This window comes from Arachis ipaensis, chromosome B7 (genome assembly GCF_059453495.1).
Source record: "Arachis ipaensis isolate K30076 ecotype BB chromosome B7, ASM5945349v1, whole genome shotgun sequence".
NCBI lineage: Eukaryota > Viridiplantae > Streptophyta > Magnoliopsida > Fabales > Fabaceae > Arachis > Arachis ipaensis.
Genome location: NC_142442.1, coordinates 23,528,841 through 23,600,929, shown reverse-complemented (window position 1 = coordinate 23,600,929; position 72,089 = coordinate 23,528,841). Strand labels below are relative to the sequence as shown.

At 37.1% G+C, this 72,089-nt stretch overlaps 4 protein-coding genes and 1 pseudogene across 4 annotated transcripts; 3 read left to right on the top strand and 2 right to left on the bottom strand.

The window, feature by feature from the left end:
• Positions 1-33,284: 33,284 nt before the first annotated feature.
• LOC107606907 (protein FAR-RED IMPAIRED RESPONSE 1-like) lies at positions 33,285-36,731 on the bottom strand. The gene is made up of 6 exons (XM_016308910.1): positions 36,714-36,731; positions 36,278-36,337; positions 34,847-35,613; positions 34,383-34,783; positions 33,976-34,105; positions 33,285-33,636 (listed from the first exon to the last, which is right to left on the bottom strand). The coding sequence occupies exons 1-6, from the start codon at positions 36,729-36,731 to the stop codon at positions 33,285-33,287; spliced, it is 1,728 nt and encodes a 575-aa protein (XP_016164396.1).
• Positions 36,732-38,146: 1,415 nt separating this feature from the next.
• LOC107608249 (GDSL esterase/lipase At2g30310-like) lies at positions 38,147-40,221 on the top strand. The gene is made up of 3 exons (XM_016310095.3): positions 38,147-38,796; positions 39,462-39,723; positions 39,841-40,221. The coding sequence occupies exons 1-3, from the start codon at positions 38,176-38,178 to the stop codon at positions 40,059-40,061; spliced, it is 1,104 nt and encodes a 367-aa protein (XP_016165581.1). The 5' UTR covers positions 38,147-38,175; the 3' UTR covers positions 40,062-40,221.
• A 2,623-nt stretch (positions 40,222-42,844) lies between these two features.
• On the top strand, positions 42,845-44,312 carry LOC148550591 (uncharacterized; annotated as a pseudogene).
• A 337-nt stretch (positions 44,313-44,649) lies between these two features.
• LOC148550590 (zinc finger BED domain-containing protein DAYSLEEPER-like) lies at positions 44,650-45,545 on the bottom strand. The gene is made up of 3 exons (XM_088494543.1): positions 45,246-45,545; positions 44,847-45,165; positions 44,650-44,753 (listed from the first exon to the last, which is right to left on the bottom strand). The coding sequence occupies exons 1-3, from the start codon at positions 45,543-45,545 to the stop codon at positions 44,650-44,652; spliced, it is 723 nt and encodes a 240-aa protein (XP_088350669.1).
• A 3,106-nt stretch (positions 45,546-48,651) lies between these two features.
• LOC107606906 (uncharacterized) lies at positions 48,652-49,149 on the top strand. Its single transcript, XM_016308909.1, has one exon. It carries the CDS (start codon positions 48,652-48,654, stop codon positions 49,147-49,149), a length of 498 nt encoding a protein of 165 aa, XP_016164395.1.
• Positions 49,150-72,089: the final 22,940 nt, after the last annotated feature.

Genomic DNA, 72,089 nt, shown 5'->3' with positions numbered 1-72,089 from the left:
GAAGAAGAAGATTCTATCACAGGCACAAGTTCAGGTTCTTCTATTAATTATGAAACCGGATGCTCAAAATAGAGATGGAACTCAAAACAACCTTCATTATTCAAGGTGCACTCACACATCTCATTAATCTTCTGATCACCTTTCTGTACATGCAATCCAAACTCCATCACTCTAACAGTCAGATCCAGCCAATACATGGTCTTGTACTCCAGATATCCCAATCTTTTAAACAATTCTTCTAGGTCCTTCTTGTTCACGAAATCTACATCCATGGGTGAAAACTTATGTACCTTTCCACCTATGTAGCTCAGTACTCCACTCACACCTCTCATAAATCGGCTACCATGATGAAACACAAGTACAACAAAAATAGACATCTACATCACATTTAGAATGCTTATTAACAATTTTATAGAACCTTTTCAATCCAAAAAATTTTACAGTATGTTTTGAAACACATTTTACAGTCAAAGACACATGCATTTCACTAACTATTAAATAGAAACTAAGATCATATTTTAGCCCACTACCAAATCCACATTTGCCCTAATCCTCAATGCTCAATGTTAAAAACTTCATAACCACAATATATTACATGTAGATATTAACATCATGCTACTATAAACTACTATTATTCAAAACCCAAGTGAACTACGTCCTTGCATTGCTGTAAAATAAAAAAATAAAAAAATCACAAGTAGAAGAGGAACCATCACTCACCGTTGCAGTATAATCACCTAGTCATGTGATCGTCGTCAACAGACACTCTGATCACAAGCCCATTGTCACACGTTGTTAACATTGCAGACACTTTTTGGAGGGAATGCATACGAAGAGTTTTAGTTTGTTAGGATAATTTGTAATTTGAAGGAGAAGAACAAGGGTTTTTATGGAAGCACACCCTAAACCATACGACGCCATTTGGTCTACTGTGCAGGGGTCGATCAGTCCCGACTATGGACACACAATACACACGTGAACTAGCCACTAACATGTCAACACCCCACCGTTTCCCTTCCGGTTGCAGGGGTCGCAATGGGTATTTCCAATAAAGAATGGGGATCAGTTTGTTAATTTCAAATCCTGGGGTGCGCTTTGTCCATAAACCAAATGGTGAAGAACTAGAATGGACATTTACTCAAACTTTTTTTAATAGAGTTGTCAACCTTACTTTCTTAACTTTTTTTCTCAAAGAATATAAATTTTTAAACTTCAATGTATCTCTACTATTATGAAAACATTCTTATTGACAACTTCGGTTCTCGTTATCAATTAATTGAGATTATAATTGATAATATCCTTTTATTTACATTGCTAATTAGTATTTGAGTAACCATGCCAAATTATCATCCTAGATCTCCTAGAATCGTTTCATTTTAATTTTGTTGATTTAATTAACTAGAAATGAAGATCCGCTACACATCTATTGCTACATTCAAGTAACGTTTTACATTCAACATAGTTTTTTAGTCAAATTTAATGTAAACGTACACTTCTAGTTAATGAAAATTATACAGCTTTTGCAAGCTTTGAATTGGAGATGATATTGATTACTTTAGCAAAAGATGAGTTTCTCAGATCTCTGATCTTGATTCTGAAGCCACTTTTAGACTCAATCTCTATTGTATAGCTATCTTTTTTTTAGGGTTAAGATAGGTTGGACAGATCTTAACTCTAAACATTATAACATTACAATATTCACTCACGTTATGCACTTACCGTTCTTCTAAAAATCAAACAAGACCGACCAGTTGAACCAGGTTAATCAGGAATTGATCCTCCAGACGATTCGATTGTGAAGAAAAATTGTCTGCAAAAATCGGTAAAAAAATCGGTCGAACTAGCAGTTAACCAATGAATCGGAAGAACCAGTCCGATTTTTAAAAAAGTCATCGGTTTGCTGAAACACGGTTAAACGATGTCATTTTAGTATTTTACATTTCAAAAACAAATCTAAAAATTTCAGAAAACCCAAAATGCATCCCACCCTCATTCTCACGTGCCAGTGCCAAACATTGAACTGAGCCATTAAAGAATCAGTATTACCACCAACTAGGCTGACTAGCCCTACCTTGACTCACCCTCTCCGCCTTCTCTATCCCTGAGTTGCTGTTGTTAGCCATGGGGCTGTCGCTGTCGGTGTTCTAACAAAAAAATCACATCTTCGCTGTAGTAGCATCACCCTCCCGTTAACATCGCTTGGTTTGTTCACTTCTAGCTCTCGCAGGCATGGCTAAACTCAGTCACGGACTTCTCCCATCCTCGTCGCTCACGCTTGTTCTCTTCTCGTCTGTGTTTCTTTGCTTCATATATGCTCTCTTCCTTACGTTCTTGACCTTCGTCCTCTCTCTCTCTCTCTCTCTCTCTCTCTCTCTCTCTCTCTCTCTCTCTCTCTCCCTCCTAGCTTAGTCATTGTCACTGTTAATAAGCCTCCAGCCTTCCGCTGCTTCTTCAATTTCAGTTTTGGGATCTAATTGTTGTTTATTTGGATTAATAATGTTGATGGTTGATTGTTATTTTTCTGATTTAATTATATTGGTTGTTGCGTTGATTGTTGTTTTTATGAGTTAATTGTTATTTTTTGAGTTAATTTTCTTCTTTATTTATCGTTGTTAACAAGGATGGATTATTGTTGTTTTGTTCTGACTTCTGAGTTAATTATTGTTGATTATTATTAATTTTCTGAGTTATTTTTGTACTATTGTTCTGATTCTAAGTTAATTTACTAGTTGTTGGCTTGTTGAGTATAAGTTAGTTAGAAATTTTATATTTTGAAGATGAAACAATCAGATACTGATCACCAAGTTAGAAATTTATTATTTTATTGGTAGAATGTGTTTGTCAATTATGTGTGTTTTGATTTTTTTTAGTTATAAACTTTGATATTTAAACTTGTTTGTTTTTAGATGAGCTTGAAGCTTAAGATTGTTTTAGGACAGTATTTGGTGGAGAGAACTTCAGATACATGTCATTCTTGTTGATGACTCGGTCTATCAATATATTTTTTCGATCACTAGCCGGCCTCTGAGGCTATGTTTGGTTGGAAGAAAAGAAATAGAGAGAAAGGAAATAGAAAGGAAAGAAAGAAAAGTAAAGAAATTGAGTAGATTTTTATTTTCCTTGATGTGTTTGGATGAAAGGAAAATAAGAAGGAAAGAAATGTTATAAAAAGACAATCTTACCCTGTATTATAAAATATATTGAAAAAAAAAGTGAATGAGTAATATTGAAAGTATAGAGAGAAAATAAGTTTTGTCTCCCTTTTCTTTCTAACATTGGAGAAAAAAAATTGGTAGTCCTACCAATTTTTTTCCATCCCTTTTCTTTCCTTTCTAATTTTCCTCCTCAAACAAACAATGGAAAATAAATATTTTCTTTCCCATTTCCGCTCCTCTCTTTTCTTTCCTTCAATTTCCCTTCAAACAAACATAGTCTGAGTGAAAAGAAATCCCGTTTATTCACCCTCAGATTTGAGACTAAGCTCTCTGACTTGCGACTAGCCTCTCTCGCTCAAGATAAGGTCCGGTGATTCTTTTTTGTCTCTTTCTCAGTTAGGTCAAATAAATAACTTTTAATAATAAATTATAAATAAATTATTATGCAAAATTGTAAAATTTTAAATTTTATTAATTTAAAAATTATTGAATTAAATCGATTCAACCACAGTTCAATTCTAGTTGAACCGTTAAACCAATTTCTCTACCGATTTAGTTCTCACAACCTTGCTACTCACGCGCACAGCATTAAAAGATTTCTATCTACTATTAGACTCAATCAAGTCTCAAACCCATACGTATCTGTTACAAGACAAGAAATTTTATCACTGAACCAAGACCTTGTGTCATTGTGTGTTATAGCTATCGTTTCAATATCCGATTCTACTAAGGTACTATTATTTTTATACAGCAGTCTCAATAAAATATTTGTATTATCATAAATTATGTTTTTGGTTGAAAATATTTGTGTTACACTTGCCCCAGAATAGCATTTAACAAAAAAGTAGTCCAAAAATCCTAACACGCAACAAAAAAGTCCAAAATACAAATCAATTTTGTTTTTCACAAGCAATCCGAAAAGAACCACTATTTTTTTTTATTATTTCTCCAGTCAAAAACAAGTTTCTATTGAGCTACAAGCTATAGTTATCACAAAATGTACCCTACAAAAAGAACTAATGTTTCTATTTTCTTGTTTTAAACCATATCTACTGTTTCTTAAGAGAGAGAAGACTAAAGAAAAAACCGCATACCTTCAATAATCTTTCTTCTTTTCTTGGTTTGAGTTTTCGTTGAGATTATTGTTTGTTGCGAGATTTGAGAGAAGTTTTAAATTTGAGAAAAAAAATGGTAAGCGTTATATTGCATAGCGCGAATGCAAAATATCTTTGTGTAGTTTTGTTTGGGCGCGTGTATACATATTCTGTAGAATAAAAGTATTTTTTTTTTATACTTAGACTAATTTAATTGAAATTAAATAATAAAAAATTTAGATGTATAACATAACTATAAAATATTATACAAACTACAATCTAATTATTCACAGAGGATAGATAAATCAAAAGAATAAATACAATATCTTATTCTTATCAAGGATATCATGTTAATTAAAATAAAAATATTTTAATATATTCTAACAAAAATAATTTCTAATACAGTACGGAGAATACGATGTTCACGCCGTTAAATTACTAAATGAGACTATGAGAGTTAAAGTATAAGAGAATAAAAAAAATGTAACTAAAAATATTGATATCAAAAGTAAGAAATATGATCACTCACTTCTTAATTTTTTTAAATCAAATAAATATTTTTGTATTTGTCAGAATAGTATAATTCAATTTCTACATTAATAGATGCATAATCCGTGGCAGGATAGCACTTTTTATGAAACACACGAATTTCAACTTAATCCTCTTGTAGCAGTTTATGTATTGCATGCGTTTTAACTTTTAACATAATTCGTCATAGATTACAATCTATAATAATGTATGATACTCACATAGATATAGAACACGATATAATATAAGATATGTGAATATATAAATTTTAAAATTTTATAAATATGAAAACACAACAATATAAAATATTTGTTAGATAAATTATAATAATATTTTAATATTTTATTAATATTAAAATATAAATTAATTTTTTAATTATTTTTAATGTCTTCTTTTAATTATATAAAATATTTAAAATATTTTTTTATTTTAATAAATAATAATATATATTATTTTTAAACTCATTTTGAGAATATATATTACGAATAAAGTTGAACACGCTGACATATGATGGTATTTATTAGGTGTTTCCAAATATGTTCGACAAAATTTTTTTATTAAGACACAGTTAGACACACGTGTTGGACGAGTGTCAATGAATATCTGTCCAAAATGTATCTGACACGAAGACACAACAACTCAATAAAGTGTCCATACTTTATAAATTACAGCAGTTTATGCATTACATGCGTTTCAAGGTAATCCACTACAAGTTATAGATTGTAGCACTTTACATAAATAAATAATTATACACCTGTGTAATGAATTTTTAATTGTTATATTCATGTAATTTTAAAATGTACTTATTTTATTTATGTAAATTACTTTAAAAAAATTAAGTATTAATGATGAAATAAATAATATATTAATTTAATATAGTGTTATTGAGTAATTCCATTATGATTTTTAAGGGAATCTGATTTCAATACTGGAACTCATTATTACCTGCGTTTAATTGCATAAATAATAAAATGAAATTTGTAACTTCTCCAGATGGAAAAATTTTAGATACAAAGATGAATTTGATCACAAAAAGATATTAGCTCCTGAAAAAGAGATCTTCAATTGAATAGTAAGATAGGATTCAAGTTCCGGTACCTAAGTGTGTATTAAATAAATAGAGTATATATATATTGATTAGTAAGTATATTCTCACGTATGTGTTGCTTAATTATTTCCTTTCTCCTAATAAAATTAGCTTATGTAAAATAACTTCTTTTCTTTCTTTTTTTTTTTTACTTGGTAAATTGATTCTTCTAAAATTTTTAAGAAAATATCCTTTTTTTTGAGTTATTTTTTTAAAAGATTTTATGAAAAAATAAAAGTAATTTTATGTTTGGATACCTCATACAAAAAAAAATTTTATCTATCAATTATGTTTGGATATAACAATATAAAAGTATTTTTTATTTATTTTTTACATGAAAAATATTTTTTTAAAAGAAAAAAAATATTTTAGAAAAATATATAAATTGCAGCTTCTCCAAAAAGATATATTTTTTTATTTTTCTAGTACTTTTATTTTTACTACTAAAATTTTGTCAAACACTAAAAAATAAAAAAAATTATTAAAATTTTTTTTTATTAAAATAATGATATTCAAACAAACACATAATGTATATGAAATAAGCTAATATTTTATTAGCTGCAATAACATAAAGATATAGAAAAAAGATATGTTATTTGTAAGAATAATTAAGAGCATAAAACATATATTGAATATTGAATAAAATTGATAGTGAAATTAACAAATGTGAGTAAAAAAAAAAATATAAAATGTTAGTGAATTATTGTGATACAAAATGAAAAAGGATTAACTTGTGAAAAAAATTAATTGTATAGTAATTTTCATAGATGGCTAAGGGTAATATTATGTAAATTTGTTAAATGAAAAGAAATGAGTTTATGCTAACTTAAAATGAGTAAAATCTAGAGAATAAACAAACTAGAAAATTGTATGTAAAGTAATAATAAATCGATTGTGTAAATAATACGATAATCAACAAAAAAATTGTTAAAAAATGAAACTTCGATTATTAAAATTGGTTCAAAAATTTGAATTGATAATTCAAACTTCGTTAATTTTAGTGGAATAGGTATTATTTATTAGCTTTACTCGAATGCCAAATATTCTTATGTGAATGAATTTTTATAATTTGTCTCTGGTGATGTTGTAATACGTCTTTTTCTTTTGATAGAGTGAGTATAACTCGAACGCTAAAGAACATGGTGGGTGAGTACCTGCAAAAGACACTTCGATATTCAAGTTAGTAAATATTTAAAAGGTATAAAAATTCTATAAATATAAAATGTTCATGTGAGTACTTATTTGAGATTAGATATAGAAGGTTTTATAAACAAGTGATTAATGAATCAACAATGCTAGGGAACCAATAGCATATCAGCAAAAAACAAGCCAAAAGTGTCTGGGCTGGGACCTGAAAGCCCAATACACTTCAGCACCATCCAAAATTGACTTAGGTTAAACCATATTCATCCTCCCCAAAAATCCTACCCTTGCTTTCACCGTTTTACCACACAGAATTTTGAAAGTCATCTACATCCGCGCCACGCTTCCGGAAACATCGCGTAACCCTCTTCCCTCTCCTCTCCGGACACTGCGACGCTGCTCCTAGCGGCTCTGCCCATCGCGCCTCCTCGCACGCAACTTGAGCGCAACCATCTTCCCTCTCTTCTCCGGACGCTGCGACGCCGCTCTTAGCCTTTCCGCCCATCGCGTCTCCACACACGGAAACAGAGCGACGCCACTCTGCTGTTGCATGCGGGTTTTATCGGCGCCTCTGAAGTTTCCTGGTGCAGCTGCGCCGTCCGCCGATGGACCTCTACTTCTCCAGCCTGGAAGCCTCCCTTCCTCTCACTAATTGGTAAGTATGGTAGATGTTTCCTTTGATTTCCTATGCATGTTTTGAAAAGAGATTTGGACATGGTTTTATTGTAATGGTTCCTGTGAATTTTGATTGAATGGATGTTCTTTCCAGGTTGTATTGCTCAAGTATACAATTTTGGTGCATCACTGGTCCTTGTCAAAATTAGCAGCTGCACGTTTTCCTGTTTTTGGAGTTTTGCAAAAGGTTGATTACAGGTAAATATGTTTTTGACTCCTGATTGAATTTGGGTGGATTCTGATTATATGAAACTTGAACGAAAAAGTTTGATTTTCTGATTGATATTTGTACGAGGTTTCACACGAAATCTGTTTGAGTTTGTTAAGTTACCAAGAACATGAAATTAGAACTTTGATAGATTCTGATTTGTAATAAAAAATTAGTTTCAGCAAATATGGTTATGAGATTAGTTATTCACTATTTTCTCATCATAGGTATGCACGTGCTGCAAGTCTATATATTGTTACCGTAATAATGTGTTAACGATTATGATCAATTACTGCAAATTAATTTTATATTTGAACTGTACATAAGAGCTGATGGAGGTACTCTATAGTTGTTCTATCTAGTTTTATTTCTTGATGATTTCGAAGAGCAAAAAAGATATCCCCATAATTTAATTTGTCTGAAACTCTTCGAAAACATCCCAATTAAAAGGTAAACTTCACCTATTTTTTATTGCTTTGTCTCTTGGCTGGTTCTGCATTGTTATGGCATGAAGTTGCTAGAGAGATATTGTTATATACTCCTAAACGAAAAACCTTTGGAAGAAGTTATGTTATGACGTGTGTTTTTATAGACTAATAGGTTATTGTTGCATATTTGCTAATTGGTTCCACTTTAAAAAGGTTTTTAAAGGACTGTCACTGTGGTGTTAATGATGAAATAATACGAAGAATTCATTGAAACAAATAAGTATTCCTTGAACTAATTAGTAGCGAGTCCTCATGTACAAATATGGTTGCCAATCACTGCCGTGCTCTTGGTTAAGCAGTGTTTTTTCTATTTGAATTCACAGGGGGTAAGAGACGTACTTCACTGGTAATTATGATGTTTTTTCTAATTGAACTTAGGTATGAACTGAATTTATCAACTTCCAGCAAGAAAATTCGATTTTTTGGTTAAGATTTGTTGGTGGTTTTACAACACATGTTGGACTTTGTTAGTAACGTAGAACATAAAATTTGAAATGGTTTATTCCTGTTTTGTAATCTATGCTTACCTTTAGGAACTATGGTTGTAGTCGATGTGGTTTACCTTTGCTATTTTGTTGGATGTTGTTGAATTGCTATAACTAGCGAATGGATGATTCTGTAATTAGAAAGCGAAAGATCTTGTTATTGGGAATTGGGTTTTGCTATATTGACTTTGATTGGTAATTGATTGTTGCTGTTTTCTTAATTGTGTTCTGGATTTTGGATAGTGAAATTATAGTAAATGTTGACTGATTTGTGTTGAACTAGGTTTTGGTACTTGCTCATGATTCAAGCGTCAATTTATCAAGAACTCTAAATTTGTTTCAACAACCCAGTATGTAGCTTAATGCTGGTTCATTCATGTTTCCTATATGCAGATTTTAGGGGCTGTTTCTTGTGAAACCGCAGCAGAATTGATTTGCGGAAAATCCAACCAACATGGGGAAAAAAGTAAAATGATGTCTACCATTCACATTTTAACATTCCACATTATCTTATGTGTGACTTACAACTAGTGTAACAATTAGCAGAAATTATTAGAGTCCCAGTGCTCGCCCTGCTACATACATGACATGATGAGCACGTTATAAAAAAACAACTTCGTTGAGAAGCTTGTGGAGATTGATGAGATTGGATTCAGATTCTTGAGGCTTGTTCCAAATTGGTCGGTAAAGCAAGCCATCATGGTTCACCTAGCTGAGTCTATCAAGTTAAGCAGAGAACTTTTATACTCAACATTGGCAACATCCGCCTCAATGCCAAGTTAATCGGGAAGGTTTTTGGCCTTCCGTCTCGAGGTAACTTCTGCTATTCTAATTACCTAGTCTTGCGTAGGCGTGTTGGTGTAAATATCTTTGGGTATGGATATATTAACATGAATAACACATGAACATGTTGTAGGGGATCTATTTCCAGCACTAGATGACATTAATCCGTGCCACGTCACCATAAAAAACCGATTCCATAGACGGATAACAACTGAACTCTGAAATTTAGTTTATAGTTGTCCAATGGCCACATAATCAGATAGGATGGAGTTCAGGAGATATTTCCTACTGGTGGTGATGAAGATGTTCCTGTGCCCCACCACTCAATATGTACTTTTTCCATGGCACATCTATCCCGTGTTAAATGTTTCTGATCCACGGAGATTCAACTGACCGTTGGAAACTCTGAAGTGGTTCGACAAGGCAGTCGAGAAGTATAAGCTGAAAGGGAACAAAACGTGTGAAGGCTGCATGTTCGTCATGCTGGTAGGACGCAATGACCATTACTAAATTCAGTATCCCTTTTTTTTTATGAAGAACATAACTTGTATAAAATTAATTTCCTATACATTAGTTTGGAGAGTTTAGGCTCTAGTACTGTTATTTGTATGAGATATACTGATATGTTGCTGAATTACTTGAATCTTTGTTCACTAATTTTAGATGGTTCAGTGTATGATTTCATCTAAATGTTTCCTATCACTAGTTCTGTATCCCTTGCTATATACCAAATGATTGCGAGCCTTATACAATCTTGAACCATATCTGATGCTAACTGTTCAACTTAAGAGTATATTCAACGTGGTTTTCCATCATGTATAACTTAAATTGTGCCCATCCTTTGTGTAGATCCTCTATTTTCAGCAGTTGCAATACGGTCTACTCGACAACTGTCTTGAGCATGAGCCATGGCTCGATGCGTGGACCTCGGAGAGGCTAGAAAAGAAGGCGCAATATATTCTATCCGAGGTACTCATTTCTCTCTCGTAATCGGTTAATTTAAGCCATTATGTAAGTTGGAGCTGCTTATCAGATGACTCAAGATGTTTTTTATGTTTGCCTTTTTGTTGTCTATAAGTATGTTTTTTGTTTGTCAGATATGCTAGGCAGATGTCGTTGATCCCGTGTGGTTGAGATTTTATTTTTTTTATTTTTCTTTTTCTGGTTTCTGGTTTGGTGGTGCTTTGGGGTTTGATTAAGATCATTGATTCTCTTCGTCTCTTAAATCAGGGGTGCCTTTTGACTAGACATAGGGGATGTGAAGACATAAAGGGCCGGTCACCATAAGCTGCGAGGAGAAAACTGGGAAAAAAAAGCACCACAGAAGCGTGGGCGAATCCTTTCGGTGCCGCCAAGGGTAAGCACGTTTTAAGGCTTTAGCGTGTTAACAAGTTTACTTCGCTATTGTTAATTTGGTTCATGCTATTGCTTCAAACAGGGGAGCTCAGTCGGTAGAGAGAGTAAGCAGGTATCAAAGGAAAGACGACCAAGTGGACGCACAACAACTCCACCTCCAACAAGAAGAAGTTCACGGTGCGCCGAATGATAAAAAACTAGCCCGAGAGAAAGAGAACACCCTAAGTTATATCCTATCTTTGAGGGTCTTTAAATAAGGTGCCACACTTAATAGAGAAAGAGACTGAACTTAATCGTTATGCAAGGAAGGGAGGAAGTACGCGTGAAAAGGAAAACAAGTAGTACTAAAACGATGATAAATATAAAATAATAAACTTATCCATGAGTACGGTTCAAAATAAAATGCTTAGAGGTAATTAAACAAAGAAAAGAAACTAATACTTTCTAACTAATTTCGTCGAAGAGGCTCCCATACTTGTGTCCTATCCTATCATTGATTAGGACCCTTCAGTTATTCACGAATCGAGGTACTAGTGGTTTTCCTCCAACATCTTTTCGCGCAGTGAAGATTCAGTTTCGTTGTGCGGGATGAACTAAGACTCGACGGGGTGCCAAAGTGGGGAAATAGGGCATGTATTCCACCTTTGGACTTCCGCAAGGGTTCAATTCCTCCTCTGGATCCTCTTCCATGGTGTCTTCCTCCTGGTCAGGGTTGTTGGATTCCTCCTCCTCTATCTCGGAATCTGATTCGAGGTGTATCACTTCAAATGACCGTTTCTTGAATGCTGAAGCGCTCTTATCTAGGAAGGTTACGACGGACAGCTGGGGTTCTCTTTCCATGAACTCTTGACCTAAGTAGATAGCTTGGAGCACGGTAGTAGTGGTCGCAACTACCCATGCGTGCTTCGAGGGGTCATACTCAGAAGTTACCTTCGGGGGCACTGCGTCGTCTCTATCCGCTGTGCCATGTTCCTCTGGAGACAGTATGGGAAAAGAAAAGGGATGAGAACTTAAGTCTCAGTAGGAGTGCTATGCAACACCTCCATATCTATCTCCAGCCCACGTGCGGGATTTTAAAAAGGGGTCGTACGACATGACATGTAATATGAACCTCTTGTAAAGCGTAAAACATATTGGTAAAAAGGAAAGAACATAAAAAAAAATAGAAGGATAACATCTTATGTATCATCAACATAATCATATATAAATCTTAAAAAAATATAAAAATCAAACTTTCATTCATGCTTTCTCCTTTCTTAACTTTTATGGAAGGTATTGAGCTCAAACCGGTATAAAATGAGAGTCCCCTTCCCTTACCAAAGGTTCTTATCTCGAATGTCTTAGCGATCACCTTCCCTTACCGAAGGATCATCTTGATCGATCACCCTCCTTTACCGAGGGATCATCTCGATATCTTGTCTCTTGGGTTCACCTTCCCTTACCGAAGGATCATTCCCTCAGTTCAATTTACAATCAAGGTTATTTAGACATACACAAGAAGGGAGTCAGATCAACAAAGATATATTATTATATAAAATTGATGGGATAGTCCCCTTCCCTTACCGAAGGTTCTTATCCCAAAGGTTTGCCGATCACATTCCCTTACCGAAGGATCATCTCGCTTATCTTGTCTTTGGGGGTCACCTTCCCTTACTGAAGGATCATTCTCTCAGTTCAATTTACAATCAAGGTTTGTTTAAGCATACATAAAAAAGAGGGTCATACAAGAAGCATTTATGTATGAAGATGGATAAAATTAGGATATACTAAATAATTAAATGAAACATGGTAAAAAGGTATGTACTCTCAATGTTAAAGGAATATTAATGATATAATGATATGAAAAGGCATGTAGATGCACATGATAAAATTAGGATATACTAATAAAATAAAACATGGTAGAAAGGTATGTACTCTCAACATTAAAGGAACATTAATGATATAATGATATGAAAAGTCATGTAGATGCACAGGATAAAATTAGGATATACTAAATAATTAAATAAAACATGGTAGAAGGTATGTACTCTCAACATTAAAGGAACATTGATGATATAATGATATGAAAAGTCATGTAAATACATCGGATAAAATTAGGATAAACTAAATAATTAAATAAAACATGGTAGAAAGGTATGTACTCATGAATCAAGAGATTATGAATGACAAAAATAAATAGACATGGTCAATATGGATAAGGGATGAGAAAAAGGTATTTAATGCCATGAGACACATGAAAGATAGTAACCATGCATATATGGAAGAAAAATAACTAGAGCATACTACATGCCAACATAAAGTGAGAAAGACATAATTTCCTACTCTTTTTCCTAACGCTTCTTCGAGCTTGCCTCTTTTGTTTGTACACATAATATTATTTCTTTGTAGAGAGAGAAGGTAGAGGATTAGTATTTGAGAGGAGTGATTTTCTACCTATAGGTGCTCCCCTATTTATATATATTTGGGGATAGGGTGGTTGGGATAATTTTAATTTCAAATGGAGAGTGGTTACTAGATTCCTATCCATAAATTTAAAATTCTAAGCCTATCTCCTAACTGATTTTCAAATTTTGAATTTAATTTTGTTTCTAGAAGGGGTGGTTGTTACATTACCACCCCCATGAAAAAAAAATTTGTCCCCAAATTCTACATCCTAATTTGGTCGATAAAGGTCATTAGTAGGATGCATAGTAATTTGGACATGGGTTAGCCAATCTTACTAGTAGCGGAGAGAGATATGAACGAAAGAGAAGCACCAGTATCATCTAGGATGGTTAAAGGATTCCATTAATTGTGCATTTACCCTCGATTCGATCTTCTGACTCGTGGGCTTCCTCGCTGCTGAGGGCAAAGACTCGCCCTTGACGCTGTGGTGGATTGGCGGGGGGTGGGAGAACTGCTGGGCATTCCCTGGCGATGTGCCCCGGCTGAAAACACCGGAAGCAGACATTTTGCCCGGTAAGGCACCTACCCCTATGTTGCTTCCCGCATGAAGCACACTCCTTGAGTTCGATGGTGTTTAGTGAGGCATCAGTGGGAGATTTCTCGCGATCCGTGCCCTGTTGAGGTTGCTTTCCTGTAGGTTTTCCAAGAAGGGCCTTTTTCTGTGGCGGCTGCTGAGATGATTCTTGATTCAGTTGCCTTTTCTTGAAAGCCTCGCTTCTTTCTAACGCTAATTTTTTGGTGCATTCTTCAACCACCTGGCACTTGCTAACGAGGGAGGAGAACTCCCGGATTTCCAGTGGGGCTATAGTGGTTAGGACTTCTGCCCTGAGCCCTCCTTGATACTTCATACACTTCCAGTTTTCATCTGGATTAGCCTTATACATGGTAGAAAATTTGCAGAGTCTCTCGAACTACTTTGTGTACTCTGCAATACTCATCCTATCTTGCCTTAGCTGAAGAAACTCCATCTCCTTGGACTCTTGATGAGCGGATATTTTATACGCTTTTTGGGGATAATTTCATATAGTTTTGAGTATGTTTTAGTTAGTTTTTAGTCTATTTCTATTAGTTTTTAGGAAAAATTCATATTTCTGGACTTTACTATGAGTTGTGTGTTTTTCTGTAATTTCAGGTATTTTTCTGGCTGAAATTGAAGGAGCTGAGCAAAAATCTGATTCAGGCTGAAAAAGGACTGCTGATGCTGTTGGATTCTGATCTCCCTGCACTCAAAGTGGATTTTCTGGAGCTACAGAACTCGAAATGGCGTGCTTCCAATTGCGTTGGAAAGTAGACATCCAGGGCTTTCCAGCAATATATAATAGTCCATACTTTGCACAAGAATAGACGACGTAAACTGGCGTTCAACGCCAGTCCTCTGCCCAATTCTGGCGTCCAGCGCCAGAAAAGGATAAAAAACTGGAGTTGAACGCCCAAACTGGCATAAAAACTGGCGTTCAACTCCACAAATGGCCTCTGCACGTGAATTGCTTAAGTCTCAGCCCCAGCACACACCAAGTGGGCCCCAGAACACACCAAGTGGGCCCCAGAAGTGGATCTCTGCATCATCCATCATAGTTTATCCAATTTTTGTAAACCTAGGCTACTAGTTTAGTATTTAAACAACTTTTAGAGACTTATTTTTGGATCTCATGACATTTCAGATCTAAACTTTGTATTCTCTGACGGCATGAGTCTCTAAACCCCATTGTTGGGAGTGAGGAGCTCTGCTGTGTCTCGATGAATTAATGCAAGTATTTCTGTTTTCCATTCAAACACGCTTGTTCCTATCTAAGATGTTCATTCGCGCTTAACTGTGATGAAGGTGATGAGCTGTGACACTCATCACCTTCCTCAAATCATGAACGTGTGCCTGATAACCACCTCCGTTCTATATACGATTGAATGAGTATCTCTTAGATTCCTTAATCAGAATCTCCGTGGTATAAGCTAGAACTGATGGCAGCATTCATGAGAATCCGGAAAGTCTAAACCTTGTCTGTGGTATTCCGAGTAGGATTCAAGGATTGAATGACTGTGACGAGCTTCAAACTCCTGAAGGCTGGGCGTTAGTGACAGACGCAAAAGGATAGTAAATCCTATTCCAACCGGATCGAGAACCAACCGGTGATTAGCCGTGCTGTGACAGAGCACGTGAGCGTAGTTTTCACTGGAAGGATGGAAGGTAGCCATTGACAACGGTGATCCACCAACACACAGCTTGCCATAGGAGGACGTGCGTGCGTGAATCAGAAGACAGAGGAAAGCAGAGATTCAGAAGACAAAGCATCTCCAAAACTCCAACATATTCTCCATCACTGCACAACAAGTAACCTTTAATTTATGCTCTCTTGGTTATTCACAATTCAACTGATAAACATAATTGACTTCCTGACTAAGATTTACAAGATAACCATAGATTGCTTCAAACCAACAATCTCCGTGGGATTCGACCCTTACTCACGTAAGGTATTACTTGGACGACCCAGTGCACTTGCTGGTTAGTGGTACGAGTTGTGAAAAGTGTGATTCACAATTCGTGCACCAAGTTTTTGGCACCGTTGCCGGGGATTGTTCGTGTTTGAACAACTGACGGATTATTTTGTTGCTTAGATTAGGAAAAAAATCTTTCTTTTTGGTTTATGTTCATGGTAATTGGCTATCATAATTTTCTAAAAACCTTTTTCATAAATAATATTTTTTCTATTAAATTTTGTGCCAAACTTTAAGTTTGGTGTTTTCTTGTTGATTTCCCTTTGGTTTTCGAAAATTTTGGTTTGGTTTTCTAAAAATTTTAAGTTTGGTGTTCTTTCTTCATGTTCTTGTGTTCTTGTGAGTCTTCAAAGTGTTCTTGAGTTTTCCTTGTGTCTTGATCTTAAAATTTTTAAGTTTGGTGTTCCTTGGTGTTTTCCCTCCAAAATTTTCAAAAACAAGGAGCATTAGATCTAAAAATTTTAAATCTTGTACTATCTTATTGTTTTTCTCTCTCCTCACTAAATTCAAAAATATCTTTTCAAAATATCTCTTCTAACTTCCTAACTTCTTATCTTTTCAAAATTTGTTTCAACTAACCAACTAACTTTTTGTTTGTTTCTTAACTTTTTCAAAACTACCTAACTAACTCTCTCTCTCTCTCTAATTTTCGAAAATATCTTCCCTCTTTTTCAAAAATTTCTTTTTTTTAACTAATTAATTTTTATTTTCTTTTACGAAAAAAAAAATATATTTTTTTTTTAATTTCAAAATTCAAATTCTTTTTAGTTATTTTATTTTATTTAAGTATTTACTTCTTATAAAATAAAATAAATAAAAAGATAAATCAGTCCAAGTTACATCCATATATCCATCATGGACATAAGTGGAAATGAACAGTCCAGGAGGACTCTGGGGTCATATTCTAACCCTTCTATTGCTTCATATGGGAGTAGCATATGCATACCCTCCATTGGAGTTAGTAGCTTTGAGTTGAATCCTCAGCTCATTATCATGGTGCAGCAAAGTTGCCAGTATTCCGGTCTTCCACAGGAAGAACCTACAGAGTTTCTGGCACAATTTTTACAAATTACTGACACAGTATATGATAAGGAAATAGATCAGGATGTCTACAGACTATTACTGTTTCCATTTGCTGTAAAAGATCAAGCTAAGAGGTAGTTAAATAACCAACCTAAGGCCAGCATAAGAACATGGAAACAGCTGACAGAAAAATTCCTGAATCAGTATTTTCCTCCAAAAAGGATGACACAGCTAAGGCTGGACATCCAAGGCTTTAAACAAGGAGATAATGAATCTCTTTATGATGCCTGGGAGAGATACAGAGAGATGCTACGAAAATGCCCCTCTGAAATATTTTCAGAGTGGGTTCAGTTAGACATCTTCTACTATGGGCTTGCAGAAGGAGCTCAGATGTCTCTAGATTACTCAGCTGGTGGATCTATCCATATGAGAAAGACAATTGAAGAGGCTCAAGAGCTCATTGATACAGTTGCCAGGAATCAGCATCTGTATCTAAGCAGCAACCCTTCCATGAATGAAGAGGTTAAAACAGTAACTGCTGAATTTAGTACTATAAAACAAGCTGCTGAATTCAATCAGCAATTGGATTTTCTAACAAAGCAGCTAGCTGAATTCAAGGACAGGCTACAGGAGACAAGGATAGCTAATATACATATGAACGAACAGTTTAAGCAAACAAAGCAGCAGCTATCAAGGCAAATAGCAGAAGAATGCCAAGCAGTTCAATTAAGAAGTGGGAAAACATTAAATACCCCACCTCAAGGCATCAAAAATTCAAGAAATGAGCGACCCACCAAAGATTCACCTGAGGACAGTAAGAGCCCAGGGAAAAATAATTCTGGCACTAAAACACCAGAAAATGGGTGGAAGGCTGGCGCTGAACGTCCAGACCATGCCAAAAACTGGCGTTCAGCGCCAGAAACAAGGCTGGATTGGCGTTCAATGCCAGAAATGGGCAAGAATCTGGCGTTGAACGCCCAAATGGGGCAGATTCTAGCGTTGAACGCCCAAAATGGGTACATTTCTGGCGTTCAGGCGCCAGGAACAGACAGTGAGCTGGCGTCTAACGTCACTCCAGCTTCTGACTCTGGCACTCAATTGCCAGTGAGGGATCAGACACACACAAGTGCTGATAACAACCCCTCTAAAAGGGCTTCTTTAACCACTAAGGTTGAGGAATATAAAGCCAAGATACCTTATCCTCAAAAACTCCGGAAAGAGGAGCAGGATAAGCAATTTGCTCGCTTTGCAGATTATCTAAGGACTCTGGAAATAAAGATTCCATTTGCAAAAGCACTTGAGCAAATACCTTCTTATGCCAAGTTCATGAAAGAGATCTTGAGTCATAAAAAGGAGTGGAGAGAAACAGAAAGAGTTCTCCTCACTGAAGAATGCAGTGCAGTCATTCTGAAAAGCTTTCCTGAAAAGCTTAAAGACCCTGGGAGTTTTCTGATACCATGCATATTAGAAGGTGATTGCACCAAGACAGCTTTATGCGATCTTGGGGCAAGCATCAACCTGATACCTGCATCCACTATCAGGAAGCTTGGCTTAACTGAAGAAGTTAAACCAACCCGGATATGTCTCCAACTTGCTGATGGTTCCACTAAATACCCATCAGGCGTGATTGAGGACATGATTGTCAGAGTTGGGCCATTCGCCTTTCCCACTGACTTTGTTGTGCTGGAAATGGAGGAGCACAAGAGTGCTACTCTCATTCTAGGAAGACCCTTCCTAGCAACTGGACGATCCCTCATTGATGTCCAACAGGGGGAAATAACCCTGAGAGTCAATGATGATGAGTTTAAGTTGAACGCTGTCAAAGCCATGCAGCATCCAGACACATCAACAGACTGCATGAAAGTTGATCTCATTGACTCTTTGGTAGAAGAGATCAACATGGCTGAGAGTCTCAAATCAGAGTTGGAAGACATCTTTAAAGATGTTCAGCCTGATTTGGAGGATTCAGAGGACATGAAAGAGCCTCTGAACTTTCTTCTGAAAGAGGAAAAACCTCCTAAACCCGAACTCAAGCCACTACCACCATCCTTGAAATATGCATTTCTGGGAGAAGGTGACACTTTTCCAGTGATCATAAGCTCTGCTTTAAATTCACAGGAAGAGGAAGCACTTATTCAATTGCTGAGGACACACAAGACAGCTCTTGGGTGGTCCATAGGTGACCTTAAGGGCGTAAGCCCAGCTAGATGCATGCACAAAATCCTATTGGAGGATAATGCCAAACCAGTGGTTCAACCACAGAGGCGGCTAAATCCAGCCATGAAGGAAGTGGTGCAGAAAGAGGTCACCAAATTACTAGAGGCTGGGATTATTTATCCTATTTCTGATAGCCCCTGAGTGAGCCCTGTTCAAGTCGTCCCAAAAAAGGGAGGCATGTCAGTGATTCATAATGAAAAAATGAACTGGTTCCCACAAGAACAGTTACAGGGTGGCGCATGTGTATTGACTACAGAAGGCTCAATACAGCCACCAGAAAGGATCATTTTCCTTTACCATTCATAGACCAGATGCTAGAGAGACTAGCAGGTCATGATTATTATTGCTTTTTGGATGGCTATTCAGGCTATAACCAGATTGCAGTGGATCCCCAGGATCAAGAGAAAACAACATTCACATGCCCATCTGGAGTGTTTGCTTATAGAAGGATGCCATTTGGGCTATGTAATGCGCCTGCAACTTTCCAGAGATGCATGCTCTCTATTTTCTCTGACATGGTGGAAAAATTTCTGGAAGTCTTCATGGATGACTTCTCAGTATATGGAGACTCATTCAGCTCCTGTCTTGATCACCTGAAACTTGTTCTGAAAAGATGCCAAGAAACCAACCTAGTTTTAAACTGGAAAAAGTGTCACTTCATGGTGACTGAAGGAATTGTTCTTGGGCATAAAATCTCAAACAAGGGAATAGAGGTGGATTAAGCAAAAATAGAGGTAATTGAAAAATGACCACCACCTGCCAATGTTAAGGCAATCAGAAGCTTTCTGGGGCATGCAGGATTCTATAGGAGGTTTATAAAGGATTTTTCAAAAATCGCAAAACCTCTAAGCAATCTGCTAGCTGCTGACACGCCATTTGTGTTTGACACAGCATGCCTGCAGGCGTTTAAAACGCTGAAAGCTAAGCTGGTCACAGCACCAGTCATTTCTGCACCAGACTGGACATTGCCATTTGAGTTAATGTGTGATGCCAGTGATCATGCCATTGGTGCAGTATTGGGACAGAGGCATGACAAGCTTCTGCATGTCATTTATTATGCCAGTCGCGTTCTAAATGATGCCCAGAAAAATTACACAACCACAGAAAAAGAACTACTTGCAGTGGTTTACGCCATTGACAAGTTCAGATCATACTTAGTAGGATCAAAAGTGATTGTGTATACTGACCATGCTGCTCTTAAATATCTACTCACAAAGCAGGATTCAAAACCCAGGCTCATCTGATGGGTATTGCTTCTGCAAGAGTTTGATATAGAAATAAGAGACAGAAAAGGGACAGAGAACCAAGTGGCGGATCATCTGTCCCGGATAGAGCCAGTGGAAGGGACGTCCCTCCCCTTTCTTGAGATCTCTGAGACGTTCCCTGATGAGCATCTATTTGCCATTCAGGAAGCACCATGGTTTGCCGATATTGCAAACTATAAAGCTGCAAGGTTCATACCCAAGGAGTACAATAGAATACAAAAGAAGAAATTAAGTACTGATGCAAAGTACTACTTGTGGGATGAACCCTATCTCTTTAAGAGATGTGCAGACGGAATTATCCATAGGTGTGTCCCCAGAGAGGAAGCACAGAGAATCCTATGGCATTGCCACGGATCTCAATATGGAGGCCATTTCGGAGGTGAGCGAACAGCCACCAAGGTCCTCCAATGTGGCTTCTATTGGCCCACACTCTATAAAGATTCCCGAGAGTTTGTACGTAATTGTGACAGTTACCAAAGAGCTGGTAATCTGCCTCATGGTTACGCCATGCCTCAATAAGGAATCTTAGAAATTGAGTTGTTTGACGTATGGGGAATTGACTTCATGGGACCTTTCCCACCATCATACTCAAACACTTATATTCTGGTGGCAGTCGATTATGTATCAAAATGGGTTGAGGCCATTGCCACACCCACCAATGATACTAAGACAGTGCTGAAGTTCCTCCAGAAACATATCTTTAGCAGATTTGGTGTCCCTAGAGTACTAATTAGTGATGGGGGCACTCACTTCTGCAATAAACAGCTTTCCTCTGCCATGGTTCGGTATGGAATTCGCCACAAGGTGGCTACTCCATATCATCCACAAACTAATGGGCAAGCTGAAGTCTCTAATAGAGAGTTAAAGAGAATCCTAGAACGGACAGTAAATACCCGTAGAAAGGATTGGGCACGGAGCTTGGATGATGCTCTGTGGGCTTACAGAACAGCATTCAAGACCCCTATAGGGACCTCTCCATACGAACTGGTGTATGGTAAGGCATGTCACCTGCCCGTGGAACTGGAACATAAGGCCTACTGGGCAACCAGATTCCTAAACTTTGATGCCAAATTAGCAGGAGAAAAAAGATTGCTCCAGCTAAATGAGCTAGAGGAGTTCAGATTCACAGCTTTCGAAAATGCCAAGCTTTATAAAGAGAAATAAAAAAAGTGGCATGACAGAAAGCTGTCATCTAGAATCTTTGAACCAGGACAGAAGGTCCTGTTGTTTAACTCTAGACTCAGGCTATTCCCCGAGAAACTGAAATCCCGGTGGAGGGGACCATACGTGATTACAAGTGTGTCACCATATGGTTATGTGGAGCTTCAAGATATTGATTCTGATAAGAAGTTCATTGTCAATGGACAGAGAATCAAGCATTATCTTGAAGGCAACATTGAGCAAGACTGCTCAAGGCTGAAGCTAGATTAAAAGCTCAGCAAGGTCCAGCTAAAGACAATAAAGAAGCGCTTGCTGGGAGGCAACCCAGCCATGGGGCATCAATCCTCTAAGCATTTTTGCCCTATTTTTATTTTTATTTGTTTATATAAAGTTCACTGACACTAAGGTACAGAATCATTTGTATAAGTTTACAGGATTACAGAAGGAATCGGCACACAAAACAGGGTAAAAGAGCTCAATGGCAAGAAAACGCCAGTAAAGGGGCATTTTGGGCGTTCAGTGCCCAAAATGGGCATCCACTGGGCGCTGAACGCCAGTAATGGTAGCATCTGGGCGTTCAACGCCAGAAATGGCCACCCACTGGGCGTTGAACGCCAGTAATGGCAGCAACTGGGCGCTGAACGCCCAGGAGATCAGCATTTGGGCGCTGAACGCCCAAAACAAGCAGTGTTTGGGCGTTCAAACGCCAGGAAGACAGGGAGGAGCCAAATCCATTTATCCCACACGTATTTCCATTCTAATTTAAAATTTTATGATTCAATACATGATTTTATTTACATAAACATGTCAAGAACCCTGATTTTTAAAAATCCTACTTTCAAAATATCAAAGGTATCTTAATTCATAAGCACACACCCTCTTTGCAAATTCAATCCAACTCTTTTCAAATCTTTTCCAAAAACAAATTTATCTTTTTCACTCTAAAATCTTTTCAATATCTTTTTTTATATTATCTCTTTCAAAATCCAGATTTATCTTTTTCAAAAATCTATCCTATCTTTTCAAAATTAAACTCTATCTTCTATCTTATCTTTTTCAACTCAAACTTTTTATCTTATCTCTTCCATTTTTTCGAAAAGCCCCCCCACCCCTTTAAAATTGGGTTCGGCCTCCCCCCTCCTCCATCAACAAGTGCACCTCGATCTCCTTCTCTCCCTCTCCTTTCTTTTCTTTTGCTTGAGGACAAGCAAACCTCTAAGTTTGGTGTGTTTTTCCGAGATCACTAAGATCATGGATCCCAAAGGAAAACAATCCACTCCAAGAGGCAAGAAAGAGAGCGTTCCAAAACCACTTTGGAATCAAGGGAAGTTCTTATCTAAAGAACATTCAGACCATTATCTTAAAGTAATGGGTCTGAGATCAGTGATCCCGGAAGTTAGATTCGATCTGAAAGAAGACGAATATCCGGAGATCCAGGAGCAAATTCGAATCAGGAACTGGGAAGTCCTAGCTAATCCTGAAACGAAAATAGGAAGGAACATGGTCCAGGAGTTCTATGCTAATATGTGGCAGACTGACAAGCAAAGACTATCTGGAACTGCCTGCTACGAATTTCGGACCATGGTCAGGGGAAAGATTGTTCATACCACCCCTGACAAGATCAGAGAGATATTAAAGCTACCTCAGCTAAAGGATGATCCAGACTCCTTCAACAAGAAGATGATGAGAGCAGACATTGGCCTGGATAAGATTCTAGAGGACATATGTATCCATGGAGCCAGGTGGACCACCAACACAAAGGGCGTCCCAAATCAACTCAAGAAGGAGGATATCAAACCAGTTGCCAGAGGATGGCTGGACTTCATTGGGCGTTCTCTGTTGCCCACTAGCAACCGTTCTGAAGTCACAGTTAAAAGAGCAGTGATGATTCATTGCATCATGATGGGAAAGGAAGTGGAGGTTCATCAGCTGATTTCAACTGAGCTCTATAAGATTGCTAACAAAAATTCAAAAGAGGCCAGGTTGGCTTATCCAAGCGTGATTTCTCTGCTCTGCAAGGACGCTGGAGTCAAGATGGGAATAACTGAATATATCCTAATTGAAAAGTCAATCACCAAAGCATCAATGGAGAGACAACAAGCACAGGAGGATCTTATCAATAAGAGAGCACAGGAATTCCTCCCAGAGATTCCTCAAGCGAAATATTGGGAATATCTTGAGACGCCTGTCATCAAGATACAGGAAGCTATGGAGCAAATAATAAAACAACAGAAGGAACACAGTCAAATGCTGACCCATATGTTTAAAGAACAAGAGGAGCAGGGACGTGACTTAAGGGAACTGAAGCGCCAAAAGTCTTCTGTAATACCAAGCCTCCCAAGGATCAGAGGAACCCCCATACCCCCAGAATAAAGGTTGTTAATTTCCAATTTCTGCCTTAACTCTGTGACAGTGTCCTTATAAAAAGTCTACCTTAGAAGTCATATAATAGTAATTAGTATCTATTTGATTTTATCTCCAATTAAGCTATAGTTTATTTTTATCATCATCATTAAACATGAATACAATAGTAGATCTTTTGAATAAGAAGCAATAAAATTTCGAGTTTAATAAAAGAAATTCTAATTGGTTAAATGTGGTGGCAATGCTTTCTGTCTTCTGAATGAATGCTTGAACAGTGCATATGTCTTTTGAATTTGTTGTTTAAGACTGTTAAATATGTTGGCTCTTGAAAGAATGATGAACATGATACATGTTATTGATAATCTGAAAATCATAAAAATGATTCTTGAAGCAAGAAAAAGCAGCAAAGAACAAAGCTTGCAGAAAAAAAAAAAGCAAGCAGAAAAAGCCAAAAGCTCTTAAAACCAAAAGGCAAGGGCAAATAAAAAGGATCCCAAGGCTTTGAGCATCAGTGGATAGGAGGGCCTAAAGGACTAAAATCCTGGTCTAAGCGGCTAAACCAAGCTGTCCCTAACCATGTGCTTGTGGCGTGCAGGTGTCAAGTGAAAACTTGAGACTGAGCGGTTAAAGTCAAGGTCCAAAGCAAAAAGAAGAGTGTGCTTAAGAACTCTGGACACCTCTAATTGGGGACTTTAGCAAAGCTGAGTCACAATCTGAAAAGGTTCACCCAGTTATGTGTCTGTGGCATTTATGTATCCGGTAGTAATACTGGAAAACAAAGTGCTTAGGGCCACGGCCAAGACTCATAAAGAAGCTGTGTTCAAGAATCATCACACTGAACTAAGAGAATCAATAACACTATCTGAATTCTGAGTTCCTATAGATGCCAATCACTCTGAGCTTCAATGGATAAAGTGAGATGCCAAAACTGTTCAGAAGCAAGAAGCTACTAGTCCCGCTCATCTAATTAGGATCTGAGCTTCAATCAAAAACTTTGAGATATTATTGCTTCTCAACCTATTAGTCTTCTATTTTATTTGTCTAGTTGCTTGAGGACAAGCAACAGTTTAAGTTTGGTGTTGTGATGAGCGGATATTTTATACGCTTTTTGGGGATAATTTCATATAGTTTTGAGTATGTTTTAGTTAGTTTTTATTCTATTTCTATTAGTTTTTAGGAAAAATTCATATTTCTGGACTTTACTATGAGTTGTGTGTTTTTCTGTAATTTCAGGTATTTTTCTGGCTGAAATTGAAGGAGCTGAGCAAAAATCTGATTCAGGCTGAAAAAGGACTGCTGATGCTGTTGGATTTTGACCTCCCTGCACTCAAAGTGGATTTTCTGGAGCTACAGAACTCGAAATGGCGTGCTTCCAATTGCGTTGGAAAGTAGACATCCAGGGCTTTCCAGCAATATATAATAGTGCATACTTTGCACAAGAATAGACGACATAAACTGGCGTTCAACGCCAGTCCTCTGCCCAATTCTGGCATCCAGCGCCAGAAAAGGATCAAAAACTGGAGTTGAACGCCCAAACTGGCATAAAAACTGGCGTTCAACTCCACAAATGGCCTCTGCACGTGAATTGCTTAAGTCTCAGCCCCAGCACACACCAAGTGGGCCCCAGCACACACCAAGTGGGCCCCAGAAGTGGATCTCTGCATCATCCATCATAGTTTATCCAATTTTTGTAAACCTAGGCTACTAGTTTAGTATTTAAACAACTTTTAGAGACTTATTTTTGGATCTCATAACATTTCAGATCTAAACTTTGTATTCTCTGACGGCATGAGTCTCTAAACCCCATTGTTGGGGGTGAGGAGCTCTGCTGTGTCTCGATGAATTAATGCAAGTATTTCTGTTTTCTATTCAAACACGCTTGTTCCTATCTAAGATGTTCATTCGCGCTTAACTGTGATGAAGGTGATGAGCTGTGACACTCATAACCTTCCTCAAATCATGAACGTGTGCCTGATAACCACCTCCGTTCTATATACGATTGAATGAGTATCTCTTAGATTCCTTAATCAGAATCTCCGTGGTATAAGCTAGAACTGATGGCAGCATTCATGAGAATCCGGAAAGTCTAAACCTTGTCTGTGGTATTCCGAGTAGGATTCAAGGATTGAATGACTGTGACGAGCTTCAAACTCCTGAAGGCTGGGCGTTAGTGACAGACGCAAAAGGATAGTAAATCCTATTCCAACCAGATCGAGAACCAACCGGTGATTAGCCGTGCTGTGACAGAGCACGTGAGCGTAGTTTTCACTGGAAGGATGGAAGGTAGCCATTGACAACGGTGATCCACCAACACACAGCTTGCCATAGGAGGACGTGCGTGCGTGAATCAGAAGACAGAGGAAAGCAGAGATTCAGAAGACAAAGCATCTCCAAAACTCCAACATATTCTCCATCACTGCACAATAAGTAACCTTTAATTTATGCTCTCTTGGTTATTCACAATTCAACTGATAAACATAATTGACTTCCTGACTAAGATTTACAAGATAACCATAGATTGCTTCAAACCAACAATCTCTGTGGGATTCGACCCTTACTCACGTAAGGTATTACTTGGACGACCCAGTGCACTTGCTAGTTAGTGGTACGAGTTGTGAAAAGTGTGATTCACAATTCGTGCACCAACTCTCGAACAGAAAGGAGAAAGTACTTCTTGTAGAAAGCTTCTTTGAAAGTGGCCTAACTGATATCTGTTCTAGCATCCTCCAACAATCGTCTTGCTCCATCCCACCAGAATTCGGCATCAGCTTTGAGCATGAAGGTAGCGTAGCTCACTTGCTGCTCCTCAGTGCATGGAAAAATTGTGAATACTTTTTCCATTTCTGTCAGCCATTCTTCTGCCATATCAGGGTCGAGGGCTCCACGAAACTCAGGCAGACCAATCTTCTTGAAGTAAGCAAAAGTTGTACGGGTCTGTCCCACCTCCAGCCTGGGAATATTGGAATCCCTGTCCCCAGTGGGCAGTTGTTGGGCCATCAGAGTGGTGGCTTGGGCCTGCTCCTTCATTGCCTTGGCCATCTCCTTCATGTGCTTTGCTAGGTTTGATGAGCTCGAGCTCGAGCCACGTGGGCGTCCACGGGTTGCCATAGGTTTCCTGTTCAAGGATAACCATATGGAGAAGTTTTATTAGTCGTACCTCCTAAGATAGGATCCCTAGGATCAACTTTGGTCTGATACCATTAATGTAACACCCTAAGTTATATCCTATCTTTGAGGGTCTTTAAATAAGGTGCCACACTCGATAGAGAAAGAGACTGAACTTAATCGTTATGCAAGGAAGGGAGGAAGTACGCGAGAAAAGGAAAACAAGTAGTACTAAAACGATGATAAATATGAAATAATAAACTTATCCATGAGTACGGTTCAAAATAAAATGCTTAGAGGTAATTAAACAAAGAAAAGAAACTAATACTTTCTAACTAATTTCGTCGAAGAGGCTCCCATACTTGTGTCCTATCCTATCATTGATTAGGACCCTTCAGTTATTCACGAATCAAGGTACCAGTGGTTTTCCTCCAACATCTTTTCGCGCAGTGAAGATCCGGTTTCGTTGTGCGGGATGAACTAAGACTCGACGGGGTGCCAAAGTGGGGAAATAGGGCATGTATTCCACCTTTGGACTTCTGCAAGGGTTCAATTCCTCTTCTGGATCCTCTTCTATGGTGTCTTCCTCCTGGTCAGGGTTGTTGGATTCCTCCTCCTCTGTCTCGGAATCTGATTTGAGGTGTATCACTTCAGATGACCGTTTCTTGAATGCTGAAGCGCTCTTATCTAGGAAGGTTACGATGGACAGCTGGGGTTCTCTTTCCATGAACTCTTGACCTAAGTAGATAGTTTGGAGCACGGTAGTAGTGGTCGCAACTACCCACGCGTGCTTCGAGGGGTCATACTCAGAAGTTACCTACGGGGGCACTGCGTCGTCTCTATCCGCTGTGCCATGTTCCTCTGGAGACGGTATAGGAAAAGAAAAGGGATGAGAACTTAAGTCTCAGTAGGAGTGCTATGCAACACCTCCATATCTATCTCCAGCCCACGTGCGGGATTTTAAAAAGGGGTCGTACGACATGACATGTAATATGAACCTCTTGTAAAGCGTAAAACATATTGGTAAAAAGGAAAGAACATAGAAAAAAAATAGAAGGATAACATCTTATGTATCATCAACATAACCATATATAAATCTTAAAAAAAATATAAAAATCAAACTTTCATTCATGCTTTCTCCTTTCTTAACTTTTATGGAAGGTATTGAGCTCAAACCGGTATAAAGTGAGAGTCCCCTTCCCTTACCGAAGGTTCTTATCTCGAATGTCTTGGCGATCACCTTCCCTTACCGAAGGATCATCTCGATCGACCACCCTCCCTTACCGAGGGATCATCTCGATATCTTGTCTTTTGGGGTTACCTTCCCTTACCGAAGGATCATTCCCTCAGTTCAATTTACAATCAAGGTTATTTAGACATACACAAGAAGGGAGTCACATCAACAAAGATATATTATTATATAAAATTGATGGGATAGTCTCCTTCCCTTACCGAAGGTTCTTATCCCAAAAGTTTGCCGATCACCTTCCCTTACCGAAGGATCATCTCGCTTATCTTGTCTTTGGGGGTCACCTTCCCTTACCGAAGGATCATTCCCTCAGTTCAATTTACAATCAAGGTTTGTTTAAGCATACATAAAAAAGAGGGTCATACAAGAAGCACTTATGTATGAAAATGGATAAAATTAGGATATACTAAATAATTAAATGAAACATGGTAAAAAGGTATGTACTCTCAACGTTAAAGGAACATTAATGATATAATGATATGAAAAGGCATGTAGATGCACAGGATAAAATTAGGATATACTAATAAAATAAAACATGGTAGAAAGGTATGTACTCTCAACATTAAAGGAACATTAATGATATAATGATATGAAAAGTCATGTAGATGCACAGGATAAAATTAGGATATACTAAATAATTAAATAAAACATGGTAGAAAGGTATGTACTCTTAACATTAAAGGAAAATTAATGATATAATGATATGAAAAGTCATGTAGATGCACAGGATAAAATTAGGATATACTAAATAATTAAATAAAACATGATAGAAGGTATGTACTCTCAACATTAAAGGAACATTGATGATATAATGATATGAAAACTCATGTAAATACATCGGATAAAATTAGGATAAACTAAATAATTAAATAAAATATGGTAGAAAGGTATGTACTCATGAATCAAGAGATTATGAATGACAAAAATAAATAGACATGGTCAATATGGATAAGGGATGAGAAAAAGGTATTTAATGCCATGAGACACATGAAAGATAGTAACCATGCATAGATGGAAGAAAAATAAGTAGAGCATACTACATGCCAACATAAAGTGAGAAAGGCATAATTTCCTACTCTTTTTCCTAACGCTTCTTCGAGCTTGCCTCTTGTGTTTGCACACATAATATTATTTCTTTGTAGAGAGAGAAGGGAGAGGATTAGTATTTGAGAGGAGTGATTTTCTACCTATAGGTGCTCCCCTATTTATATATATTTGGGGATAGGGTGGTTGGGATAATTTTAATTTCAAATGGAGAGTGGTTACTAGATTCTTATCCATAAATTTAAAATTCTAAGCATATCTCCTAACTGATTTTCAAATTTTGAATTTAATTTTGTTTCTAGAAGGGGTGGTTGTTACAGATCACGTAGGTCCACCCCAAAACAATCAGAGGTAAAGGATCTCCCAGTTAGCACAGATGATGATGAGAAGAATGAGCCTCTTACCAAGAGGATGTACCGACTGTATAACTAGGGAGTTGACCAACGAAAACCAAGTGCCGAACCAACCGAAGGCAACCTCAATCAGGATAAGGAAACCCATGAAACATCTGTCTCTATAGTTTCCGATGCAGGAACACTCTCTGTTGCGTTAGTGCAACATGAAGAATGGGAGTTCGACGGGCAAGTCTCCTAAGAAAAACTATTTCATTTTGTGGTCTATTTTGCTTGTTAGTAAATTAGGAATTGTATCCGTATAGAACTGCCTTTTCTCTAACATCGGTTGAGTTTCTTGCAGTAATCCCAATTTTCTGTCGAGCCGAGACCCCGAGAGTGAACGAATATGGCAATACCTTGAGCAACTGTAGAACACGAGGTCACTACAGACCGTGATGCCAGCCACTCCGTTTTTCATGACTCCTAGCCCATCAAGCAAGAAGATTTCACCGGACATGTCTCAGACGGAACAGAAGTCTACCTAATGTACTCCTATAAAGGTGCATCTACTGCTAAAAGGGCAAAAGCTGGACGAGGATGATGAGGAGCGATTGCGACGATGGGCTGCCAATGGATCATTGGAGCAAAGTCAGGTTGTGGCATCCTATGAAGGAAGGCAACATCTATCATTGGTCCGAGAGGACATCTGCTCACTGCTACCTCGGCGCTGGGTCACCAACAACGTATGTAGAACATACTAACACATTGATAGTATGAATATGTTTCTTAATATATATATGGTGGCTCAAACAGATGACCCTAACACAATTTAAATTTTTTATGCAGATCGTTCAGTGGATGTGTTCAACCTTTAATGACTCAGAATCGTTGCGGTTTAAGGATGACTTTTACTGTATTCCTCCAGGAATTTTGGTATGCACGAAATTTTGGATTTTTATCGATCATGATTTGAGGTCTGAACCTAAATAGTGCTTTTTTTTTTACAGGAAACTGTCTTGGAAAAGAGGAACTTGAATTCCTTCAGGGAGGTTCCTACCGTTAGTTATATGGGGCTGGGTCCTCACTTAGGTGATGAGTCTAGATTTTTTGACAAGATAGTAGCTTCCATGCGAAAATGGGTAAGTTAATGCGCTAGTTGAAAAAAATTGTATGGTTCTTGTCTGAGCTAATGCTTGAAGGTTGATGTGTTGGTTTAAGTGCTTACAACCCCGTGTTTATAGTTTTTATCTCTCAGGCACTTGAATTTGCATGTACTTGATTGAGATGTGATTGGCTTTCGTTTCATTGGATGTATCGCAACACGTTAAATGTTTTAGAAATTTCGTGACTATATGTATTTGGTGACTAACTTGATCATGTAACTGCTTTGATATTTCTGTTTCCATCGAAATGGTTTGCCCCAGTCTGTATCGATCATCATTGGTGGCTATATGCCTTTGAGATTGCTCAGAAAAGGCTGTGGGTGCTGGATAGTATGTATACAGGAGAGCCTAATAATGAAAGATTAAAAATACATGCTTATGCGGTAGGTATACGTCAACCAATTAGTTCACCGTTAGACTTAGTAATTGAAAATGTATGATTGCTAACGTGTTGCTGATTTCCAGGGGAGAATCATTAAAGACATGGCGAAAGTTTCTATGCCCGCATATGAGCACACGGAGAATGGCCTACCTCGTTTCTATCCTAGCATCCCAAAATAACATCACGGGTCAGTTAAAAAGACACCTAACAATACTCTTAATAACACTTCACTTGATAATGATACCATGGTTGGAAATAATATTCTGTGTTTGTACATATAGCTGTGATTGTGGTGTATTCGTCATCAAGTTCATGCAGTTTTGGAGTTTAGATAAACCATTGCAGCTTTGGGACAAGGTGAAGTTAAATATGTTATAACAATTAAGTTGAACCTCTTTCTAGTCAATTTCTTTCTCGGTTTTAAAATTACCCTCCAACACGTATTTGCCATGCAGGATGTTGTACAGGAGTTTAGGAAGGAGATCATACTAGACATAGTGATGGGTTCGCATAATTCACAAATTGGGAAGGCGCTGCAGGCATTGGACAGTGATCCTGTGCGCCGAAACCAACCAAGGAAAAAGACTAAGGCTGTGAGATCACCGTTCACAGCACCGAGCACGAAGAGCATACTGCAGCGTGCGGGGTTACCAACTAGAAAGCCAAATAAGAGGGGAAGACAACGGAAGAAGACTTCTTGACTAGGTAAGAAAACATCAATATAGACACCTGCCTTACTACATCTATGGTTTTCCCTGAGATAGAGTTATATAGCTTAATATGGCATTTTCCGGCTTAAACTCGTTTCGTGTGAGCCTGATAAATCCTGTTTCACTGCAGGTTTATGATTTCATGTTGCTTATTTTATCAAGTTCATGGTGACAATAAATCCAAAACCTCTGAGTGGATGGTGCTTATGCCAGGAATTATGATGTTTCTTTTCTTTGTAAATTGGATGGTTCTGGATCTGTTTTCTAATTTATCATTTTTAAGGCATTTGAACTTGTTAGTACATCATTGAGGAGTGAGTGGCTCATGTTTTGTTAGATACTCCTCAGCAGGTTTCATATATTAGGTATTTCAGGATTCTCAAGCAATAAGTTTCTAAGTTATTGATGTTACTAGTTCATTAAGCAATGCATTGCATATTTATAATATTGAGTCAACTCTGATCGGTGTATATAACCCTTTTGTTCATGTCTATGCTTAAGTGGCAATTCTTTCCATTAACTAGCATAGTGTTAACTAAATGGAGGCATTATTTATTTTTTTATCATTGTTTTCTAATGCTGAAATGTGTAGTTGCTGGAAATTAAAGCATTGCACGGCCTTTGGTCGTGATCAGTCTACATGAAGTAGGATTTTAAGTGGATGGTGTCTCTGGTAGGCACTCAGATGTTTCTTCTCAATGTAAAATGGATGGTTTGGTATATGATTTTTTTGTTTCATCACATCACTGAGATGTGAATGCCTTTTGTTTTTGATATTTTTTTATACTCTTCAACTGTTTTCACGGCGGATTTAAACTATTTGTTTTTTGTGAACAAATATGTGACAATTCGTTTCTTTAAAACCTTAATAAAAAATAAATGGGGAAAAGATAACAACAGTTGTGATTTTGTTTCTTTGAATGAATACCTCAAAACAGGATAAATGCAAGTGACAAAACAGAAAAGAGAATAGTTTATTAAGTTGTATCTAAAGAATGTCACTAAACTCACGCCAAGAAACCTAACTATATATGCCTAAAAGAATTCAACAGGTGTATGAATCTGCCACCATCCAATGAATTCCATATAGTAGAATCCTCAAATCTTTTATTTACAGAACCATGATGATCATTATCTGACTGAAGGTCAACCTCATCCTACAAGATGCACAACACAAACAGAACAATATACATTAATCAAGAACACCATTTCGTAAGGAAAATTTAAAATATATGTCGCTTCTAACACATACCAGATGTGACTTCCTCCTCCTTTTTTGCATTGACTTCTTAATTGACTTGTCCAACTTTGCTCCAAGTCTCTTACTCTTCAGTCGTCCTTTGGTCTTGATGGTCCCGGTATGTCATGTACAATAGCACCGCCTGTGCTCTGTGTGGGCATGGTATTCTGAGTCGCAGCAACAGTAGTGGAACGCATGCTGGCACGGTAATCAGTCAGCTTGGACTTTGCTTCCCAAAGGGCAGCTTGCAAGATGGCTGCTTCCTCATCACAAGCAATAAACTCCTGAGCAACATTATAGAACTCTGAACACAGATGCCTGAACAAGTTGTTGCTTTCATCACTCCGAGCCACGTCATGGCTACTCTTGATGTAAGTGTGCTTGCGGATAACATTCTTACTCCATCGAGGAAGAACATAGCAGCTCGGTACTGTGTGAACTCTATAGTATGACCACACCGCAAGGGTGTGTTAAGGGTCAAACTCGACCATGAAAGTATGGTAGACAGGCTTCCCCCAGAATACCTTCTACTCGTCCACTTTAATAGAAATTGTATCTCCCTTTTGTTCAATTAATCGAACCACGCAATTGGTTTTTTTTCTTACCTCCAGCTGAAGAGTCCTGAACATACTACTGGTGTATTCCTGCTGAAACTGTCTCTCAATGCCCGTGCTCCCTATACATGGGATGACTCCTTTTGAGTCTGCAGCATCATCTTCCAGCTCCTTTTGCTCCTTGTTTCCAAGCACATTGTCGTATTCATGGACGAACTAAACCAACCCACTCTTGCAATGCAGGTATCCACCATAAAATGCGTGCATACTTTCACTACGCTGTGTACTCCTCATGCCTGCCCAAAATTCACTCTTGAAGAATATTAGAACCCACTTCCGTCGATTCGCATAAAGGTCTGCCCAAAAAAAAATGCATAAGAGTGCCGCTTATAAACAACATGATGACAGATTCCAACGCAATGATAAAATAAATTAAAAAAAATCCAGACACACTACGAGAAAAAACATCTGTTTATGTATTGAAAAGAACATCCACTGACTATAGGGGTGGAAACCTCAGCTACATTTCTTAGCAAAAACATAAGAGCGGAATCAAGCCGACAAAGATAACATGAAGTGAATAAATAGGCAACTAAAAACCAATAGACGGGATTTAATTTAACAATAACATACATGTTAACCATCTGTTCTGGCCTAAGTTAAATTGTTTGACAAAACCAGCCCAATCAACCTCGAACGATTCAGTTGAAGGAGAATTCCACACAATGTGATTCATCATTGCATTCAATTCTTCGTACCTAGCGTATCCACTGAGCTTGAATTGTGATTTCTTCATTATGTGCCAGATGCACCATCGGTGGACAGTATCAGGTAGGACCTTCCTAATAGCACCAGCCATCGCCTTGCACTGGTCAGTGATAATCTCCCTTGGCATAGTCCCGACGCATTTCACCCACTGTGTGAACACCCACTCAAAACTAGGGATCTCCTCGCTCCCAAGTAAAGCACAGCCAAGAAGAGTAGACTTCCCATGGTAGTTTACACCGACAAAGGATGCAAACGGCAGACCAAGCCTGTGAAAAGAGCAAAAATAACTGTGAGGCAACAAGACAAATTTAACAAATAACTGCTCTTACAATTCACCAATAAGTATACAGATCTGTTTTCTGTAAGTGGTGTCAATCGACACCACATCTTCGTAATATTCATACGAAACCCTACACCTTGCATCTACCCATAGTGCGCTCCTAAATTTATTAGCATCGTCAACATCTATGGCATAAAAAAAGTTGGGATTGATCTCCTTCATTCGAACGAAATAATTCATCATTCCCTGGAAGTCCTCATTGTCATCGGAGTATCGGAGATTGCGTGTGATGTAATTTCTGACATCCTTTTCTGAAAAACCCAGGTTTGAGGACCCACCAACCTCGTTTGCCAGTGCTAGATATGTCTTGTTGGGTCTTATTTGAGCCTCGTCGTTATCTGTAATGACGCACTTAGCATGCATGGTCAGCTTCCGGTACTCATGATAGTGGACAGCTTTCTTAGCCGAACAGGGGTGAGAATGCCTCAATTCTAATCTAGACACAACCCAACTTCCCTTCTCCTTGTCCAGTATGACATACATCCTTGCTCTACATCTCGTGGCTGTAATTCTGTTTGCTCGAGTTGCTGCGTTCACCCTAGACTCTTGATAAGCTTCTCGCGTGCAGTAAATAGATTGATTAACCGGTATCTTTGATTCCTTCTGCGCCTTGTCGAAATTTGTGTTCCTAATTTTAGTAACGAACCCAACTTTCTTTGCATAGTTTGCATAAAATTTATGTGCAAGAGGCAACGAACCAAAACTCATTCCTATGACTGGAATTTCCTCTTCACCGACGCCACTATGATTTGGCAACTGTAACGTCAATACACAAAATTAGATACGAATTAAAACTAGCTCTAACACAGTAAATATTTAATACCAATTCCTAGCATACTTTAATAATATCTCAAATAAATATTTAAGTGTACCCGAATTTTTCAAATAATTGAGCTTTTTGAACTTAAAAAACATCTATAATCATACAGATTTGTTTCACTATAAATACTAACCAAAACTTTATCCCAACCCAATATATTAAATGTTGGATTGGTTTGAATTTATATGGTTAATGAGTTGATCACATAAGGAACCAATACATTTGATAGGTTCACAAATCACAAAACACCTTTATATAGTAACTTGCGAAGAATTTCAGTAAAAGCCTATGATTATAAATATAAAAATGATATTTGAACTTTAGTGAAGTGTACAATCAGGATTCATATAGCACTCACTAATATAGTTATACTATATTGAAAGCATATACCGAATTGATGTAACCTAACCTAAGAAAGTAGATGAAAAGTAAAATCAAAGCATATTCTCATCAAAACCTTGCCAAGGCATAAATACTACCAAAAAGAGCACATATTGTTTCTTAGTCAATAATACAAAATTAACACAGTGAAAAATCTAATGTGACTTAAAAAACATCTAATTAGCATGAATTAGAAACATTCACATAGCACATTCAAACCTCGTGTCCCGAGTCCAACTCATCCTTTATAGTTAAAACGACGTCGGTAATTTTGTCGACCTTCAATTAAAGACACCGGAAAAAATCATTATCAAATTAAGATCCTTCCTTACTATATAATGAATGAGTCCAATAAAAACCTTCAAAAAATATTGCAAAACAAATCTGGGAGTTAAGCATACTTTAATGAGGGCAATTTTTATGATTTGAACATGCTGGGTAAGTATTTAGTAGCAATTTTAAGCATACTTTGCTCAACTAAATATATCACTGTGCCATAATTTTTCAAATGAATATACTTTTTGAACTGAAAAAATATCTAATTAGTATGAATAATAAACATTCAAATAACACATTGTTATAAAATTTCTTACAACGCAGGAGCAGCTTATGCAACATATCTTCGACCCCTCTTGCTCTTGAATAACTATTTCACCCACACTGAATTGTTCATCGCCTTGTGTTGGATTGATCAATGTACTAATCGATCCGCCTTCCAGGATTGAAAACGCCATGGAAGATGCTCTCTTCCGGACGTGTTGCACCGCACCCTTCTCTTGGATGGGTGATTGGAGGAGGTTGGCGCCGCTGATGTAACCAAGAGCGAACCATGCACCGTATCTGCCGAGAGGAAGATAGGATGAATAATCGGGAGCGTAGACTTCACTTGAGAATGGAGCAGCGCTTGGATGGTCCGATGGAGAAGGTCGGTGCCGTCAATGAAACAGCAATTAATAACAAATATTGTAAATTAAAAAAATTAAATTAATTAAGATAATTATAGATTAATGTGATTTTGTTTACTTCTTGACTGGTCACTTCGGTTCCATATACTTTTCTTTAATGAATAGTATTGATAATATGACCATTTGATTGTTAAAAGAGTAATGAAGGTCATTAAAGTTGGAATTAAGACAAATAAAACCGAATTGAGTTATAATGTAAGAGATCATGAACGAAGATAAAAGTTAAATTTTTTATTTTTATTAAAAGTTGCATTGTCTTTTGTGTGAATAAATAAAAACAAAATTGTATTTTTACTCTAATTTTGTTCCAAGCTAAGTGTCTGTTTGCAAATCCGCGAATGCTATCTGCAGTTTCTTTAGGTGCAAACCAAAAACATCAATGATTCTTCGGTTTTTGTGAGCCTTGCGAAATTATTTTCGTACAAATAAATACACTGCCGTAGAAACTAGTTTTTTTCTGTGGAGTGTACTCAAAGACGACTAGGCGAGGATTATAGCATTTTTTATCTATTAATCATTTTTTAGTAGAATTTTCAATTTATTCACCCAAAAAAAAAAAAAATTCAGTTTCTTTTTCTTATAGATTCAATAAATAGTCAATAAATCAAGAATGGACCATATCTTACAATTAGTCAATTTATCATTACTGCAATGATGCGTAGAGAATATTTCTAGTTACTCTTTTTTATATCTGTAAGCAATTATATGAAAAGATTATAATTACCTTAGAGACTCTGATGTATCATGCACATATATACTACTTACTAGAGCTTAATTAAAGTATGTAAGAACAAATAGTTAGTCAAACTTTGCATTATTCTATAATTTATTAAAATGTTCCCATTTTTTCCCTTTCGAATTTTCGAACACAATCCAATTGCTTCAATCCTCTGTCACAAAATAAGAATGTTCAAGATTGCTAACACTTGGCTCAATCAAATTCACCAGGATTCCTTTCATTTCATGTTATTTTCCCCCACCTAAACTACCTGTCTTAACATCTATCTCAAGTTTTGATTTCTTAAGCAAAGTTCTCTTGTAATTCACAAATTTAAACCCCAAAAGAAATTAACCCTTCTCTTTTCATATCACATGAATTGCTTATATATAATGATCTAAGCCATATCATATGAAAAATGCATAGAGCCAAAAATGGCATATACGAAAGCCCACTTCATCATCATTTTGATTAATCTTTGCACCATTGTTATTGCTACAAGCAACAATACATTGAATAGACCAAAATTCTCATCAATTCTAATCTTTGGTGATTCAACAGTGGACACAGGAAACAACAACTACATCAAAACATTAGGAAAAGCAAATCATTATCCATATGGAAGAGATTTCCCTGGCCATGTTCCCACTGGAAGATTCTCCAATGGAAAATTGGTTCCTGACTTTATTGCTTCCATTTTGAACATCAAAGACACTGTCCCTCCTTTCTTGGACCCAAACCTCTCCAACGAAGAGCTCCTAACTGGTGTTAGCTTTGCCTCCGGCGGCTCGGGTTTCGATGAGTTCACCGCGGTTTTGACCGGTGCCATACCAATGTCTAAGCAGATTGAGCTCTTCAAAGCTTATGTAGAAAAAATCAAGTGCATTGTTGGGGAAAAAGAAGCTAAAAGAATAATCGGAGATGCTTTGGTCATTATTAGTGCAGGAACTAATGATTTCCTTTTCAACTTTTATGACATTCCCACTAGAAGATCTGAGTTCAACATTGATGGATACCAAGATTTTATACAAAACAAGCTTCAAATCTTCATCAAGGTAAAAAAGCAAGTTTCATCTCTTAATCACATTACTATGCTAATGTCAAGACTAAGTACTTGTTTGAGTGTCATTAAATCGATAAAAAAAAAGATTTTTTTCAATGAAAAAAGATTTTTTTTTATTTTTTAGTGTATTTAGAAAATTTCTAATAGTAAAAATAAAAGTACTAGAAAAATAAAAAAAACATCTTTTTTTAAAAAGGTACAATTTTCATTTTTTTTAAAAGATATTTTTTTTCTTTAAAAAAAAGATATTTTTCACATAATAAATAAACAAAAAAGTACTTTTATCTTATTTTACCCAAACAATTGATAAATAAAAAGATATTTTTACATGAGATATCCAAATATAAAACCACTTTTACTTTTGTAAAAAGATCTTTAAAAAAATATTAATTATAAAAATATCTTCTTCGAGAATGGCGCGCAAACAAGTCCTAAACCAATTATTTATTCCTTTAGAAATATGTATAATAATAGCAAACTATCCCCTAAAATTTTCATGACATTAATTAGTTTTATTTCTAAAGATTTACGTTGCTATTAATTTAGTCCAATTTTAACATTAGTTTGGTCTCAAGAAAGTAATAAAAAAAAAAAAAACTTATAAATAACGACAATAGGTGCAATACTTGTTAGCATGATATTTGTGCACAATTGTAGGAACTATACGAAGTTGGATGCAGAAAATTTTCTGTGACTGGGCTTTCATGCATTGGTTGCATTCCCATTCAAATTACAGTCAAGTGTGTGAGTTTAAAGGAAAAGAAATGTGTAGAGGATGAGAATTCAGATGCTGAGATCTACAACAAAAAATTGGCGAAGCGATTACTTGTACTGCAAGAAATGCTTCCAGGAAGCAGAGTTGTTTATACAAACATATATGACCCATTGATCAACCTCATTAGTCAACCTGAAAAATACGGTGAGCTATAATTTATGCATTACAATATTCATTTCACAAAGGTCTTAGCTTTAAAAATTGAATGAACTTTTGTGATTTCAATTATTATATTTTCTTTTGGTATCTTTGATCAAACAGGTTTCAAGGAAACCAAGAGAGGATGTTGTGGGACTGGTTTATTTGAAGTGACTCCATTGTGTAACGAAATCACACCGGTATGTGATGATGCTTCAAAGTACGTATTTTGGGACAGTGTACATCCAACAGAAGCAACCTACCAGTATATTGCTAAGTACTTAGAAATGGAAGTTCTGCCCAAGTTCCAATTTCATATGGATTATACTTTTGAAAAAGTGTAAATGATCTCACTATAAACATATAGGTGGATGATTGATAGGGCGTAACAGCATCGTTTGATTCATGAATCCGACGAATTGTTGAAATAAGCAATTGGTCTGAAGACCTTGGTGAGAAAAATAAATAACAAAAAAGAAAGCAAAAACAGATGAAGTTCAATCATTCTGAATAATTGAAGTATTGAATTGATGTGAAAGTCCTGTACCGAAAAAATAAATAAATTTCTTTGGAAGACTTTTACCTACAGATATACTAATACAAAAAGGTAGATACTACAATGAAGATTTTATAATTGTCTTCATGTGAATATATTTCTTTTTGACTCTTGGATGATGAATTGTATGATTAGATTTTGATATTTATAAAAGTGTTATTTTTTTTAAAGTGTGGCTAAATAAATAAACCACACTTTTAACCAAAGCTTCTTCATGAAAAGATATTTTTATCATCTTCATTGTAGTATCCACAACTATCTTAAATTTTACTCCTTTTTACCCATCCAGAGAGTTCCACAAGATGGGCGGCTTTCAATTTAGAAGATATTGAGCTGAGGTGAAATTTAAATTGTCTATATATTTCATCTAACAAGTCCTTAAATTGACGATCAATTCCAATGTTTGGTGCTTGATATACTCGTGAGCTTATTAGAAATTATCACAAAACCACGTATTCTATAAATTTAAATTGACAAGAAGAGTCTCTTTTATTTAACGTGAATTTTGAATTATTTTTTGTATCATAAAAATTTTAAAATATATCATAAAATTATTTATTTTAAAATTTTAATAAGTAATTTTACTATGATTTTAAGAATTGGATGAACCGATGAGTACAACTGGATTAATAAAAAATCAATCACTAAAACGATCTAATTTAAGTAATGAATTGGTTAAAAAATTAAAAAAATAATTAATAAATTAATAAATTTTTTTTTCTAAAAATATATAAATATTATACATAAATATATTATTTTACTATATTCGATTCAATTCTATTTAAATTTTAATCGAACCTTTAAATTTTTTAAATCCTAACTCTATATAGAATAATATGGAAAATCTCACGATGCAAGTGGGGACTAAGGCTGGTAATGGGTAGGGTAGGGTAGGGTCCAACTCGCGGGTTGAGAATCTCTCAACCCTAATCCTACCCACACCCTAAATTTCTAAACCCTATCTTACCCTACTCTACCCGCAGAAATATCAAATTTTTTCAAAGTAAATATAAAATTCAATCATTTTAAATTTTATATATATTAATAACATAAAAAATAAAAAGCTAATACTCTAAATTATTAAATTAACTAACTAGTTTTAGTGGTTCTTCACTTATTGTAAATCATTACATAAAGAAAGTTGTGGGTTCAACTCTCACTTCTTTCATTATATACTTAATTTTTATAAAATATATGTGTTATATATGAGGTGCGGGTAGGGTATGGTAGGATAGGGTACACCATAAATCCGTACCCTACCCTACCCGCAGGCATACCCAGACCCTACCCTACCCTACTCGCAGCGGATCGGATAGCCTACCCTACTCAAACGGGTTGGATCGGATTGAATACTCGCGAGTAGGATATAAATTGCCAGCCCTAGCCGGGACTAAGATCTTACGCACCGGTTCTATTATTTATTTAATTATTTCCTTATTTCATTATTTCAATAAACCAATTGTGCGGATGGCATTGACACCATATATTTTTCCTATACAAAAATAGTGTCACTAGAAAGAAAAAACAAATATTTTAATAATTAATAAATATTAAATAAAATATATTTTAACTATTTTTAGTTATTTTTTTTTGTTACAATACAAAAAAGTGATAGTTGAAGAGACGCAGGTTCGAAAACCCATCCCAATGTATTCCTAATTCCAATGAGATTAGATAGTGTTATGTTGTGACTGATTTTTTGGCTGCAACCAATTATCCCGGAAAATGATTATCCAATAGAACCTCATGATGAGCCTTTTGTATCATGTAGTTAACATCAACTAGTAAGAAAACGAGGCCCAAGGCAGAAGTGTTACAGGTCTTGGAGGATTGGCTCAAGGTGGAGGCGATCCATTACTTTTATATTAATTTGATGAATCCCGGTGGATCAAATCCTTCAAACCTGAAACTAGTGATCCCTGATTCCCATTCCTTCTTTATGTGTCACGGGAATTGCTTCGGTCATGACGATTCTCGAAGGATGGAATCAATAGGTCATGCAGCATTGCAGTGTGCTCATGAAACAGCGATCCGAGATGGAAGGGATGCCAAAGACTAGGAGTGTGTTTAGTTTTCTTAGAAGTTTTATTTTTTGGCTTTTTCTTTTTCTTTTTAAATGTAAATATGATTCTGAAATTTAATATCTAAAGCTAAAAAAAAAAAAAAGTTTTATGTTTATTTTTAGGTTAAAAAATTTGGTTATGAATTTATTATTGATGTTTTATTTAAAAATAGATGCAGTACATGTATTTACAAATTGGGAGCTGTCAGATAAAAATTCAACACGGAAGGGTGTTGAATGCAACCCGTGGAGGGGAGTAATAGCCATGTGGTGAAGTCTGGTTACATGGAGTTACAGTACATGGGAGACGTGTTGAATCAACACCGGGGAAGGGGAGGGGGGAGAGGCGTGTTATACGTGGCAAACTGTCATTGGCTGATGAATCAAAAAGTGGGAGCATGCTGAGTCAGCACGTGGGGGGCATGTTGAGTGCTCCGCTATATATAAGGCAAAATTCGGTATCATTTTCATTACAAGGAAGAGTGTTCTTTGATTGTGTTGCTAGTATAATGAAGGGTACCACAAACTTGGTAGTGTATCGCAACGGTGAGATTATACGGAATACTCATGAAGAAGTGAGGTTTGTGTGTCAGAATCCATTTTCGTTTGTGATTCCATGCACCATGACGTCGATGGATCTTCAGAACGGTCTCTGTCAAAGCATGGAGAACGGAATGTTGATGAGAGTCAGCAGTATTTTGTATCGGAATCCGGTTATAGTTTTTGGTGTTCTAATACAGTTTGATATTATGCCGATCATTGACGAAGCGAGTATGTAGAATATATTCCAAATTCACCGGCAGACTCAAATGCGACAGCCACAGATTGAGCTGTATGTTGAGTTTGAAAATGTAGAGGCAGATGAGATTCAAAATGATTTAGATATAGAGGATGATAGAGTTGCAATGTACAAAGGAATGAACAGTAACAGTGAAGAGGACTTCGAAGCCACTTATGAAGCCGGCGACGAAGACGAGGATCGTGATGTGGGAGTCGAGCCAGCAGCGGAGAATATAGTGGTTCATTTCGCAGTTAGTCAACCGATGAACGTCCCACCTTTTATGCGTAACTTGGATCTTGATGCCATGAATGCACCGGAATTCCCGGAATATGCAAACATAGGTACGTGATGAGTGAATAATACGTTTTTGGGTTTTTATATTTTGGATGGATCAATGAATGATGATTTCTGCTTTCTGTAGGTGTTGCTGACCCTGAGGACGGAGAGTTCAGGATCGGAATGGAGTATAGTTCTAGAAAGTCTGTCATTGCAGCAATCAAAAGTTACACTATCTCTAGAGGAGTCGACTAAATGTTTATGAGTCCGAACCACAGACGTTCTATGCAAAATGCAAGACGTATGGGCATGGGTGCGACTGGCTCATCCGAGCTAGCTTGATATGAAAAAAAGGTTATTGGGAGATACGGAGATACAATGGTAGGCACACGTGCACCATGGGAACGATCTCATAGGACCATTCTAAGTCAGACTCGGACACAGTTGCTGAGGCTATAAGGCGATTGGTTGAGACTGACCCGTTCATCAAGGTCAAATCTATAATTGCGGAAGTGCAGTCAAGGTTCAACTACACCATCAGTTACCGAAAGGCTTGGCTGGCAAAGCAGAAGTTTATAGCCAAAGTTTTCGGTGGTTGGGAGGATTCTTACCATACTTTGCCACGGTGGCTCTTAGTCATGGTTCAGAAGATGCTAGGCTCAATTGTCCAAATAGAAATACGACCCCTGTACAACGGGAGTGAGGAGGCGGACGGTGTTATAATACTTCACCGCGTATTTTGGTGTTTCAATCCATGCATTAGGGCGTTCAAGCATTGCAAGCCTCTAGTTCAGGTTGACGGCACACACCTATACGGAAAATACAAAGGTACACTTCTGGTTGCTGTTGCACAAGATGGGAACCAGAACATTGTGGCTATCGCCTTTGCCCTGGTGGAGGGGGAGACAGCTGATGCGTGACACTTCTTTCTCAGGAATCTACGAAGGCATGTTGTTAGAAAAAACGGTGTGGGTATGATCTCAAACTAGGGGTGGCAGGCGGGGAAGCCCGCCCCGCCTAATGGCAGGTTAGCCCGCCTAAATTTCTTTTTTTCTTTTAATATTTATAAGGACATATCTTCTATTTAAATCAATATAAATGCAAATATTAAATATAAATAGTCTCCAAAATAATAAACATAATCCAAAATACAAAAGATAGTTATAAATAGTCCCATAGACAAAATAAATATAAGCAAAAATCCAAAAACATAATTATAAATAGTCTTCAAAGCAAATTAAACATAATTCGAAACACTTAATTTTCATCTTCATCTTCATGTAAGTCAATAACATCATTGGAACCAACTCCTGAAGAATAGCCTTCTCCTTTTACAATATCTTCCTCATCTTTATCTTCCTCTAGAAAAAAGTAAATAAATATATTAGAAAAATAGTATATAATAATGTTCAAAATTCACTCAAGTATGTTGTATGTCATAAATATAATTATACCAAAATCATCATATCCACGTATCCAATTTCTGGTGCAAATCACCGCTTCAACATTATCTGGCAACAAACGACTTTTATACTTATTCAAAACATGAGAACCCATGCTAAATGCAGATTCTGAAGCCACGATAGTAATAGGAATGCTCAACAAATCTCGTGCCATTAGTGATAGTGTTGGAAAACGATGATGGTTGTCTTTCCACCATTGCAAAATATCAATGATTGCATCATTGCAAAATAATGTTGCCTCACTCAAATAAATATCAAGTTGGTTCTTTCCACTTTTCACTTCAGCTTCTTGATTACGGGACATCAAATCCTTTGCATTGCAAACAATATATGAATCAAAAAGTATGAAAAATAAAAAATACATATAACCAAGTAGATAAAAATACTTACACCAACAATTTTAATAAGCTGAGTTCCAATTGCAAAAGATGTTGCTTGAGAAAAATTACTTGAAAGTTGGGAAGAACTCTCTACAGTTGTAGAGGAATTGTGGTCATAAACCTCAAAGAGCTTGTATAACTTACTCTTCACATGCTCCACTTTGTCTTTAGAACTAATAGGATCAATCTCATTATAGCAATGAACCAAAGTGTTGAGTTTAAATCTAGGATCAAGAACTGCCCCAAATGCAAGAACAACACTGTATTCCTCCCAATATTTCTTGAACTTAATCATCATTTTTTCTCCCATGTTCCTTATAAGCACCTCATCATTCTTCAAACTATTCATTAAAATAAGCTAGATTTGCCAAACTTGTAAAAAATACAAGTTGGATGTTGGGTAAGAAGTTCCAGACATCAACTTGGTAGTTTCGTAAAATGGTAACAAGAAATCACATATCTTTTCAGTTTTTCTCTACTCATCTGATGAAGGACAATACTCCATAAATCCAGCTTCTTTTACTTTATACATTTCAAAAGCTTTCTTATAAGGAATAGCACTTGCAAGCATTGCATAAAGTGAATTCCACCTAGTAGGAACATCTAAACATAATGCAGTCGTATACTCAAGTCCCTCAATATCTTCAAAACATTCTTTAAACTTAACCATTCGACTTTCAGATTTTCTCAGATACTTAATAGAATCTCTAATCTTATGCACTGTATCACCACATATTTTCATTCCATCTTGGACAATAAGATTTAAAATATGAGCAGAGCAACGAACATGAAAGAATTCACCACCACACAACAATGAACCATGCACATCCAAAGTACTTTTCAAGTGTTCAACACAAGTATCATTAGAAGAAGCATTATCCAAAGTAATGGAAAAAATCTTTTTATCAATTTTTCACTCAATCAAAAGTGTAAAGATTTTAGAAGACAAATCAAATCCTGTGTGAGGAGGAGGCATATGACAAAAATTGAGAATTTTACTCTGTAATTTTCAGTTCTCATCAATAAAATGTGCAGTCAAACATATAAACCCCTCATTGGTACTGGAAGTCCAAAGATCAGATGTTAAGCAAATTCTATTTGGAATGGAAACTAAATTTTTTTTAAGTTTCGCAGCTTCTCTCTTGTGAACTTTCACTATGTCAGCCTTAACCGTATTCCTAGAAGGAAGTTTCAAAGTTGGACTAATATATTTCACCCAATTTCTAAATCTCCTATCATCAACCATATTAAAAGGCTTATCCCCAGCAACTACATAAGAAGCAAACATATCTCTAGCCACTCCTGAATCAATCTCATTTTAAGTTGCAATTCTGCTATAATCTGACCAATATCTTCATGCTTAATTTGAGTACAACTATCAAGATGTCGTTTTATAGTAGAAGTGCCATATCGCTTATCTCCTGCTTTAAACACCTTCTTGCATCCTTTACACTCAGCACGTTCTACTCCATCCTTATCTGGACCGAGCTTTTTGAAAAAATTTCAAACATCGGATGTTGCTGGTCTCAGCCTTTTCGAACTAGGTTTATCAACCTCGACCGGAGCAGCCTCAGAACCAACTCCAGTAGTAACAAGGTTACTCACAGTTTCAGAATTCATATTTTTTGAAATAAAAGTAAATGTAAATTGTTTATATGAATCTGAAATAAAACAAATATCAACTCATCTGATTTAATCAAAACTCAACCATTAGCAAACCACACAAAAAATAGCAAACAATTTCTGAATCTGCATCAGATTCAAGTATTCAACCAAATATCAACCATTATCAACCATAATCAAAACTCAACCATTATCAAACAACACAAAAAACAGGAAATAATTTCTGAATCTGCATCAGATTTAACCAAATATCAACCATTATCAACCCTAATCAAAACTCAACCATAATCAGATTTAACTAAATATCAACCATAATCAAAACTCAACCAAATATCAACCATTATCAACCATAAACCCTAATTTACCTATATCAAACAGAACAAAACACAACAAACAAACCTAAATTGATGAATCTCAAACCCTAAGCCAGAAAACTAACCAGAGGAGGCGAGGACCAGGACAGAGGAGGCGAGGAGAAGCCATGTCGCAGCGATGAAGATAAACAAGGAGACCCAGAGTCCCAGAGAGCGAGACCAGCAGCGAGAGGACAAGACCCAGGAGCCCAGGACCGAGACCAGCAGCGACGACGGCTACACGGAGCAGCAGCGGTGGCTAGAACCCACGAGGCCACGAGGACCGAAGATCGACGGTGACTCAGTGACTGCGACTCAGCGAGCGTCAGGGGTGAGGACGAAACTCTGAAGTGCGAGCTTGACGGCTGAGGTCGACGGAAGTGCGATCTTGACGGCTGAGGTCGATGGAAGTGCGAGACGGCAGGTGTGAGGTGTGACCATGTGAGAGACTGAGAGTGACAGTGAGGATTGAAGACCTTGGGGAGGAAGCTGAAGGCTGAACGCTGGAGACTGGAGAAGCTGAAGGCTGAAGGCTGAAGCTCTGTCCTCTGTGTTGACTGTTGAGGACCGAGGGAGTGACCGAGTGAGAGACTGAGAGTGACGGTGAGGAACTGAGGATTGAGGTCGAGCTGTCGAGGAGACGAAGAAGCTGCAAATTTGGAAATTGGAATTAGGGATTCATTAGGGTTTCGCTGGGGATTTGGGTCAGGTCGGGGGTGAGTGGGTTCATGGGTTCTGGATTTGGGCTGAAAAATCATCCTTTTAACAAAAAAAAAATGCCTCAGCTCGCCGGGGAAGCCCGCCTCACCCCGCCGAAGCCCACGGTTTGAGCGGCGTGGGTTAGGTGGGCTTTTGTCTTTCGGCGGTCCCAAAATTCCAGCCCGGTCCGCCTTTTTTTGGCAGGTTATGCGGGCCAGCCCGGCGTGTTTAGGCCCGTTTGCCACCCCTATCTCAAACCGACATGAGTCAATCCGGGCAGCAGTAAATTGTTCCAGTGGTGATTGGCAACCTCCGAGAGCATGGTGGATGTTTTGTATAAGGCACATCGGTAGCAACTTTTTAAGGGCATTCAAAGTACCGCACCTGCAAAAACTTGATGTCAACATAGGGTATTCAAGGACGGTGGAGGAGTACAACATTAACTATAAGAGGTTGGAAGAGCGAGAAGAGGCATATGCCCGGTGGTGCGATGCCATTGGACTTAAACACTGAGTATTGGCATTTGATGGGGGTCATCGATGGGGCCATATAACGACGAACCTTGTGGAGTGCATTAATTCAGTGTTGAAGGGTGCCCGAAACCTCCCTGTGTTGGCCCTTGTCCAACTAACATATTATCGGTTAAACGAATTATTTACACGGAAGAGTGCCGAGACTCACGAACATAAGCGTTCCGGATTTACTTACTCTGTATTTGCACAAAAGTGGATAGAGGCAAATATGCAACGTGCTGGAAATATAGTTGTGCACCGGTTTAATAGACGAAACGAGGTGTTTGAGGTGCGTGAAATGCCTAACGGAAAGGTGTTGGTAGTTGATCTTGCGCGACGGACGTGTGACTGTGGGCACTTTCAGGTAGAACGACTACCATGTCGACATGTTATTGCTTACTGTGCCAACCAGCGACTCAATTGCCAGCTGTATGTGCATGATGTGTACAGGATGACAGAGACTCATAAGGTCTACAGATTTGAGTTCGTACCATTAGGTGATGTAGAGACATGGCCTGCTTATTATGGACCCACATTGGTCGCTAATCCTGCCTTGAGGCGCACGTTGAAAGGTCGTCCCAAGTTAACCCGATACTTGAATGAAATGGATTCATGCGACATGCGTGGTCCTCAGATATGCCGTCTATGTGGTGCTCAGGATCATAGTCGGAGTCGATGTCCCCAACGTGTTAGACCAAGTGGTGCTGGTGACATTGGTCCTCCCTAGGTCTTTTTTGTTTTTTGTGTTTTTCAGTTAATGTTTTTCATATATGCAAGCGTGTTTGTATTTTTAACTTTGGATTTTGTCAATTGATGTTTTTTGATATTCGTCGTGTTTGTATTTTTAATTTGGGTTTATCCATTGATGTTTTTGATGTTTTTAATGTTTAGTTAATATTATCATTTACTGCCTTTGTGAGGTACGCATACAAAAGATTAACCAATATTTACATTCACCTAATTCTGACACCATAATTAAAATTAAACATAGGTAAACATTACGAAAGATTAACTACGAATTAAATCAACTTAATTCTTAAAATTAACCCTAACCAACTTAAACTCAAGCTCACTTCTTTCGAACCAACCAGTTCAGTCCCTTGCCCATCATGCTCTGACCGAACCGCGACGGAGTAAACCTATCAGGTGGATTTCGTTCCGTCCGTAGGTCATACAGATGACCCCGAACTGAGTCATCCAAAGCCAGAGTAGCCGACCCACCTGCCTCTGCGGAGCAGATGTACCGGGGTTGTACTCGTCAACAACCTTGAATCCCCAATTCTGCTGGGTGAAACCACTGTCACACAATGCCCCCCTGATGTGTGCCCGGAAGCATGACCCCACATACCATAGGCCATATCTACTAATGCCCCATGCCCATTAGCCGACCCTGACGGTGTAGGCATAGTGGTAAGCTTTGGCCAATCACCCAAGCCAGCATTGGCCCAATGCTGTATTTGCTTATCTCCATGACTGTCAACGGGAATCTGCGATGGGATCGACGAAAAGTCAAACCATTCATGTCCGACTGGAATGGTAAGTATGGGCTGATTATGCTGGCTGGGCTGACCCTGGTGGCTGTGCTGAGAGTACTGACCGTGCTGACTGTGTTGAGAGTACTGGTTGTGCCCACTGTGCCAACTGTGCCCACTGTGCTGACTGTACCCACTATGCTGATTGCGACGTCTGTAATAACTGCCCTCGCATTGGTCATCAAACTGAACGTGGTAGCTAGAATCACTGTGGTGACTGTGATGGCTACCATGACTGTGGTCTGGTAGTTGTGGTATATAATAAGGAAACGGCTGAAACAATGCGTACTGAGGTGGACCCTGAGGTGCTGGTGGCTGATCTGGATGCTGAGGAACGTACTCCGTGAATAGGGTAGATACTTTGCGTGGCATATGCGGTCAACTTATCCGTGAATAGGGTCAAACCCAACAAACAGAAAATCTGCCATCTGATGTATCTCTTAATAGACTCCTCGGTGTCCAATTGCTCTGCATCTTTGGCACCCCGAACCCAACTCAGCTTTATATAAGATTTCGAAGAACTACTGACAACCAGTTCGGGACCGAATATAGTGATGCTCTGACTCTGTAGGAAGTCGCTACTACTATCTGTCTAGCCGCTCACAGGCTCTCCATTAATGGGTAGGCCAAATATATGAGTGACATCTTCCAGTGTCACAGTAACCTCACCCACCAACAATACAAAAGTATGAGTTTCTGGCCTCCACCTTTCTACCAAAGTAGCTCATAAGGGGTAAAATCCTTTTATGAACTCAATCCTAGAGACGTGGTAGAATCCTGTTGAGCGTAAGTAATTTTCGACCATCGAATTCTACGTTTGCGGCGGATCCAATTTACGAACCATCAAATTTCTGTTTGGTTGGTTCAACAAAATGTATTCACTAAATATTAGTTTAAATAAATAAAAATAAATATTTATAATAATAAGTTACATGAATATAACATATTGTTATTTCTAATCACAAATAAAAAACATTTACTTATTTAAATATTATAAATAAATACATTTAATATTTATATTCGAAAATAAATAAATATAAATAATATTTATTTTCGAAAATAAACAAATATAAATAATATTTATTTTCGAAAATAAATAAATAAAAAAAATAATATTTGTTTTCGAAAATATATAAACTATTTAATAATATTTATATTCAAAAATAAAAAATCTAAATAATATTAATTTTTGAAAATAAATAAATATAAATAATATTTATTTTCGAAAATAAATAAATATCACTATTATTTATTTTTGAAAATAACTACATAAATATAAATAATATTTGTTTTCAAAAATATATAAAATATTTAATAATATTTATATTTAAAAATAAAAAAATCTAAATAATATTAATTTTCGAAAATAAATAAATATCAATAAAATTTTTATTTAAATACATAAAATTTATGAACTTACATAAATTAGATGATCCAAATAATTGATGATATGTTCTTCGGGTGTCATATAGTTACGTACCATTTTTTTTAATCACTACAAACTAATAATTTTTTTTATATAATTTTTTTTTCTTTAAACACACCTATCTAAAATCCTAACTCTTGGTATAACACACACTTCACAACCTGGTTAGCTTCTTATTTTACCCCTCTCATCCTATCTTCTTCTTTTTTCTTCGTATCACACACGCCACACACTTCAGATGCATTCCACCAAGAACCAAGACGCTCAATTTATAGAGCGTGAATGAGAGTCGCTAGTTATCGGGGTGGGGTACTGTCCCCTGCATGCAGACCACCTGCAACATGCCCTCTTGTTGCTGCTTGCATCCTTGGAACCTAAACAAAAATCTTGCTACTCGTGCCTGCCCGCCACTTCACCACGCTTCCTGCGTGATGCTAGGAAACTGCCATACCTTGAACTGGCCCTATCACCACACTCCTCCTGCGTGTTGAACTGACATCCACAATACGGTAAAACACCTCCCTTCCCAATATTGAGCAAATATACTATTGGATATTCTATATGAAAAATAATTTCTGTTATTTTTATGATTAGATTATTAATTAAAAAATTTTATTTTTATCTATCAATTTTGCTTTTCATTATTTATATACGATGAATTTTATTTTTTTATAATATTTTTTTTCTAATGCTCTCTCATATATGTTGTTTTTTTTAGTTTTTATTATTTTTTGTTTATATGAATTTTTTTTGCTACTCGTACTAGAATCATAAATAGTAAAAAATTATAGTTAAAAAATACTTAAAATACTAAAAAAATATTAAAATTTATTTAAATATTTAAAATAAGATGATAAGATAATATAAAATAATTATTTAAATTTATATTTTTTAATAATTTTTTATCTAAAAATAATTTTAAGTAATATAATTTAAATAATATTTAATTTATTATAATTTATTTTGAGATAAAAATTGTCCATCATAAACTACATTAATACTAACTCATTTTTTAAGTAAAATTAATTTTATGTAAATTTTCGTTTACAAATTTTAATGCAAACACATACTAAAAGTTTGGTTTGGCATTTGAAATATAAAAATCAGATTTAAATTTTTTTAACTTCTAATTTTTTGTTTGGCCTTTTTGTTTTCTTTTAACCCATAGATGTAATTTTATTTTCTAACTCAAGTTGAGGTGAAGCAAAACAATTTAGGAAAACACGTTAGAGAGGATAAAAGTGCATTCAAGTATTTTGAATGCTGTTTTTTGATGTTTGGCAATTTTTTTCTCTGAACACCAACATGATTTTACATCCCAAAAATTCGTTCACTAGAAGCAAGAAATTATAGCTTCTGCGTTTACTCGACGTACGTTTAGGTTTTTGTTGCTAGTTATTATTAGTTTTTCCCTAATTTTTTTAAATAAAAAATACTAAAAGTATTAAAAAAAAAATTAATATGTATTATTGTTCTTATTAGAAATGATAAGTTAAATAAAAATTAATTATAAATAATAATAAAAATATAACTTTTAAAAAATTAGAACCTAAAATAATAATAAAAATAAGATTATTAAGAGTACTTAAAAAAACTAAAATATGCTATTTTATATATTATTTTTAATTTAATAAATAAATATTATTTTTTATTAAAAAAATACTGAAAAAGTTGTCAATTTTTATATGTTATTTTTAATTTTATAAATAAATATTAATTTTTATTATAATAATAAAAAAATATAATATACTAAAATACAGTACTATAAAAAAAATACTATGTAAAAAATACTAAAAAAATGCAAAAAAAGATTAAATATACTTAAAAAATAATATTATAATTTAATATTATATTTTTTTAGTAATTAATTAATTATTTATCTAGAAGTGATTTTAACTAATATTATTCAAACAATATTTATTTTATCAAAATTAATTTTAGTAAAAATTGCCAAACATAAATCATGTTAGCATAAACTCACTTCTACCCAAAATCAATTCTACAAAATCACTTTTATTCAAATTCTAGTTTTTGCCCAACGTGAATCCAAACACACACTTAGTTTTTGCCTTCATTGTTAGCATTAAATCGTTAATGAGGAGAATTTATTTCCGTCCGTTTAAGGTGCCATCCCTTGCATTGGCTGCTGCAATTGCTAAGATTACATCTCAAATTTATTTAAAATAATTAAAATACCCAAACACCTTGCTAACTTTATTGCAACAGATTTTGGAATGAGATTCTATCTCCGGTATCCTAGCCTCCCAAACATATTGGAAGAATATCACCACAAAAACAATAACCAATCATGCAAGTAATATCAACCAAACTGAATGAGCCTGCAGATGTGATAATAACGGGTGAATAAGAAAATCTCTGTGAGGGCAGATAAACAAAGTGGACAAAAAAAAGAAACTGGTAAAATAAGAGAGTTTTGAGGGAGAAAAAAGAGAGTTTGGTTATTATATACTCACTAATAGTAAACATTAGTCGTCAAGTGTCAACTCTATGCTTTCTTAGAAATTATAAGAGAATTAATTTGTATAGCTTAGTCGTATATAAGTACGAACTCCAATTTCTTAATAAGTCTAATACTTTTCCAAAACCATTGTTCTCTAAATAGATTACGATTTTATTCCCTAAATTTCCGATGTTGAATACTTGATGTTCTCATTAGCATGATCAGGAAGAATATCGTTGAACTTCTTAATGAAATTTTGATATGCTGAGACAATGACTGAGCGCATACCAAGTTTATTATATCTTCCTTTAGCTTTTCATCAGGAACATAAAATCTATTGATTTCTCCACATTCCGAGAAAGTGCTTGTTGAACAAGATCTTCTCTTTCATTGACTTTGCCGTCACATTCTCGCTGTCCAACTTCAAGTAGCCCAACACCTCATCCCATGAGAAACCTGGAATTCAAGAGAAAAACTTAAGATGTCAGACAAGCGGTCATTTAAATAAGGTTGTGCAACCCAATCGTAAGCGATATGTATCAATAGCTTCAAGAAAGTGGTTAATTGTTCAAGAGTTTTTGGGTTGAGACTGGCAGGAAAATTTGATGTGGGTAAATCTTTAGTAATTGGGCTCGAGATGGGAATTTCTTTTTCTTGAGTAATTTTGGTTAAGACAGCTACCAATTTAGCCAATTCGACATCTTGAGATCCGGGGACAGTGACTGGAGCTTCTTTCGAAAATTTAGGACCTTGTAAGGAAGAGGGTTCAGTTGGCTTTACTGGACTTGGTATTTTTTGTAGAGGAGGTGTAATTTCTTTGGCCACTCGAACATGTGAATCGAGGGTTTATATAACAGGAGAAAGTATTGATAGGAGAAGGAGGATTAGAAGTATTTACAGTCTGAGGACTTGAAGGTTTTTCCTGGGTCAGATCTATCAAGTTCTACTTTTCAACATTTGATGGAAGAATGATTTTGATAGTGTTTTTGTATGGATACCTGAAGGGGGAGCTCGGTCCCTAGGAGTCGACACCGAGTTGTTATTTTCGGTGCCGACCTATGAGCTTTGTGGAAGTTCGAGCTTTTCTCCGAGGAGATGTCCAATTGCACAGAGCATGAGCCAGGAACAAGGGGGAGTGTACCTGCAAAGGCACTCCGAAGCTTAAGTCAGTATTGAAAATTCAATGTCTCCTGTATAAGATAGAATACCATACCTTTATAGGTGAAGTAAGGTCGGTTACATTTCTCATGGTCTTCGGAATTGAAGAGTAATGATCAGGCTTTGATGGGTGATGACGTTATATTAGACGTTTTAGGATATAATCCGTTGGGTCATATTGTAACGTAACTGGCCAATTATTGATGTTAATTGCTGATTAATAACGTAACGCCAAACTTATGCTGCATTCTGCCGAGTTATGTCTCATAATGCCGAGTTATGACTTGATATTTGTAACGGCCGGATCATAGCCCCCAAGCTTAGCCTGGGAATATGTTTAATGAAGCAGGTTGAGCTTTAAATGATGCATAAGTCGGCTATTGAGTAGTTCAGCGAGTGGTTTTGTCTTGTAGCCCCCAGTTCAAGATGTTTTGTTAAACAAATAGTTAATAAAGTAATATTAATTAGAGAGGGAATAGTGCGTGTACTCATTAATGACGTGCATCTTCCCAATGCACATCATTTCTCTTGGGGCAGTTGAAGTGACGATTTGGTGGTATTGGGAAGCGGTTTTTGGGGTTTGAATTTAACATTGGAGTTGAAGGGGTTTGGCATTTTAGCATAAGGTTATTTGAGCTTTATCAGAGGAAGTTTGAAGCAAAATATGAGCAAGAGAGGTATCATCTTGTTTTATTTCTATCATCTGTGAACTTTGTTTTCCTTCTCTGTTTGCTTTTTGTTCTTTCTCTTTTTGTTGTTTGTTTGATAATGGGGTTTGAGAAAGAGAAGAAGGAAAATATTGACTGGTTGTATGATTGGGTAAATGAGGATGTGAGGAGGTATCCGTCGTTGTTCTTGGACGAGGGTGCCGTGAAGGAGATAGATGTTAGTAGAGTAGTGAGGGGTGGGTGTGGGGTGCGGTTGGAGTTGCTTCCTTGCACAGTTGATGAACGCGTGTTCTATAGGGGGGAAGGGTTTGAATTCTTTTATATGTACAGTAGTGTTTTGGAGGAGTTGGGAGTGAAGCTTCCATTTAGTGATTTTGAGTGTCAGGTGCTGAAACAACTGAACTGTGCACCTTCATAACTCCATTCCAACGGTTGGGCATTCGTTCGTGGGTTTGAGATTCTGATGGAGTTTTTGGAGGAGCCGCCTACAGTGGAGTTATTTTTCTCACTGTTCTAGGCAAAAGGTATTTGGAAGGGGGGTTGGGTGAATTTGAACAGTTCACCAGGGTTTTCTCTGTTTAAGCTGTACAAGTCCTCGTTCAAAAACTTTAAGGAGATGTATTTGAAGATTAGGAGTGCGGAATATGACTTTCCATTTTATATGGACGTGTTGTTGGGAGAGAAATTCTCGTTGTGGTAGTGTTCGGAACCTCAGAGTATTCTGGGGTCTGAATCAATATGTCTTCGAAATCAGTGTATTGTTGAGTATTTGGTGGAAGGGATAGATCGGAAAAGTTTATTATCGGTGTTTGAGTTATTGCAGTGGGATGATAATAGGCAGGCTGTAGTGGATTATTTAGGTGAGCTTATTTGTAAATGATGTAGTCCAGATAAGACTTGTTTTAATTTTGTAACTGTTTTTGCTTTACTGTTTTTGAAGGTGGGAAGTATCCCGGGGTCTCCGCAGCTACCCTTAGATCTCGGGTGAAGAGCAAAAACTTGGAGAAAGAAGGTTCAACATCAAAGGCAGAAAATGTGGCAAGTGCTGGGGATGTTGATCAGCTGAGACCTAGAAGAAGAAAAGTAATTTTAAAAAGAAAGAGAGCTGATGTAGTGGATATGTCTGAGGGTTCTGAAGAAGAAGATGTTCCGGTTGAGGAAATTCGGAATTTTGTAGAGAATCAAAAGAAGTTACATGATCTTGCCGAGCATTTTGATGGGTCGTCGGTGTGGGCAAAAGATTTTCCATATATGGCTGTTGTTGACGAGTTTTGTTAATCGTCGGTAGATGTGAGTTTAGCCGACAAGGTTGGTGATACTGCTATTGATCAGTATATGCAGGTAAGGTTGTATTGGGTTTTGTGTGTTTTATGTTTTTTGTGTAAATGGTGATGGATTGTGTTTGATGTAGGTTATTGGCCTGCGTTTGGCGAGCCTTAGGCAGAGTCAGGAAAAGAAGCATCAGAAGCTATCAGATCTGAAGTCGTTGAAGGAAGAGCTAGGTTTGAGAAATGTGAAGGTTGCTGAGTTGGAGACAAAGTTGTCAGAGACTGAAAAAGATTTGAAGTTGATGAAGGAAAGTTATGCCAAAGAGGTTGAAGATCTGAAGAAGAAGGATGCCGAGCTTTCTTCTTTATCTTCTCAGGTAGTGTCAATAACAGCGAAGTTGAATGAGGTTGAAAAGAGTAAGGTATCAGAAATTTTGGACTTTTTTGTTGAGGGTTTTGAAAGGGCTTCCCTACAAGCAAAGTTTTTGGCTCCCGACTGTGATTTTTCTCATATGGATCCGGGAAAAATTGTCAGAGATGGAGTTATGGTTGAAGATGATGGAGATGCCGAGGAAGAGGATGAAAATAGTTAATCAGTGTTTATGTTTTGTTTATATGTTTAATGTATGTTGGTGGATTGTTTTGCTCCTGTAGTGAGCTTATGACTGTTTATGTTTTTAACTTAATTTTGGTACTGTTTATGAAAACAGTTTATTTGGTTTTTGGCTATTTGCATATGTTGATTTTATAGAAAATATATGTTTTTATGATAGGTGAATTTTGCCTAGTTGTGATTGTGGCTTGAAGGCAATTTGTTTTTAAGTAAAATTGTGTTAATGGTGTAATGCCATTAATTTGATGGATAAGTATCATGGAAAGACCGACTAGGCTGAGTTTATCGAGATGCCTATTGATGGTTTATCAGTGGCTAAGAGAAGGGGGGTTGAATCTTAGCCCCTTTTTCGCTTAATAACACTTGCTGTTTTTCAGAACACTTGAGGAGATATTTTTGTTTTTGTCTCGTGCCTAGTCAAGAGACATTTTCTTTTTGTCTCGTAACTAGCCAAGAGATATTTTTCAGTTTTGTCTCTTATGCAGTAGAAACAGAAATGGAGTAGAAGAGAGAGAAAATCACACCAAGATGTATCCTGGTTCAGCTGCTCTGTGCAATGCAGCCTACATCCAGTCTCCATCACAAAAATGATGGAATTTCACTATAATCATGATTACATACACCAATTTTTCCTAGGAACTACCCTTCCTATCTGGGACAAGTCCAGAATCTAATTCCCAATCCTGAACTTGACTTGGTCACTGCCAAGCTTTCAACTGCTAAGTGCTAACCCAACTTGTGGGGATTTCCACAGAATCATGAAACACAACACAGATGTACAAAGGAACTCTAAGGACATCTATGGCTTTTTCTTTTAAATTTGTATACTCTGTCTTTTTCCGCTCTATGGCTTTTTCTTACAAACTTCACTGTTTGTCTTTTTCCATGAGACTCAAGACAGACAAAACTAAACAGAAAAATACAAAATAGAAAACATTGAAGGAGAAGAACTTCTGTTAGCTTGGTTAGCTATATGAACTCTGTGCTCACTCTTTTCCTTTACTTCAAACTCTGGATGTTCTCCCTTATTTATAGAAGGGGAAGCCTCCAAGATTAAAGTTCTTGAACTGAGCCAACTTCTTCTTCTTCATGCAAACCGGTTCAGCCAGAGAGAGATGAGAGATAACCGAATGTAAAACCCAACATGCAATTACCTCTGTGTCTTCCCTTCACACCAAGCTTCACCAATCCGAGCCATCCATCTTGACTTGCACTCCAAGAAGGATTCTTAGCCCTTGATGAGCTCTTGATGATGACAGCTTCTTCTGCTCTAACTTCTGCCTCATCCTCCACGTAGCTACAGTAGCTACCTTCTGTGGTGGTTGATCAAACGCTGAGACAAGCCATCCCTCCAAAGATCTTCTTCCTCTGACCGAACGGATCTTCTTCCATTTTAGGGTATGGAAGGCTTGATAATTCTTTACCATTTCTTACCCATTTTGGCAAAGATCTCAGCCACTCCATACTTCAGATTTTCTTTTTCTTGAAGCCATCATCACAATGGCTTCTAGCTTGCTTCTAGCTTGCTTCTAGCTTCCTCTTCTTTTTGTAAAAGCTTTCATACTTTCTCTGTGAAGTGACCGAATGCAATAAGAGAGATGAGAGAGAAGAGAGAGAAATTTGAACAATAATCAATGGAATTGATAAAGTGAATTAAGTTTCCCACTTCCCTTTGCTTTAGGTAGCGTGTAGCACTAAGTGCTATCAAATCAATTCTTTTTTCTCTTTCCTATTTTCAATGTCTGTATTAACTCCACTTAATAAAATTTGAATTCCACCACATGATGGAAATGAGATCCGTTGGAAGCATGCAGCAAAATGATTAGAATTGATTTCATTAAATTAAATGGTTAGCTTAAACCTTGGTCCAATTCCCCTTTTTAATTTCGGACCAATTATCTTGTTGGGCTTCAAAAATATTTTCCTAGCCCAACACATGTAACAATTCAGCCACATATTATATGAAATATTGCATAAGGCTGAGTGTGCTTGCTTAACACAATTGGGCTTGTTTACCAAAATTCTGGCCCAAGCATGAATCTGCACCATACAAAATTATTAATTAGTAAATATTAATTAAAGATTAAATTAATAATTTTGTAATTAACTATTTTAATAATATTTGATCATCATCAAATTAATGTAGAGTTTTCCAAACTCATCAATCTCCCCCTTGATGACAAACATTATTAAAAATTGAAATGAAAAGAAATCAAAGATTAGAGTACTCCCTTTGAAGATTAGGATTCCTTTCCCTTTCCAATTGTTACATGACTCCCCCTTAATATATGCCATTTTACCAAGAGAAGCATTACCTGTAACAATTTTATCAAGCTTAAGGCAACTATGTTATTCAACATATAGAATTTTTGAGATGTTGAATGGCTTAATTTATGAGCAGAAATAGCATGATAATCACAACTTAACTTGTTATCATATAAATGATTTTCTGCTCAATAATAATAAAAAATGTTTTGAGTACATAGTACATAAGAACAGAAAAGACATTTGATAATTCCTAATAATTTGCTGCCGAATCATTTGAAAAAAAAAAATTTTTCCAGCCATCATATCAGAGCAAAATAATTATTAGTTTATAGCAAGGAAAACATTTTTAATCAAACATAATTATATCAAAGCATAAGGAATATATCAGCATATCAGAGTTTAAAGGGATTATCAAGTCACAACTAAATCCCAAATTCAACAAATATTTCAACAGAAACAGAGCATGAGGCATTAACACAGCAGAACATATTCAACAAAACAGAGCATGAGGCATCAACATAGCTGATCATACATGGATTTATCAAAAATAACTAAGTTCCAACTACAGCAACCATTTCAACAATTCAGAACATATATCATCAATATCAAAAAGCATCAACAGAATATAAGGCATCAACTAATCAGAGCATAATGCATCAAACGTAAGGCATATGTATAGGGGTGATCATGAATCACAAGAGATTTCAGCCCCTGTTTCTTTCAACTTTTCAATTTTTCAGCTTTCCTCCCCCTTTTGTCATCAAAGGGGAACCTGCAAAGAAATGGCAATGGAACATACACAAATATAACCAAAACCTACATATCCAAGAGTTTATCAAAATAACAGTGGTCTAGAGTATCCAAACAGGCTTCAAAGTACCAAAATAAACCAAACAGAACCAGAATTCAACAACAGACAAATAAGTTAATCATCAGAAAGGTTGTACTTAGATCCAGATTCATCATCCTTATCGGCAGCCCCCATCTCTTCTTCAAAATTCTGAAGTATCAGACCCACTCTTTCTTGGCACTTTGTCCAAGCTTTTTCATTTTCGTATGCTTGCTTTCGAGCGGCCTTGTAAGAATCCGTCATCAGTTTGGACATGTTAGTAAACTCAGTGAGGACCTCCTTGATCGATTCTGCCATCTTGGACAGCTCGGCTGCTCTCAAGATCGCTGTCAGAGGGCATTGACCGTTTTCCTTTGGTGCCTTTACCTGAAACTCCTCCTCCCTTAATTGATGAAACTTTGTTCTCTATAGCTTCATTAGTTAGGTCAACATTGAAGTATTCAAAGATGCAGGTAAGGAATATGCCACAGGGAAGGTTAGCCTTTTTGGTGCTTCTAACACATTCCCACATATGTCTTACTATGAGATATGCAAAGAAAATAGGAGATGAAGTAATAATAGCAAAAAGCAGAAACGGTTACTCTATTGTAAGATCCACTCTGTGGAGTCAGAATGTGAGTAATGATTCTGTGCAGCAAAGCTCTCTCTAAACCCAGGGCTTTGTGAGTTGGAACTGTGCCATCCAGTCCAGATAGATTCTCACAGATTTATTGCAGAGCAATCTGATATGTGGCTCCAACTTGATAGTCCCATTTTTCTGACATATAAGCTGCTGGTCCTTCATAAACATAACCCAGGGCAGTGCTTATTGTTTCTTTGCTCAGAGTCATGTAAACCCACTTCACATAGGAATGAATTGCACCATCAATCAGCCTCATGTTTGCATAAAATTCTCGAACCAAGGCTGAGTATACGGGTTTCTGAATTTTGAACAGGGGAGTCCACTTCATATTCTCAAAGAGAGTGATAAAATCGATTCCTTTAGCAGCAAAAGAGTCAAGGTTCACTATGTGTGAGGCACACAAGTGACGTTTCTTCAACACATCTTTGTGAAACTTATAAGACGCACAAGAATTGAACCTTCCAGGATCAAAATGTGAATGACCTTTGTTGTATTTATTCTTGAAATCCAGGGATTTCAGGTTCGGTGGTTCCTTTGTGTTACGTAGCACGTAACCTTTGGTCTTCTGAGTGCTTTGGGTAGACGCATGTGGGGTTGCCATCTTTGGTGGAGAGTGAGGAATGGAGGTTTGAGACTCCTCTTCTTCTTCTTCTTCTTCTTCTTCCATGATTGGTTCCTTGTTCTTTCCAAGCTTTTTCCTGGATGAAGTTTTATGGGCTATCACTTTCCTTCTCATTGTTTCGATTTGTTTGGATGATGGTGAAGGAGATGAAGAAGATGTGGAGTGTATATGAATGTGTGTATGGGTTTGAGGAGTTAAGAATGGAGGACTTTTTGGTAAGTAGGTTCGCCTACTCTTCCTTGGGGCAACTTTCTTTTTCATGTTATGAAAAGAATGGAGAAGGGAGAGGGAAGATGGAGAGCGGCCGAAGAGAGTAGAGAGAAGAGGGTGGTTATGGTAGCATTAAATGCTGAGTGGAGAGAGAGAAATGAAGGAGTTATTACCTATTAAGGGGCGTGGTTATTAACCAAGGAAAGATTTTAAAATTAAAACTGAAAGGTTAGCTCCTAGAATCAAGGGATGAGGGAAGGATAAAGATTTGATTTGACAACAACACTCTACTACAAGATTTGATATGACACCTTCCAAAAAATATGATTAACACAATGAGAAACTCAAAACGGGTCAGAGTAAGGTCAAAGAAATTTGGTGGGGTCCAAGATAATTAACGTCTGTTCAGTCTCTCCCTGTGTCATGGCCCGTTCATCATGTTCTAATATTTATCTTCTGCCTTCCTACGAGACAAAACCAAACAGAATAAAAAAATTCACAATTTATCAACAGAACTTAATTCTATCATTCCCAAACTATTTCTCAAAGAGCAGAATCTGTCTTCACACAGGGGTTTTGTAAAAATGTCAGCAAGTTGATTTTCAGATTTTACAAATTGAATATCAATAGTACCCTTTTGCACATGCTCTCTAATAAAATGATATTTAATTTCAATGTGCTTGGTTCTTGAGTGCAGAACAGGGTTCTTAGAAATGTTTATAGCATTCATATTATCACAAAATAAGGGTATACTATTGATTTTTAATTTGTAATCTTCTAACTGAGTTTTCAACCAAATTAATTGTGAACAATATGCAGATGCAGAAATATATTCAGCTTCGGCTGTGGATAGAGCCACTGTGGCTTATTTTTTGCTTGACCACATGTTGAGTGAGCCTCCAAGAAAGTAACACATGCCAGATGTGCTCCTTCTATCCACCCTATCTCCCGCATAATCTGCATCACAAAACCCTACTGCACAAAAATCATCAGATTTTGGATACCATAAGCCATAATCACTAGTTCCCTTAATATATCTAATGATGCGTTTAACAGCCGAAAGATGGGATTCTTTTGGGTGAGATTGAAATCTTGAACATACACCCACACTTTATACAATATCCGGTCTAGAGGAGGTAAGATACATGAGAGATCCTATTATTCCTCTATACCGTGTTTCATCCACATCTTTGCCATCATCATCCTTTCAAGTTTAGTGTTTGGATGCATTGGGGTTTCCATTGGTTTGGAATTTTCTAGGCCAAATTTCTTGATTAGTTCTTTAGCATACTTTCCTTAGTGAATAAAGGTGCCACTAGGAGTTTGTTTAATTTGGAGGCCAAGAAAGAATGTTAGCTCTCCCATTAAACTTATTTCAAACTCACTAGTCATGAGTTTTCCAAACTCTTCACACAAGGATTCATTGGCCAACCCAAACACAATGTCATCCACATAAACTTGAACTAGGAGAATATCATCATTAGATGCTTTAATAAATAAAGTAGTATCGGTGGTACCCCTTTGAAATTGATTTTCCAACAAGAAGGCACTAAGCCTTTCATACCAAGCCCTTGGAGCTTGTCTAAGGCCATAAAGAGCCTTTGAGAGTTTGAAAACATGGTTTGAAAATTCTTTATATTCAAAACCGGGGGGTTGTGCCACAAACACTTCTCTATCAATAAAGCCATTAAGGAAAGCACATTTGACATCCATTTGAAACATTTTAAAACCCTTATGGGCAGCATAGGCAAGAAACAACCTAATTGCTTCCATTATTGCTACCGGAGCAAAAGACTCATCAAAATCTATACCCTCTTCTTGATCGTAACCTTGGGCCACTAATCTAGCCTTGTTACGAACAACCTTTCCATCCTCACCTAATTTATTTTTGAAAACCCACTTAGTACCCATTACCTTCTTACCATCCGGATGAGGTATTAGTGTCCAAACCTCATTTTTGTTAAATTGAGCGAGCTCTTCTTGCATGGCTTTGACCCAAGATGGATCTTTAAGAGCTTGCTTCACATTATTGGGCTCCATTTGTGACAAGAGAGCAAGATTGCTTGGTTCGGTTTGCCTTTTGGTTGATGATCTTGTTGTTACACCTTGAGAGGGATCACCAATGATAAAGTCATGAGGATAACCCCTCATGGACTTCCATTCTCTTGGCTTCCGAAGTGATGTTGAGCATTGATGAGCTTCAGTGGGTTGTTCTGTTCCAGATTCTCTTGCTGGCTCAGGAGACAAAACAAAAATGTCTCTTCCATTCTGATGAGACAAATTTGGACGGGCAGATTCTTCATTTTGAGCAGATTTGGGATCTTCTTCACTGGCCTCCTTGTTGACAGCATCTTCACAATCTGTATCATCTTCTATCATAGTATTGGAAATTGAATTAGAATCACAAAAAGAAACGTGTATGGATTCCTCTATGGTCCTATGATCTTTGAGGTAAATTCTATAAGCCTTGCTAGTGGTGGAGTATCCAACAAACATCCCCTCATAGGATTTTAGATCAAATTTACCAAGATTTTCTTTATTGTTAAGTACAAAGTATTTGCATCTAAAAACATGGAAATACTTAAGATTAGGAGGGTTTCCTTTCCATAGCTCATAAGGAGTTTTCTTTAACCCTTTTCTAATAATGGTCCTATTCAAAATGTAACAAGCTGTATTTACAACTTCGGCCCATAGAAATTTTGGAATCTCATTTTCACATAGCATAGCCCTAGTCATCTCTTGAAGGCTTCTATTCCTTCTTTCAACCACCCCATTTTGTTGGGGGGTTCTAGGACATGAAAAGTTATGAGCAATTCCAAAATTATCACAGAATTTTTCAAAGTCTTGATTTTCAAATTCCTTTTCGTGATCACTTCTCAAATGGGCAATTTTTAAATCCTTTTCATTTTGAATTCTTTTGCAAAGGGTTGAGAAAGCATGGAAAGCATCATTTTTATGAGCAAGAAAAAGTACCCAACCGAATCTAGAGTAATTATCCACCACCATCAAACTATAGTGTTTACCTCCTAAACTTTGAGTTCTTGTTGGACCAAAAAGATCAATGTGTAGCATCTCTAATGGCCTCTTGGTTGAAATTCCATCTTTTGGTTTAAAAGAGGATTTTACTTGTTTGCCTAATTGACAAGCATCACAAGTAAGATCCTTATCAAATTTAATATTTGGAATTCCTCTAACCAAGTTCTTCTTAACTAGCTTAAAGATTTGGTACATGCTAGCATGACCCAATCTTTTATGCCATAGCCATTTTTCAGATTCAAGAGAAGTGAAGCATGTTACTTTTTGATCTTTTAAGTCTTCAAGAGTAAATCCATACACATTATTGCACCTTTTAGCCTCAAACAAAATGTCTCCAGATTTTTCACAAATAACTAAGCACACAAGCTTTCTAAAAATAACTTCATACCCTAGATCACACAATTGGCTAACACTTAGTAAATTGTGTTTTAAACCATCAACAAGAAGAACATCATTTATACAAGATGAGAAACTTTTACCAACTTTTCCAATGGCCACTTTTTTTCCTTTACCATTGGTGCAGGAATTGTGAATCACACTTTTCACAACTCATACCACTAACCAGCAAGTGCATTGGGTCGTCCAAGTAATACCTTACGTGAGTAAGGGTCGATCCCACGGAGATTGTCGGCTTGAAGCAAGCTATGGTTATTTTGTAACTCTTAGTCAGGAAATCAATGATAATTATCAGTTTGGATTGCGAAAAATAAAAGAGCATGAATTAAATACTTGTTATGCAGTAATGGAGAATATGTTGGAGTTTTGGAGATGCTTTGTCTTCTGAAACTCTGCTTTCCTACTGTCATCTTCTTCACGCACGCAAGTTTTTTCCTATGGCAAGCTGTATGTTGGTGGATCACCGTTGTCAATGGCTACCATCCGTCCTCTCAGTGAAAATGGTCCAGGTGCACTGTCACTGCACGGCTAATCATCTGTCGGTCCTCACTCATGTTGGAATAGGATCCATTGATCCTTTTGCATCTGTCACTACGCCCAACCCTTGTGATTTTGAAGCTTGTCACAGTCATCCAATCCCTGAATCCTACTCAGAATACCACAGACAAGGTTTAGACTTTTCAGATTCTCAAGGATGCTGCCAATGGATTCTGTCTTATACCACGAAGACTCTGATTAAGGAATCCAAGAGATACTCATTCAATCTAAGGTAGAACGGAAGTGGTTGTCAGGCACGCGTTCATAGGTTGAGAATAATGATGAGTGTCACGGATCATCACATTCATCATATTGAAGTGCGAATGAATATCTTAGATAGAAACAAGCGTGTTTGAATAGAAAACAGAAATAATTGCATTAATTCATCGAGACACAGCAGAGCTCCTCACCCCCCAACAATGGAGTTTAGAGACTCATGCCGTAGAGATACAATGTAAAACGTGAAAATGTCATGAGGTACAAAATAAATCTCTAAAAGTTGTTTAAATACTAAACTAGTAACCTAGGTTTACAGAAAATGAGTAAACTATGATAGATAGTGCATAAATCTACTTCTGGGGCCCACTTGGTGTGTGCTGAGGCTGAGACTTGAGCTTTACACGTACCTAGGATGTTTCTGGAGTTAAACGCCAGGTTGAAACCTGTTTTGTGCGTTTAACTCCAACTTGTAACCTGTTTCTGGCGTTTAACGCCAGAATAGGGCAAAGGACTGGCATTGAACGCCAGTTTGCGTCATCTAAACTCAAGAAAATATAAACTATTATATATTTCTGGAAAGCCCTGAATGTCTACTTTCCAACGTAATTCAGAGCGTGCCATTTGGACTCATGTAGCTCCAGAAAATCCTCTTTGAGTGCAGGGAGTTCAGAATCCAACAGCATCTGCAGTCCTTTTTCAGCCTCTGAATCAGATTTTTGCTCAGGTCCCTCAATTTCAGCCAGAAATTACCTGAAATCACAGAAAACACACAAACTCATAATAAAATCCAGAAATGTGATTTTTATTTAAAACTAATAAAAATATATTAAAAACTAACTAAATCATACTAAAAACTATGTAAAAACAATGCCAAAAAGCGTATAAATTATCCGCTCGTCACAACACTAAACTTAAATTGTTGCTTGTCCCCAAGCAACTGAAAATCAAATAGGATAAAAAGAAGAGAATATAATATGAATTCCAAAATATCAATGAAACTTAGCTCCAATCAGATGAGCGGGACTTGTAGCTTTTTGCCTCTTGAATAGTTTTGGCATTTCACTTTATCCTTTGAAGTTCAGAATGATTGGCATCTATAGGAACTTAGAATTCAGATAGTATTATTGATTCTCCTAGTTCAGTATGTTGATTCTTGAACACAGCTACTTTATGAGTCATGGCCGTGGCCCTAAGCACTTTGTTTTCCAGTATTACCACCGGATACATAAATGTCACAAACACATAACTGGGTGACCCTTTTCAGATTGTGACTCAGCTTTGCTAGAGTCCCTAATTAGAGGTGTCTAGGGTTCTTAAGCACACTCTGTTTTTGCTTTGGACCTCGACTTTAACCGCTCAGTCTCAAGTTTTCACTTGACACCTTCACGCCACAAGCACATGGTTAGGGACAACTTGGTTTAGCCGCTTAGGCCAGGATTTTATTCCTTTAGGCCCTCCTATCTACTGATGCTCAAAGCGTTGGATCCTTTTTATTACCCTTTCCTTTTAGTTTTAAGGGCTATTGGCTTTTTGCTCTTGCCTTTTGGTTTAAAGAGCTTTTGGCTTTTTCTGCTTGCTTTTTCTTTTTCTTTCTCTTTTTTTTCGCCATGTTTCTTTCTGCAAGATTTGTTCTTCACTGCTTTTTCTTGCTTCAAGAATCATTTTTTATGATTTTTCAGATTATCAAAAAACATTTCTCCTTTTCATCATTCTTTCAAGAGCCAACATATTTAACATTCATAAACAATAATATCAAAAGACATATGCACTGTTCAAGCATTCATTCAGAAAACAAAAAGTATTGTCACCACATCAAAATAATTAAACTAATTTCAAGGATGAATTCGAAATCATGTACTTCTTGTTCTTTTATTTTTGGAACAGTTTTCATTTAAGAGAGGTGATGGACTCATAGGACATTCATAGCTTTAAGACATAGATACTTAAACACTAATGATCATATAGTAAAGATACAAAGATAAATAAAACATAAGGCTCAAAAATCGAAAAACAGGAAAATAAGAACAAGGAGATTAAGGAACGGGTCCACCTTAGTGAGGGTGGCATCTTCCTCTTCTTGAAGAACCAATTGTGCTCTTGAGCTCCTCTATGTCTCTTCCTTGCCTTTGTTGCTCTTCTCTCATAGCTCTTTGATCTTATCTAATTTCATGGAAGGTGCCATATGGTTATGGAAAATTAAAAAGCGGGGCTTTTTCCACACCAAACTTAAAATATTTGCTCGTCCTCAAGCAAAAGAAGAAAGAAAGGAGGAGATGGAGATGTGTGGTGGGTTCGGCCAAGGGAGGGTGATAGTATGTATGAGGGATTTATGATGGATGGATGTGAGTGGTTAAGAGAGTATGGAGAAGAGTGTTATGGAAAGGTGTGAAGAGGAGAGAAGAAGAGGTGGGGTAGTAGAGATCCTGTGGGGTCCACAGATCTTGAGGGGTCAAGGACTTAGCATCCCTGCTCCATTGAGGCATGCGAAACGCCCTTAGAGTGCAATCCTGGCGTTTAACGCCAGACTGCTGCTTGTTTCTGGCGTTAAATGCCAGCTTTTCCCCCTTTCTTGGCGTTGAACGCCAACTTGGTGCTTGTTTCTGGCGTTTAACGCCAGCTTGATGCTTCTTTCTGGCGTTAAACGCCAGTCTGATGCTTCTTACTGGCGTTTAAACGCCAGTAAGCTCTTCCTCCAGGGTGAGATATTTTTAATGCTGTTTTTGATTTTTCGTTGATTTCTGTGACTCCACATGATCATCATCCTAAAGAAAACATAAAATAAAAAGGAAAACAGAAAATTAACATAGATAAGTAAAAAGTGGGTTGCCTCCCAATAAGCGCTTCTTTATTGTCTTTAGCTGGACCTTGCTGAGCTTTTAATCTAGTCTCAGTTTTGAGCATTCTTGCTCAAGATTGCCTTTAAGATAATGCTTGACTCTCTGTCCATTAACAATGAACTTCTTATTAGAATCAATGTCTTGAAGCTCCACATAGCCATATGGTGACACACTTGTAATCACATATGGTCCCCTCCACCGGGATTTCAGTTTCCCGGGGAATAATCTGAGCCTAGAGTTAAACAGCAGAACCTTCTGTCCTGGTTCAAAGACTCTAGATGACAGCTTTCTGTCATGCCACCTTTTTGCTTTCTCTTTGTAAAGCTTGGCATTTTCGAAAGCAGTGAGTCTGAATTCCTCTAGCTCATTTAGCTGGAGCAATCTTTTTTCTCCAGCTAATTTGGCATCAAAGTTTAGGAATCTGGTTGCCCAGTAGGCCTTATGCTCCAGTTCCACGGGTAGATGACAGGCCTTACCATACACAAGCTGGTATGGAGAGGTCCCTATAGGAGTCTTGAATGCTGTTCTGTATGCCCACAGATCGTCATCCAAGCTTCTTGCCCAATCCTTTCTACGGGTACTTACAGTCCGTTCCAGGATTCTTTTTAGTTCTCTATTAGAGACTTCAGCTTGCCCATTTGTCTGTGGATGATATGGAGTTGCCACCTTGTGGCTAATTCCATATCGGACCATAGCAGAGTAAAGCTATTTATTGCAGAAGTGAGTGCCCCCATCACTAATTAGTGCTCTAGGGACACCAAATCTGCTGAAGATATGTTTCTGGAGGAACTTCAGCACTGTCTTAGTATCATTGGTGGGTGTTGCAATGGCCTCTACCCATTTGGATACATAGTCGACTGCCACCAGAATATAAGTGTTTGTGTATGATGGTGGGAAAAGCCCCATGAAGTCAATACCCCATACGTCAAACAACTCAATCTCTAAGATCCCTTGCTGAGGCATGGCGTAACTATGAGGCAGATTACCAGCTTTCTGGCAGCTATCACAGTTACGCACAAACTCTCGAGAGTCTTTATAGAGAGTGGGCCAGTAGAAGCCACATTGGAAGACTTTTGTGGCTGTTCGCTCACCTCCGAAATGTCCTTCATATTGTGATCCATGACAATGCCATAGGATCTTCTGTGCTTCTTCTCTAGGCACACACCTACGGATTATTCCGTCTGCACATCTCTTAAAGAGATATGGTTCATCCCACAGGTAGTACTTTGCATCAGTAATTAATTTTTTTCTTGTTGCCTGCTGTACTCCTTGGGTATGAATCTTGCAGCTTTATAGTTTGCAATGTCTGCAAACCATGGTGTTTCCTGAGGGGCAAATAATTGCTCATCCGAAAAGGTCTCAGAGATCTCAATAGAGGGAAAGGACGCCCCTTCTACTGGTTCTATCCAGGACAGATGATCAGCCACTTGGTTCTCTGTCCCTTTTCTGTCTCTTATTTCTATATCAAACTCTTGCAGAAGCAACACCCATCTTATGAGCCTGGGTTTTGAATCCTGCTTTGTAAGTAGATATTTAAGAGTAGCATGGTCAGTGTACACAATCACTTTTGATCCTACTAAGTATGATCTAAACTTGTCAATGGCATAAACCACTGCAAGCAATTCTTTTTCTCTGGTTGTGTAATTTTTCTGGGCATTATTTAAAACACGGCTAGCATAATAAATGACATGCAGAAGCTTGTTATACCTCTGTCCCAATACTGCACCAATGACATGGTCACTGGCATCACACATTAGTTCGAATGGTAATGTCCAGTCTGGTGTAGACATAACTGGTGCTGTGACCAACTTAGCTTTCAGAGTTTCAAACGCCTGCAGACACTCTGTGTCAAACACAAATGGCATGTCAGCAGCTAGTAGGTTGCTTAGAGGTTTTGCAATTTTTGAAAAATCCTTTATAAACCTCCTATAGAATCCTGCATGCCCCAGAAAGCTTCTGATTGCCTTAACATTGGCAGGTGGTGGTAATTTTTTAATTACCTCTACCTTAGCTTGATCCACATCTATTCCTTTGTTCGAAATCTTGTGCCCAAGGACAATCCCTTCAGTCACCATAAAGTGACATTTTTCCCAGTTTAAAACCAGGTTAGTCTCTTGGCATCTTTTCAGAACCAGTGTCAGGTGATCAAGATAGGAGCTGAATGAGTCTCCATATACTGAGAAGTCATCCATGAAGACTTCCAGAAATTTTTTCACCATATCAAAGAAAATAGAGAGCATGCATCTCTGAAAGGTTGCAGGTGCATTACACAGCCCAAATGGCATGCTTCTGTAGGCAAATACTCCAGATGGGCATGTGAATGCTGTTTTCTCTTGATCCTGGGGATCTACTACAATTTGGTTGTAACCTGAATAGCCATCCAAAAAGCAGTAATAATCATGACCTGCTAGTCTTTCTAGCATCTGTTCTATGAATGGTAAAGGAAAATGATCCTTTCTGGTGGCTGTATTGAGCCTTCTGTAGTCAATACACATGCGCCACCCTATAACTGTTCTTGTAGGAACTAGTTCATTTTTTTCATTATGAACCACTATCATGCCTCCCTTTTTGGGGACAACTTGGACAGGGCTCACCCAGGGGCTATCAGAAATAGGATAAATAATCCCAGCCTCCAGTAATTTGGTGACCTCTTTCTGCACCACTTCCTTCATGGCTGGATTTAGCCGCCTCTGTGGTTGAACCACTGGCTTAGCATCGTCCTCCAATAGGATCTTGTGCATGCATCTTACTGGGCTGATGCCCTTAAGATCACGTATGGACCACCCAAGAGCTGTCTTGTGTGTCCTTAGCACTTGAAGCAGCGCTTTCTCTTCCAGGGGATTTAAAGCAGAGCTTATGATCACCGGAAAAGTGTCACCTTCTCCCAGAAATGCATATTTCAAGGATGGTGGTAATGGTTTGAGCTCGGGTTTAGGAGGTTTTT

Excerpts from the sequence above, each read along its gene's own strand:
- LOC107606907 (XM_016308910.1), bottom strand. Across the intron at positions 34,106-34,382 it reads CCAGAACAGATGGTTAACAT|ACCTTTATGCGAATCGACGG; the intron begins GTATGTTATTGT and ends TTTTTTGGGCAG. Across the intron at positions 33,637-33,975 it reads TACCTGCATTGCAAGAGTGG|AGTTCACACAGTACCGAGCT; the intron begins GTTGGTTTAGTT and ends GTCATACTATAG.
- LOC148550590 (XM_088494543.1), bottom strand. The coding sequence starts at position 45,545 with ATGGGAGAAAAAATGATGATTAAGTTCAAGAAATATTGGGAGGAATAC. Across the intron at positions 45,166-45,245 it reads AGCTTATTAAAATTGTTGGT|GATTTGATGTCCCGTAATCA; the intron begins GTAAGTATTTTT and ends TGCAATGCAAAG. Across the intron at positions 44,754-44,846 it reads ACGTGGATATGATGATTTTG|AGGAAGATAAAGATGAGGAA; the intron begins GTATAATTATAT and ends ACTTTTTTCTAG.
- LOC107606906 (XM_016308909.1), top strand. The coding sequence starts at position 48,652 with ATGCAACGTGCTGGAAATATAGTTGTGCACCGGTTTAATAGACGAAAC.
- LOC107608249 (XM_016310095.3), top strand. The coding sequence starts at position 38,176 with ATGGCATATACGAAAGCCCACTTCATCATCATTTTGATTAATCTTTGC. Across the intron at positions 38,797-39,461 it reads AGCTTCAAATCTTCATCAAG|GAACTATACGAAGTTGGATG; the intron begins GTAAAAAAGCAA and ends GCACAATTGTAG. Across the intron at positions 39,724-39,840 it reads TAGTCAACCTGAAAAATACG|GTTTCAAGGAAACCAAGAGA; the intron begins GTGAGCTATAAT and ends TTGATCAAACAG.